The following is a 72,089-nucleotide window of genomic DNA, read 5'->3' as shown; positions in this document are numbered from 1 at the left end:
CTCATGATATTCCAGTTGGGAAACTAATCCAAGGGTAGAGCCAACATTTTTTCAACATCTGAACATAAAAGTTAAAAAAATATAACAAAAATACGTAGAGGTTGTAGCCTAGAAATTTCCATCCTAATATAATTTCAAGCATGTTGACAAAAAATCAACAAAAAGACATGAATAGGTGAAAGTATCTATTACTTGTAATTGAGACTTGGTTAAGTTTGATGCATCCACAACACTTGGCTTCTTGTTGTCTCCTAATGAGCCACTAAGATTTGATGGAAGAACAAAATCTTCTTCAATATGATGTAGGCTTCTATCCAAGTTATTCATGGAGAGCTATAGCTCATCGACATTGATGAGGATTTCGTCCATAGCCTCATTAAAGTCCAACAAGACACTTCCCAAAATATTTTTTAGATGCCAAAATATATCAATCATATACATAAACTAGTTGTATTAACCTTTGGCATGCCTAACATCTAACATCTAGTCAGCTACTTGCCTCAACACATTAGTATATATTAAACACCCATCCTTTCCTAGAATTCCATATTCTACTCATGGAATTTCATCCTGTATATTTTGTGGAGTGATATGATAATATAGCCTAGTAAAATTTTCCACCCTCTTATGCACTGGAGAGCCTCCTCACTCTCTAAAGTATGTCTCACCTCTCCGACTTTGTGCTTTCTTATGGGGCATCTTGGGCATGCACCACAAATAGCTAAAACCTTTCCAAATAAATAATTATGCTCTAAAGAAAATGAAAAAGAAAAGGGGAGGCCAGGGAGGGGATAATGTTAAAGGCCGAGGGAGGGTATCACGATGACATAAGCTCAAATATATCTATTGGGTAGAAATATAAGAATTGTAGAAAGCATTCCAGAATTGGGGGGTTTCCTAACTAACCCATCTGCAACAACTGACAAAGATATTGGACAGTAGTAGCACATGCAAGAGGAGGGAAACACAATCACTTTCACATGATGGACACACTTGTGAAGAACTGAACAGATAGAGGAAATAATAAAGTAGAACAAGATTCCCATGGAGCTTATTTAATGCTAGATTCATGGAAGCCACCCACTACAATGATTTCAAAGTCAAGCAGCTTGACTGTTATAGACATTTTTGGGCACTGCAACCCCAATCATAAATGTCCATAAACTAAGGGCTCCTAAGTCCCTAAAGGTGTTGTTCCAACCCATAAAAGAGCAAGGTCAACTGATTACATCATCTCCCAGAAGTTCTCCATGAAAAACTACTCAGAACTGGTCAAAACTAGATCATTTCACTTGCTCCATGGCCAGGGTGCGATGCATCGCACCTTGTACACACGGGAAGTGCGTTTCATTTCAAAAAGCCCTTCTATGGGGTGCGATGGACGAGAAAAGACAAGTTGCGGAGACAGTTTGCAAGGTGAATGATCATGGAATCTTCCAGAAACTTCTCCTGTGACACTTGCCTCTCAAAATCGCCCAAGGATGAGTAAGAGATCAATGAGATCTACAAGTGGAATCAAGAACTATCAGAGAGAAGACACTAATCAAAAACCCAGAGCTGACTCAGACCTTTGTAAATATTTATATATAGATCTCTCATCCCAGAGATCCAGGAGGTTGGAGGCTGGAATTTTGCATCTTGTAAGGAATTGATGTTGGTTTCTTGAGGCAACATCATAGTGTTGGGTGATCTAAGCTTTGCATGAGGTGAAGAAGGGCTTACTTGCTGAGAGGAGATGCTGGGTCAGAACAACTGGTTGTAATTCTCTTGGCTCTTTCTTGATTATCAATAAAGCTATTCAAGTTTTCTTCCATACTCTTGTGTCATTTATGTTTCATGCATTTGTATGGTCAATTTACATCTGATCCTAGATTGTTTATGATAATAGATCCATGTTCTTGTATAGTGTTATGCTAATTTGATTCTACAGGTACTCTGTGAAGCTGGGTGTACAAGGAAGCAAGTAGCAAAGGACTATCAGAAGAGAGAGGAATCGAACTAGGAACCAAGCACAAGACAGAGGTTGGTCTCCTTTATTCTTCTCTCATCTATATTTCATAAAGGAAAATGAAAGTAGCTTTACTTTGTTTGTTTCTAAGGTAGCTACCACACCTTAGTGGGATTAGCAGTTCTGCATAGACACTTTTCCCTGTAACAAAATGGCGGAAGTGGCCACAGTGGAAACCTACAATATGAAATCTTCTATATCTATCGGATTCGAAAGATTCCTAAACATTTTATCAGCATGGATCATCGCCATTTTAGAAATATTGTAGCAATCAATTTTCTTGGCTTGGGGGGCAAACCCAAATCAACACTCATCGAGTGTTTGGATAGATAGGTCTAAGGAATATGGCACCTCTTCAGATCCTTGGTCGCATGTACATTCTACAGACGAAGGAATCATTTAAACAATGATGATAAGAGAGGCACCATGGGAAGATTACCACCATCGCTCCCATCTCCCGGATTACCACGAAGATTATTCCAGCAACCTTAATCATCCATCAGTTTTTGATTTTCTATCAAATACTGTAAATACGGTGGATTTCGAGGATGGTTCTTATCTCGTGTCGACCTCGTTAAAAAATGAAACAAGGAGTCATGAGGATAGTTCTTTTAAAGTGTCAACCTCATTAAAAAATGAAACAAATCCCCTTTCCAAATCTCAAAGGTAAACCTTCATTCCAACCACCGAGTTGAATGCAATGAAGCTTGGGGGGCATGCACCTCGATTTGCATTATTACGTTGGGGGCATGCAAACTTATCACGAGCAGTGTTACTGCAGGGTGCAAGCTCGTTAAAAAATAAACCCGCCACGAGCAGTGTTACTGCAGGGTTCAAGCTCGTTAAAAAATAAACATAAGCAATGAGCAAGTGTTTCCCCCAGCGTTTAAGCTCATTAAAAAATGAACCAATTTCCAGTAAATAACCATCGTGAATGTAGTACTTCAGCCTTTAAAGCCTTGGTCGTGTTCTCATCATCACCTCCACTCTGTATTGGGCGATCATTCACCTCCATTTGATTGTTTACCCCTTTTGAGGAACAGCTGCGAAGAGTGATCCTGTTAGCCATCCTTGTAACACTGCCGCGATTGGAAAATTCCAAACCTTACCTGGAATCAGCTGCTACCCAAATTTATCACTCGTTCTTCAAAGACGAGTCTCCTTTAAGCTCTTTTCAACTGACTTGTAAAATATGAAAAGATTGCCGAGCCATTGGCCTCTCCAGCTCGTTAAAGGGACCGAAAGTGCTATCCCTCCTTTGGATTTTAATCTTTTTGGACCTGAGGGATTATTACACAAAAAGATCGAGCGCTTGTTTTGTTCGGCTCGTTAAAAGTATCGAAAATTCATCCCTTCTGTATTGTTTTATACTTTTTCGGACTTAAGGGATTAGATGAAGAAAAAGGATTTTTGGAGTTTCCTTTACGTCCCTTTTCAGACTCTCTAAAATTGAAAAGGACCGAGTTATCTTTGTCGTTAAACTCGTTAAAACCTAATAGCAACAAACTTGTCCATAGCAGACAAGAATGAGTTTCACTATCTCTAGGCTCGTTAAAACATAGCGATGGGTTTGCCCGAAGGGCAATTATAGAACAAGCATATGTTATCCTCCTCAAGCTTGACAAAAATAAATAGGTACTGGTCAGCAATGACTGGGGAAAAATTGGGAAGAAAACTTGAAGAAACTTTGTTGGTAGCAAGTCGCTCTTGAACATGACACTTTCACTCCACATCCAAGTTGGGTTGGGTTGTTTCATTCACTGGTCACATCACCATGGTCACATCACACCATCCACATTTGGGGTTAATTATACCAATCCATCATGTCAGTGTCGCCGATATGTTCAAGAGAAGTCACTCAGAGAATTCACCTGTGCCTCACCCACTGCAATACATTTACGCTCCATTCTTTCATGACCACCAGCCTGAACCTTATATCACCAGACCGTTTTCACCTCCATTAAAATCATTTGCTCTGTTCCGTGTCATTGATGTGGGATTCATTAAGGCCCTCCTTTGACGGATCGCTTCTTGTCGACATTAACTCATTATCCAAGAAGCCGATCTAGGGACACCCCTTTCAGTACTTTGAAGCTTGCATGCCTCAATGGCAAGTTTCTCACTTCCGGCGACAGGTTTACATCAATGGCCTTCGACCGAAAGATTTTGTGTGGTGTTCGACGCCAAGTCCTTTATTCACACCACGTGAATTGTACTGCAGTACCTTGAGGGTCATTATCATTATCGGTGATTCCTCTCGCGCCTGTTAATAGCTTACATCATTGGCTGGTAATCAGGCGATGTATTTACATGTTCGACTCTAGAACATCTCTCACATGGATCGACTTGTACTTTGAGTGAAGATCGAACAAGATTGAAGACCCCGGATCTAGTTTCATCCATCTGGGCTGCGATATATATTCAGGAAAATAAAGACATCAAATGTACATCATTGCTGCATAGATAATCATCCAATCAAAGGGATGATGGCTCTACCAGAATCATCAGTCTACACTCAGACGATTGTCTGTCCTATGTACATGAAAATGAATTTATAAAGCTGAGCATGGGAATGCCCGCCTCAGCTAGATCATGAAAATATTATGAAGATAATGTATTGTATTGTATCTTATTACAGGTCTCCTTCCAGCTTGAAAGAACTTCGGATCCTCATGATAAAGCATTTCACCCGACATAAAAAAGATTAACGACCTCATGCTTTAGGGGGCAACTGTTATAGACATTTTTGGGCACTGCAACCCCAATCATAAATGTCCATAAACTAAGGGCTCCTAAGTCCCTAAAGGTGTTGTTCCAACCCCTAAAAGAACAAGGTCAACTGATTACATCATCTCCCAGAAGTTCTCCATGAAAAACTACTCAGAATTGGTCAAAACTGGATCATTTCACTTGCTCCATGGCCAGGGTGTGATGCATCGCACCTTGTACACATGGGAAGTGCGTTTCATTTCAAAAAGCCCTTCTATGGGGTGCGATGGACGAGAAAAGACAAGTGGCGGAGACAGTTTGCGAGGTGGATGATCATGGAATCTTCCAGAAACTTCTCTTGTGACACTTGCCTCTCAAAATCGCCCAAGGATGAGTAAGAGATCAATGAGATCTCCAAGTGGAATCAAGAACTATCAGAGAGAAGACACTAATAAAAAACCCAGAGCTGACTCACACCTTTGCAAATATCTATATATAGATCTCTCATCCCAGAGATCCAGGAGGTTGGAGGCTGGAATTTTGCATCTTGTAAGGAATTGCTGTTGGTTTCTTGAGGCAACATCATAGTGTTGGGTGATCTAAGCTTTGCATGAGGTGAAGAAGGGCTTACTTGCTGAGAGGATGATGCTGGGTCAGAACAACTGGTTGTAACTCTCTTGGCTCTTTCTTGATTATCAATAAAGCTATTCAAGTTTTCCTCCATACTCTTGTGTCATTTATGTTTCATGCATTTGTATGGTCAATTTACATCTGATCCTAGATTTTTTATGATAATAGATCCATGTTCTTGTATAGTGTTATGCTACTTTGATTCTACAGGTACTCTGTGAAGCTGGGTGTACAAGGAAGCAAGTAGCAAAGGACTATCAGAAGAGAGAGGAATCGAACTAGGAACCAAGCGCAAGACAGAGGTTGGTCTCCTTTATTCTTCTCTCATCTATATTTCATAAAGGAAAACGAAAGTAGCTTTACTTTGTTTGTTTCTAAGGTAGCTACCACACCTTAGTGGGATTAGCAGTTCTGCATAGACACTTTTCCCTGTAACATTGACCTTATTCATGGTAATAATTCATCACTCTGAAAGTGTTAGTAATTGACTGAAACTTTGATTCATGCAAATTTCCTTCACCTTAGACCAAAAGGTCACACCTGCTTGAGATGAGTGATTCACATGAGAAGATAGGATGGGATAGGACTCAATGGTGTCTCTTGAAGACCAAACCTTGACATCATAACTGCAAAAACCCTCCATATGATATCCTCCATTAAGCGATCTTCAAATCTAGAGATTACCTTCATCAAAACTGAGTAGGGTCACATGATTAGTTGTTCAAAATTTATTATGATGAATTAATGATATCATGGAGGGAATACAGTCATGTCCCACATCAATAATTCTTGGTGGGATGGAAACCATGTATCCTCCAACTTTTCTCCCACTTGTCTCCTGTTAAACACCCCATCTAGAGAGGAAAATATTTCCCTACCAGTTATGTGCATTCTTGTTTTAGCTCCGAGTTAGGAAGGGAGTCCTATGTAAAACTAAGTAAATATGCCTATTCTTTGCATCCTACATTGGCTATAAGATATGTTATTTTGTTCCTATAGCATCGAATATGTGAGGGAATGATAACAAGTATTGAGGGGAGAATATTAGCTATATGAACCAAAGCACTATTTGATCCCCAACTTTTTGGATCCTTTCCATTAAAAATTTCGATGATCATAGTAATGACTAGCTATGAATCCTCTCTAGTAACTAATTTGGAAATATGTTGTCTTTGATATAATTTAAGATCGATTCCAAGTATTTTAGCTTTTCTACAATTTTTTTGTTGAGTCCCATAGCATTAGAGAAGATGTAGAGGATCCCTCCTAGATGGGCCTGAAAAATTCCTCCAAAAATTTCCTTCATTGGGTTTCCTTTCGAGGATTCATCAAATTTTTGTTTGATGAAGAGCTTTGGGGTAGGAGTGGTTGGGGATATTAGGGGAATTCAATATCTAAGGATGGAAAGGTCTTGAGTTCAAGTCCCAATATTTAAAAATCATGGTTTCTAATCCTATAACTTGTTAGTCTTGTGCTGACCAATACTAAGACATTATCAGTTATTTAATATTCTCCCTGATAATGCCATATGACTTCCTACTTTAGGGGTAAATTTTGGAATATTATGCAATTTCATTCTTTCCATATTTCGCATAGAATGAATCTTAGGAGAAGCACCCAAATTCTATTGAATATGTTTGAGAAATACTTGCTTCCTACATTTCTTTATTATGTGGTGGGTGTTGTTATTATTGTGATATGTTTGGGACATAACAATTTCCTTAGTATTCTAGACTATATTAGAATAGTTATAACCGCTGAAAAGGTGCTACAAATATTTTGATGTTAATATAAAAAGATGATATAAGGAAGGTCCCCAAAATCCCCTTTTGAGGTGCTTATCCCAAGTTAGGGTTTTTCCTTAAACTAAGTACCGAAGGAAAAATGATACTTTTGGTCAAATATTTTTCCCCTAGCTAGATTGAATTTTTTTGCCTTTGCGATGATATTATGTTATAGCTTCTAAATGGTAGGATTCCTTAATGGAAAAGGCACCACTTGATTTACTCCCCCATCAAAGTTTTTCTAGTTCCAATGAAAGAGGAATAAGATGAAGCTAAATATCTTGTTAGAAATATTTCCATTCCCTTGTTTCTAGTTATGTCTACCTTTCATCTTGTCAAAGCCATTTTCTCCATTGATTATGTAAACTACAATGTGTCCAATAATCAAATATATTGTGTTTGTCATTAATTTTCAAATTGTTCCTTAATTTCTCTCAGCCAACCAATCCATGGAGTTATAGGAACTATTGCAAAGAGTCTTCCTAGGAAAGTGTTGTGCAACTATCTCTAATTTCCTAGAAAGAAATTCGCTAGACAATATGCATTTCTTTCTTTGACAGTTTCCAAATGGAGGATACAAGTTGGGTGAAATTCATCCAAATGAGTTGATTGCAGGGAATATTGTTGTTATATTTTTGGTTCCCAAATAGTTCCCATAGATCGCCCCCCTGAAGCCATCTCCACCATAATTTCACTTCAACAACAATGTTGAGTGTTAGGTTCATGTAAACAAAGTCCTCATTTAAGATTTTTGACAGAAATTTTATCTTAGGATACCTGTAAGGATCCATCTCAAGGTATTTAAATGAAAAAAAAAATTCTCATATAATTTCACACAAAATTTCATTACATAAGCAATAACATATTTACAACACAATATATTTGTTTTAGATAGCATATAAAATATGTACTTAATTGATTCTTAGAAATTTTCATATTTTAAATGAAAACAAGAAGAATACCTGGTACGGTGTCTTGGTTGCAGTGCTCTTTCTAGAATCACCCCATTGAATATGCCACCCCACCAACTAGGAAAGTATATCTGACTTCCTAGCCCAAGGAACCTCCATAAGTTCGCTATCCCTTCAAGTGCAAGACAAAAACAATTGTAGTGTGTCTGGAATCGATCCAACACCCTCCAAACTAAAAAACAAAAAAATGTTCGAGTTCTCACTCTCCTCTCTTGGTTTCCTACTGAAACAACCTCGGGTTAAAATTTTCATGTAATAAATGATAGTATAGGCAAAGGAATAAGACCAAGGTCACATGACATGTATTCCAAGATGAATGTTGGGCAACCACTATAGTGGGCATCACATTAATTGGTTTATTTGTGGCTATGGAAATTGGCAAAGGCAAAGAGGCAATAATTGGCATTTAATTATGAAAATGAAGGAAAATAGGAGAAAGGAAGGTGAAGAAGCACAAATTTGCATGCTAAGGAAATTAGAGGAAAAATGAATGAAAATGGAGGAAATAGAGGCATCAATGATAAAAAGGCATCAAAGGATCAATTAACAACTTTTTTCAATTCATTTTTGCCTCTCTCCTTTCGTTCTCTCTCTCATACATTCTTAGAGATTTCTTGGAGCACTTTAGAATTCACTTGGTTGGGAGAAAGGAAAACAAGCAAGCAAAGGAAAGCAAGGAGAAGGTTGGATCAACAGCTTCAGCAGGAGGTTTTTGCAGGTAATAGGTTGCATGTGTGAGTTCGTTGTTGGGATGTGAATGCATGGTACATGCATTTGTTTATTTGGTTCAATATTGTCATTGGCATGGGTTTTTTCTAGTTTGACAATGGTTTCAGCATTACCTTCCCATGTCCTAGATAACCATGGTGTGATGGGATTCATTATTGGTTGAGATTTGGATTTCCATAAGGTTTTGGAACCAGGTGAGGTGGTATCAAGAAAATTCCCAAGGGTTGGGGGTGGAGATGGCTTTATCTAGGAAGCCATGGATAGGTGGGTGGGGACAGGAAAATTCCTCAAGGAATGGTGAAGAAATTTGGAGGTGTTCATAGCTTGGTTTGGCATGTGATCTTGGGATAGGTTTAGGTGAGATCACGGTAGCTTGAGGGTGGAGGTGGTTTAACCTCTGGAGTCCCTAGTTGATTATTTCTTGTTTTATCCCATGAGATACCACATTCATGCTTGGAATATGGCACAAGGGTGATTGGCTGAAGGAAATATTGGGTTAAGCTCAATCTATGGTCAGGTGGTACCTGGAAGTCCCTGACTTGGTTGGCATTTTCATAAGTTAATAAGAGTTATTTTCCTATTGTTATCTATGAGCACTTGTACTTGTTATTATGTTGGTTTGGTGCTTGATTTGTCATGGTTAATATTATGGTTATATGTCAATTATAAGCATGGTTCTATGATGCATTATAGCTATGGCTCTTGTTCATGATTTGATAATTATTTGAATGGTCAATGAATGCATGGGTTAACAAGTGTTGTTACACCTAACTGAGAGGGAATTAGACCTTATTGGTAATTCTCATATGACTATTAAATATTTATGATCAGATATGCATTCATGACTTGTAACTTACATGTTTATCATATGTTTGACGAAATTTCTAATGTGTACTAGGAAATCTAGGTCAAGTTCTTGCTTCAAGTTTGAATGTTTGGCATTGTCATCATGTTAATTATGTTTCTGGAAAGTTACAAGAAGTTCTGGGAAGTGGTCTGGAGGCTATCCTAGAAAAGTGGCTCAGATCTCAAAACTGTTGGCACTAAACTGGAGGATTTAGATCATAATTGCATGGGAGAATGCTTGCGTGTGCAATTGGGAACTCATATTTGCACACTTTCCTTGTTGTGCATGTGTTTAGGGTGTTAAGTCATTAAAAAAGGGTTCCAACTCAAGGATTGATCACCTGGGGTGGTTTTCCAACTCCTAACTGATATGTAGTCCTTGTGGGATGTTAGTAATAGTTTAGTTTGTAGGCCCCAATTTCTTAACTATAACTTGGAGATTAGGTCATGTCATAGTAGAACTTAGCCTCACATTTACCCTAGGAGCTTGGGGAAGAGGGTAAATTTTGGGAGGGGTGGTTACAGATTGGTAGCATAGCTTCCAGGTTCAAACACTTGGACTAGATGGGCAGATATGATCTCTATGCATGCATGTCAATCATATGAATGCATTGCAGTGGCTATGGTTCTTATGTATATAGTCAGTGTTATAGTTGAGTTATCATGCATGATATATATATATATATATATATATATATATATATATATATATGACTATATATATAAGAATATATATATAGCACTAAGCCTCACATTTACGTTTGGGGAGCTTGCGAAAGAGGGTAAACTTTGGGAGGGGTGTTTTAAGATTGGTATCATAGATTCTAGGTTCAAACACTTGGGCTGGATGGGAAGATGTGATTGCTATGCATGCATGTCAATCATCTGAATGCGTTGCAATGGCTATGGTTCTTATGTATATAGTCATTGTTATAGTTGAGTTATCATGCATGATGTTGATAGGTTGATATATATATATATATATATATATATATATATATATATATATATGGAATGATTTATGCAGATGAGATAGCCTCCCCTGAACTTCATTAAGGTATGTTTGATCATGTTTCTATTTGGTTTATATGACATGGTATGTTTGCAGGAAGAAGAAGATTAGAGATGACGAACAAAATGGTGGATTATAGCTCATGTGGGTCCCATTAAATATAAGCTAAATAGTAAGGAGATGAGTATTCTCCTAGTATAGCAGATACACTAAGAAGTTTAAAGGCATAAATTAGAAGTTGTAAGGTAGATAATGATAGGATAATTTAGTCACAAGAAAGACTTGCTAGAGCTCAAGAAAAGCAAGCAGAGGTTAATGTAGTGATCCTTCAGAGCTTATCATATTAATGATAGGGACAACCATGGATAAGTCATGGACATGAGGAAAGGACTAATGGAGCATATGGTAGCAAGTCTTGATCAAGATACAGGTTCAATAGAGATGACATAATCAGAGGTGGCAGATGGTTGGATACACCTGATAGGAGAGGTAGTGGTTATGGGTTCTATTCTAGTTCTAGATCAGAGAGACATCATTTTCAATACCACCATCATCTTTATAGAGGAGTGAGCAGAAGTACTTGCCAAATAATTTCAAGAAAGTCAATCCTTCATATGATATCTTCCATTATGCGATCTTCAAATCTAGATATTGCCTTCATCATAATTGATTAGGGTCAAATGATTAGTTATTAAAAATTTATTATGATGAATTAATGATATCAGGGAGGGCATATGGTCGTGTCTCCCATCAATAATTCTTGGCGGGATGGAGACCATGTATCCTCCCACTTGTCTCCCAATTTTCTCCTCTTAAACACCCCATCTAGAGAGGAAGCTATTTCCGTACCAATTATGTGCATTCTTGTGTTATCTCTTAGTCAAGAAGGGAGTACCATGTAAAACTAAGAAAATATGCCTATTCTTTGCATCCTGCATTGCCTATAAGATATGTTATTTTTCTCCTAGAGAATCGAATATGTGAGGGAATGATAACAAGTATTGAAGGGAGAATATTGGCTATATGAACCAAACCACTATCTGATCCCAAACTTTTTGGAGCCTTTCCATGAAGAATTTTGGTGATCATAGTAATGACTAGCTATGAATCCCCCTTAGTAACTAATTTGGAAACATGTTGTCTTTGATCTAACTGAAGATAGATTTCTGAGCATTTTAGATTTGCCACATATTTTTTGTTGAGTCTCATAGCACTAGAGAAGATGTAGAGGATCCTTCCTAGATGGTCTTGAAAAATTCCTCCAAAGATTTCCTTCCTTGGGTTTCCTTTTGAGGATTCATCAAATTTTTGTTTGATGAAGAGCTTTGGGGGAGGAGTGGTTGGAGATATTAGGGTAATTCAATATCTAAGGATGGAAAAGTCTTGAGTTCAAGTCCCAATATGCTAACCAATACTAAGACATTATCAGTTATTTCATATTCTCCCTAATAATGCCATATGACTTCCTACTTTAGGGGTAAATTTTGGAAGATTATGCAATTTCATTCTTTGAATATTTCGCGTAGAATGAATCTTAGTAGAATCACCTAAATTATATTGAATAGGTTTGAGAAACACTTGCTTCCTACATTTCTTTATTATGTGGTTGGTGTTGTTATTATTGTGATATTTTTGCAACATAATGATTTCCATAGTATTCTAGACTATCTTAGAATAGGTATAACTGTTGAAAAGGTGCTACAAATATTTTGATGTTAATATAAAAAGATGATATAAGGAAGGTCCACAGAATCCCCTTTTGATGTGCTTATCCCAAGTTAGGGTTTTTCCTTAAACTAAATACCAATGGAAAAAAGGATACTTTTGGCCAAATATTTTTCCCCTAGCTAGATTGATTTTTTTCCTTTAGGATGATCATATGTTATAGCTTCTAAATGGTAGCATTCCTTAATGGAAAAGGCTCCACTTGATTTACGCCCCCATCAAATTTTTTCTAGTTCCTATGAAGCTAAAGATCTTGTTCAAAATAGTTCCATTCTCTACTTTCTGGTTATGGCTACCATTCATCTTGTTGAAGCAATTTTCTCCATTGATTATGTGAACTACAATGTGTCCAATAATCCACTATCTTGTGTTTGCCATTAATTTTCGAATTGTTCCTTAATTTCATCCGGCCAACAAATCCATGGAGTTGTGGGAACTATTGCCAAGAGTCCTCCTAGGAAAGTGTTATGCAACCATCTCTAATTTCCTAGAAATAAATTCTCTAGATAATATGCATTCCTTTCTTTGACAGTTCCCAAATAGAGGAAAGTGTTGTGCAACCATCTCTAATTTCCTAGAAATAAATTCTCTAGATAATATGCATTCCTTTCTTTGATAGTTCCCAAATAGAGGATAAAATTTGAGTGAAATTCATCCAAATGAGTTGATTGTAGGGAATAATGTTGTTATATTTTTGGTTCCAAAATAGTTTCCATAAATTCCCCCCCACTTTAAGCCATCTCCACCATAATTTCACTTCCACAACAATGTTCAGTGTTAGGTTCATGTAAACAAAGCCCTCCTTTAAGATTTGGGAGACAAATTTTATCTTAGGATACCTATAATGACCCATCCCAAGGTATTCAAATGATAAAAAAATTTCTCATATAATTTTACACAAAATTTCATTACAAAAACAATAACATATTTACAACACAATATTTTGTTTTTAGATAACATATAAAATATGTACTTAATTAGAATTTTTCATATTTTAAATGAAAACAAGAAAAACACTTGGCATGGTGTCTTGGTTGCGGTTCTCTTGCAAGAACCACCCCATTGAATATGCCACCCCACCAGCTAGGAAAGTACATCTAACTTCCTAGCCCAAGGAACCTCCACAGGTTCACAATCCCTTCAAGTGAAAGCCAAAACATAATTGTAGTGTGTCTGGAATCGATTCAGCACCCTCCAAACTAAAAAACAAAACAACGTTTGAGTTCTCACTCTCCTCTCTTGGCTTCCTATTGTAACAACCGCGGGTTAAGATTTTCATGTAATAAATGATAATAGAGGTAAAAGAATAAGACCAAGGTCACATGACACATATTCCAAGATGAATGTTGGGAAAACACTATAATGGGCATCACTTTAATTGGTTTATTTATGGTTATGGAAATTGGAAAAGGAAAAGAGGCAATAATTGGCATTTAATTATGAAAATGAAGGAAAATAGGAGAAAAGGAAGGTGAAGAGGCACAAATTTGCATGCTAAGGAAATTAGAGGAAAAGTGAAGGAAAATGAAGACAATAGAGGCATAAAATGATGAATTCACAACTTTGGTCAATTCATTTTTGCCTCTCTCCTTTCATTCTCTCTCTCATACATTCTTAGCAATTTATTGGAGAACTTTAGGATTCACTTGGTTGGGAGAAAGGAAAGCAAGCAAACAAAGGAAGGAAAAGGACAAGAAAAGGAAAGTAAGGATAAGGTTGGATCAACAACATCAGCAAGAGGATTTTTCATATAACAGGTTGCATGGATGATTTCCTTGTTGGGATGTGAATGCATGGTACATGAATTTGTTTATTTGGTTCAATATTGTTACTGGCATGGGTTTTGTCTGGTTTGATAATGGTTTCAGCCTTGCCTTTCCATTTCCTAGATAGCCATGGTGTGATGGGATTCATTATTGGTTGAGCATTGGATTTCCAGAAGGTTTTGGAATTAGGTGAGGTGGTCTCTAGAAAACTCCCAAGGGTTAGGGGTGGAGATGGTTTTCTATAGGAAGCCATCGATAGGTGGGTGGAGACAGGAAAATTCGTCAAGGTATGGTGAAGAAATTCTGAGGTATTAAAGTTTGGTTCGGTTTGTGATCTCGAGAAAGATTTAGGTGAGATCATGGTAGTTTGAGGGTGGAGGTGGTTTAACTTCTAGAGCCCCTAGTTGATTATTTCTTGTTTTATCCCAAGAGATCCCACATTCTTGCTTGGAATATGGCACGGGTGTGATTGGTTGAAAGAAAGATTTGGTTCAACTCAATCTATGGTCAAGTGGTATGTGGAATTCCCTAACTTGGTTGGTTTTTGCATAAGTTAATAAGAGTTATTTTCCTATTGTTATCTATGAGCACTTGTACTTATTATTATGTTGGTTTGATGGTTGATTTGTCTTGGTTAATAATCTAGTTATATGCCAGATTTATGCATGGTTCTATGATGTGTTATAGCTATGGATCTTATTCATGATTTGATAAGTATTTTAATGGTTGATGAATGCATGGGTTGACAAATTTTGTTGCACCTAACTGAGAGGGAATTAGAACTTATTGGTAATTCTCAGATGAAGATCAAACATTTATGATCAAATATGCATTAATGACTTGTAACTTACATGTTTACTATATGTTTGACAAAATTTCTAATGTTTACTAGGTAATCTAGGTCAAGTTCTAGATTCAAGTTTGAATGTTTGGCATTTTCATCATGTTAATTATGTTTATGGAAAGTTACAGGAAGTTATTGGAAGTGGTCTGGAGGCTAGCCTTGAAAAGTGGCTCGGATCTCACAATCATTGGCACTAAACTGGAGGATTTAGCTCATAACTGCATGGAAGGATGCTTATGCATGTAGTTGGGACCTCATATCCGCACTCTTTCCTTCTTGTGCATGCATTTGGGGTCTTAGTCCAGTGAAAAAGGGTTGCAACTCAAGGATTGATCACTTGGGGTGGTTTTCCAACTCCTAAGTGATTTGTAGTCCCTGTGGGATGTTAGTAATAATTTAGTTTTTAGGCCCCAATTCCTTAATTGGAACTTGGAGATTAGGTCATGTCATAGTAGCACTCAACCTCACATTTACCCTGGGAGCTTGCGAAAGAGGGTAAATTTTGGGAGGGATGGTTACAGATTAGTATCATAGCTTCTAGGTTCAAACACTTGGACTGGATGGGGAGATGTGATTGCTATGCATGCATGTCAATCATATGAATGCATTGAAACTGCTATGGTTCTTATGTATATATTCAGTGTTATAGTTGAGTTATCATGCATGACGTTGATAGGTTTATATATATATATATATATATATATATTGTGATAATATGGAATGATTTATGCAAAAGAGATAGCCTTCCCTAAACTTCATTGAGGTATGTTTGATCATGTTTCTATTTGGTTTATCTAACATGGTATGTTTACAGGAAGAAGAAGATCAGGGATGATGAACAAAATGGTGGATAGTAGCTCATGTGACTCCCATTACAGATCAGTTGAATAGAAAGGAAATGAGTATTCTCCTGATATAGAAGATATGGTGAGAAGTCTGAAGGCATAAATCAAAATTTGTAAGGTAGATAATGATAGGATAATTCAGTCACAGGAAATACTTGCTAGAAGTCAAGAAAATAAAGTAGAGGTTAATGCAGTGATCCTTTAGAGCTAGGGACAACCATGGATCAGTCATGGATAGGAGGAAAGGACTAATGGGGCATATGGTAGCAGGTCTTAATCAAGATACAGGTTCGATAGAGATGACACAATCAGAGGTGGTAGATGGTTGGATACACTTGACAGGAGAGGTAGTGGTTATGGGTTCTATTCTAGTTCTAGATCAGAGAGACATAGTTTTCATTACCACCATTATCCTTATAGGAGGAGTGAGAAGAGTTACTTTCCAGATGAGTTCAAGAAATCCAATCCTCCTACATTTGATGGATAGATGAAGAAATTGGAAGATGCAGAAGCATAGTTGCTTGGGATGAATAATTTTCTTTGAATTACATGATTATACATAGAATATGAAAGCCAGGATAGTTATTTTAGTATCAGAGGAAAACCAAATATTTGGTGGGAAGACGTGAATCATGTTAGGGGCATCAACATAGAAGCATTGACGTTGGCATGAATTTAAAAGACTCTTAAGAAATGCGTACTTGTATAAGAGATATTATGATGGAAAGGCTAAGGAGTTCTATGAGCTAAAGATGTAATGTATGATAGATGAAGATTACACGACCAAATTTCTCGAGATGTTGAGGTATGTGCCTTACCTAAAGGATGAGAAGGCAAAGGTTCAAAGTTTCATCAGTGGATTTCCTTTAGCATTTAAGGAATAGATTAAGTATGATGAGAGTTAGTCATTGGAGGAAGTCATGGGGAAATTGAAACATTGTTATGATCAGTTGAAGCATAAGACTGAGCCTAAAATTGACTGGAAAGGGAATGAGAAGCCTAAGGGAAAATGGCCTTAGAATTAGGAAAGACCTTAGGATGTAGGTGAGAAAGAAAATGTGGCTCCTTACAAGAAGTTCAATGTAGTTGAGAAAGGACATGGACCTCAGCCTGGAGAGCAATGAAATAAAGGTAGTGGTAGAGAATCATTGCAGTGTTGGATTTGTGGCAAGGATCATCACAAGAAGGATTTTCCATTGTACTAGGGTGGCAGGCCTCAGATCTATAGTGCTCAGGAGGCACAAAAAGTTGGGGATGTTGGTCATAACATTCCTCGGATCTATGCATCACTTGATAACAGGCAGGTAGATCATTAGGCATCCATTATTGAGATGGAAGGTAAGCTTTGTGATTAATTTGTTTCCATTTTGACCGATCTTGGATCTAATTATAGTTATGTTAGTCCTAACCTGGTGGATAAGTGTGGTTATAATAAATAAGAGAATGTCGAGTATTGGTTTGTGCAGTTGGCTACAGGGACCAAGAAAGGAGTTCATCATTGGGTGAGAGCTTGTACATTTGAGTTGAATGGTATGCCTACTTCAAAACATCTAAATGTGCTTCCTTTGGGTTCATATAGAATGATTTTGGGTATGGATTGGTTGTTTACTCATAGGACCAAGGTATATTGTTATGAGAAGGTTATTGAGTGCTTGGATGATGATGGAGAAAAGAGAATATTGCAAGGAAAGAAGAAGTCTACATCAGTGAGAATGGTTACAATTATGCAGGCAAAGTGTAGTTGTAGGAAAGGGTGTGTATTATTTGCACTGCATGTTTGTAGTGACAAGGGGAAGGATGTTGAGGATGATGAAGTCTTCAAGAGGTATCTCATTTTGCAGTAGTTTCAGGATATGTTTCCAAAAAAGATTTCAAAGTTACTACCTCAAAGGGAAGTGGATTTCTCTATTGAGTTGGTACCAGGAGCAACCCCAGCATCAAAGACACCTTACAAGATGAGCGCTCTAGAGTTGGTGGAATTGAAGTTTCAGCTTAAATAAATTCTTGATAGGGGATACATCAGGCCAAGTGTATAGCCTTGGGGTGCACCAATGTTATTTGTGAATAAGAAGGATGGTACTTGTAGATTGTGCATTCATTACAAGCAGTTGAATAAGGTGACTATCAAGAACAAGTATCCATTGCTATGGATTGATGAATTTTTTTATCAGTTGAAGGGAGCATAAGTATTCTCAAAGATTTATATGAGATTAGGATATCACCAGGTGCACATCAAAGAAGAAGATATTTATAAGACCAGATTTCGTACCAGGTATGGCCATAATGAGTTTTTGGTGGTTCCTTTTAATCTTACCAATGCTCCAAACACCACCATGTTTTTGATGAACAATGTGTTGCATCCTTACTTGGAGAAGTTTGTGATAGTGCTTATTGATGATATATTGAGATACTCCAAGAATGAGAAGAAGCATGCAGAGCACTTGGAAGTAGTGTTGAGATTGTTGAGAGAGCATCAGTTGTATGCCAAACTTATCAATTTTAATTTAATTTAATTTTTATTATTTTATTTTATTTTTTATTTTTTTAGTTTTTATTTTTTTATTTTATTTTATTTTTTAATTTTTTTAATTTTATTTTTTAATTTTAATTTTAATTTTTTAATTAATTAATTAATTATTTTTTGTCAGATTGAAGTTCATTACATGGGACATGCTGTTTCTAAGGAAGGCATAGTAGCAAACCCAAAAATATTTGAGTTATCATGGAGAGCGCAACTCCTAGGAATGTGGATGAGGTGATATCATTCATGGGACTAGCAGGTTATTATAGGAGGTTCATCAAGAATTTATCACAAATTTCCTATCCTATTACATCTTTGCAGTGAAAAGGAAAGAAGTTTGAATGGACTGAGAAGTGTGCAACTAGTTTTGAGTAGTTCAAGCATTTTCTTACAAATGCTCAAGTTTTGGAGATCACATATCCTGATAAAGAGTTTGTGGTATGTTCATATGCTTGCAAGAAAGGACTTAGTGGAGTCATTATGCAGGAAGGATAGGTGGTATGGTATGAGTCAAGGAATTTGAATGAGCACGAGAAGAACCATGTGACTCATGATCTTCAGTTGGCAACTATCATTCATGCCTTGAAGATGTGGAGACAATATCTTCTTGGAAGGAGGTTCATCTTGATGAGTGATCATAGTGGACTAAGGTACTTATTTGACCAAACTAATTTGAATGCCAGGCAAGCTAGATGGTTGCCTACCCTCAATGAGTTTGATTTCGAGATCATGTACATCAAGGGCAAGGAGAATCGGGTTGCAAATGCTCTCAGTATAAGAGTGCATGTGTATCATATTGTAGCAATGAGTTCTTATGGGACATATTTACAGGAGCGAATCTTGCAGGCAGGGCAACATGATGACAGGTACCAACAGCGGAGGCATAGGTTACAAGAGCAAGGTGAAGGTTATATAGATGAGAAGTATCATCTCGTAGCAGATTACTTGGTCAGATTCAAGAACATGATTTATGTGTCAAAAAACAGTGAGCTCAAGAATATTATATTGAGGGAGGTTCATGTCAAGTCGTATTCAGGTCACTCGGGATATCAAAAGACATTGACAATTTTTAAGAAGTTCTATCATTGGACAAATTTGAAGAAAGAGGCAGTTGAGTTTGTTGCAAGGTGTTTTTGACTATTAACAAGTGAAAGCATCCAACTGGTTTGTTACATCTGATTCCAATTCTAGAATGGAAATGGGAGGTCACTTCCATGGACTTCATTACAGGTTTTCCGAGGACACCCAGACAATGTGATTCCATCATGGTTGTGGTTGACAGATTAAGTAAGGTAGCTCAATTCATTGCAGTGAAGTATACAAATTCAAATAGTGAGGTAGCTCAGATATTCATGAGAGAGATAGTGAGGTTGCATGGTGTTCGCAAGAAGATCATATTAGATAGAGATGCCAAGTTCACTTCTAGGTTTTGGAAGGAGCTTTTTATAGGCCTAGAGATAGATTTAACTTGTAGTACAATTTATCACATGTAGAAAGATGGACAAAAAGAGAGGGTTAACATGATTCATGAGGACATATTGAGGATGTATTTCATGCATCAACAGAAGAAGTGGGAAGACTATATTCCACTGGTAGAGTTTTCATTTAATAATGGGTATCAAGAGTCCTTGAGGATGAGTCCATTTGAGATTCTTTATGGGTAGAGTTTAAATACTCCTATCACCTTGAGTGATCGAGTGAATAACGTGCTGGTTGTGTAGTTTAAATAGGTTAATTTAACAAAGAAAGAAAGGAAACTGACAACAACCTCACAAGAAACTGAATACAACCACACAAGTAATAACTCAGGATTTTACGTGGTAAAACCTTGACAGGGTGTCAAGGAAACATCCACGGGGCAAGGGATTGGAATTTCTATTCAATCAATGAAATGATTCTCCATACATAGTTCGAGCATTCATCAGTTTTATATATGAGACTCCATTACATAACTGTTGATTCGGTATGAAACTAACTTGCCAATAACTAATACAATTTACCCAAATTTACGTTACATTAATTCGTTGTCAATTACCAACAAACTCCACCTTGACAACAATTTTCCTAATCCCTTGCCCATGCCCATTCATCATCTTTTCTGCAAGCCAAGAGAAGCTAAACACCATCGCAGCTTCTCTACTGTAATTGGCTTTGTGAATATGTCTGCACAATTCTCTCATGTATGGACCTTTTGAAGAACTACTTTTCCGCCATCGATCACATGTCTCAGAAAATGATACCTTACATCAATCTGCTTGGTTCTACTGTGATAAGTAGGATTTGTAGCCAAGTGAATTGCACTTTGACTGTCACAAAGTACATTCACTTTCTCCTGCGTTCTTCCAATATCATCAAGTAGACCCTTTAACCAGATTTCTTCTTTATTGGCATCTGAAGCATCTATATATTCTGCTTCGGTAGTGGACAACGCAACAATTTCTTGAAGCTTTGACATCCAACTAATTGCTCCACCTCCAAGAGTAAAGACATAACCTATAGTAGATCTTCTTTTGTCCAAATCACCTACATAATCAACATCTACATATCCGCAGATTGATCCTTCACTACCATTAAAGAGGATGTAATGGTCACTTGTGCCTCTTAGATATCGAAGCACCCATTTCATTGCTCGCCAATGTTCTTCACCTGGATTTGCCATGAACCTGCTGACAACTCCATCTGCATGTGAAATTTCAGGTCTCGTAGACACCATCGAATACATTAAGTTGCCTACAACATTTGCATATGGTACATGAGACATATACTGCTTTTCTTCATCAGTTCTAGGACTCAAAACCGAAGAAATCTTGAAATGGGAAGCTAATGGAACATTAACAGGTTTCACATTGTTCATATAGAACTTTTCAAGTACTTTCTCCGCATACTTCTATTGTGATAACCAAAACTTACCATTTTTCCTGTCTTTGTGTATCTCCATGCCCAAGATATGTTTTACTGCTCCAAGATCCTTCATATCAAATGTCCTAGAGAGCTGAGCCTTTAACCTGTTGATCTCTTCCATGCTTTTGCTTGCAATAAGCATATCATCAACATACAAAACTAAGATAATGAATATGCCATTGAAACTTTTAAAGTATACACAATGATCATATTCACTTCTAATAAAGTTCTGGTTCACCATGAAGGAGTCAAAGTTCTTGTACCATTGTCTAGGAGACTGCCTCAGACCATACAATGATTTCCTGAGCTTGCAAACTAATCTTCTACTGTGACCTTGTACTAAACCTTTTGGTTGTTCCATATATAACTCTTCATCCAAATCACCATGTAGAAAAGTTTTTTTAACATCTAACTATTCTAACTCAAGGTTAAGTAATGCAGTTAGTGCCAACAAATTACGAATAGAAACAAGTTTTACAACTGGTGAAAAAATCTCATGAAAGTCAATACCTTCAAGTTGAGAATGCCCTTTTGCTACCAGTCTTGCCTTATACCTCTCGATACTTCCATCAAGTTTCTGTTTCAGTTTGAAGACCCATTTACATCCAACAACACTTCTCCCTTCAAGAAGTTCTACAAGATCCCAGGTATTGTTTTTGGCTAAGGAATCCATTTCTTCTTCCATAGTCGTTTTCCACTTTTCACTATCTGTATCATCTACTACTTCCTGATAACAAGAAGGTTCCCCATCTTCAGTAATCAAAGCAAAAGATGAAGAAAAATCTTCATACCTTTTGGGAGTTTTTCTTTCCCTTGTAGACCTTCTTAGAGTGACTGGTTGTTGAACTGGTTTAGAAACTTCAACAACTTCCTTTGTACCTTCAACACCTTTTTCTCCAGAAGCCTCTTCTTCCTTTGACTGTCACCAAAAAATCTAGTCTCCAACTGAACTTGTTGATTTGGCGATACCTGTTCCTGTTAAATTCTTTCAACATTTGATTTTAAAAGAGAATATTCATCAAATGTTACATCTATACTAATGACTATCTTCCACGATGTAGGATCCCACAACCTATATCCTTTCACTGCATAGTCATACCCAACAAAGACATAACATTTTGATTTTGGATCTAATTTTGAATGCTGATTTTTAGGAATAAGAGAATAAGCATCACAGCCAAATATCCCTAAATGTGGATAATCACAAGACTGACCTGTCTAAACTTCTTCAGGAATTTTATAATTAATTGCTATTGAAGGTGATCTATTAACTGAATAACAAGCAGTGGATATTTTTTTTGCCCACAACTCCTTTTGCAAGTTAGCATTGTTGATCATGCTTCTAGCTCTTTCCATAAGAGTCTGATTCATATGTTCAGCAACACCATTTTGCTAAGGAGTATAAGCAACAGTTTTGTGTCTAACAATTCCTTCATCCTTACAGTATTTTTCAAATTCTATTGAATTGAATTCACCACCATTGTCAGTTCTTAAACATTTAATTGATTTGCTTGTTCTTTTCTCTACCATTGCTTTAAATTATTTAAAGACATTGAATACATCAGCTTTCTTTTTTGGCATAAAGACCCAAACTTTATGGGAGAAATCATCAATAAACATTAAAAAATATAGATCACCTCCATATGATGCAATAGGAGATGGTCCCCATAGATCAAAATGAATATAGTCTAAAATATCTTTACTATTATGATTCCCAGTTTTAAATCTCTGTTTTCACTGTTTTCCATACACACAATGTTTATAGAAATCCAACTTCAAGGATTTCAAATCAAGAAGTGATTTACATTTCATCAGTACCTGCAGACCTTTCTCGCTCGTGTGACCCAATTGTTGATTCCATAGGTGAGTACCTTCTTCTTATTTTTCTGACACAATCACTGCTTCACTGACCTGAGTACTTCCTTTGAGTCTGTAAAGATTTCTGACCTTTTCTTCTTTCATAACAACTAGGGCGCCTTTAAAGACTTTTAGCACTCCATTCTGACCTGTAAACTTATAACCATCCGAATCCAACACTCCCAAAGAAATCAAAATTTTCTTCAAATCAGGTACATGTCTAACACTAGTTAATGTTCTAACTGTGTTATCATACATTTTAATCCTGATATTTCCCATCCCAATAGTTTGACATGATACAATATTACCCATAAACACAGAACTACCTTTTACATTTTCATATGAAGTAAACCAATTTCTGTGTGGACACATGTGATGAGAAGCACCAAAGTCTAACAACCAGCTTTCAACACTCTGAGATAAATTACATGAAGTTTCATCTATCATACATAATTCTTCAGTAGATAAAACTTCGTCTATCATACCTGAATCAACTTGATTTGCTTCCTTCTTCGGGTTATTAGACTCTTGTCGTTTCCAATAGTCTTTCTTCAGGTGTCCAATTTTATTGTAGTGCCAAAATTTTGCCTTACACTTCTTTCCCTTTGATTTAGATCTGGAAGGCCCCCTTGTTTTTTCACCTCTTTCCTTTGATCGTCCTCTAGCTATCATGGCTTCTAATGCAGCTATTTTAGTACTGGATTTCCTTCGTACTTCTTCAAACAAGAGAGCTCCCACAACTGATTCAAATTTCAAAGAATCAGTGGTGCTCAAACTGATTGAAGTTACAAAGTGATCCCATGATTCGGGTAGAGAACACAACAAGGTTATAGCTTTGTCTTCTTCCTGAATTTTAACTTCCATATCTGTTAATTGGCATATAAGTGTATTAAAAACATTCAAATGTTCTGCAACTTTTGAACCCTCCTTCATTTGAAGACTGTACAATTGTCTTTTCAAATAAATTCTATTGGTTAATGACTTTGTCATATATAGTTTTTCCAGTTTTTCCCATAAACCTGAAGCTATACTCTCTTCAACAATGTTGAAGAGAGCTTCATCTGCTAGGCATAACCTGATGGTACTAAGAGCTCAAGCATCCAAGTCCTCCCAGTCCAAATCAGTCATGCTTGCAGGTTTCTTATTTTCCCCGTCCAATGCCTTGTGCAACCCTTGTTGCACCAACAAATCCCTAACTTTCAGTTTGAAAGAGAAAAGTTGCTCTTGTCAGTGAATTTCTCCACCTCGAACTTTGCATTCGACATCTTCGCCATTTTCTTCCTACTAACCCTTCCTCCTAGGGTTTATGTCTTTCACCTCCTAGGGTTTCTGTTTTTTTTTCTTTTTTTTTACCTTTCTATTTTTCACCTAGGGTTTCCAGGTTACTTGAGTTTCTTTAAAAAACTAAACAGAAAATCTAGAAAACCTACACCAAAATTCTTTTGGCCCTTTTTTTCAAATTTAATGGAAAAATATGGAAAAAACTTCTACAATTTCTAGAAAGTCCTTGTTTTCTGAACAAATCTAAAAATATTTTCTTTCAAAGAGAAAAATATATATATTATATTTTTTTCACAAATACCCAGATTTTTCAATGAGTAACAATACTGGATTTTTCCTTCAGAAAAAACCCTCTTCACGCAATTCTGGATGAGACCCCTCCTCGGTTGGATGCAGGACCACTAGCAATTGAAGCCCTCGATAGTGTACCTCCAACATGCAGGGACAACGTACGGCTGCGGGCTCATAATATATGCTCTGTCCTCGACAGTGGCTATCTTCAAGAAAAAAAATCAGGTGACTTCCTCTCAAAAGAAAAAACTCTGCTCAACGGCTCCTCTCGACAGTGGCTATCTCTTTTAAAAACTTCAGCTATCAATACTCAGAAGTTACTCCTCTTGACAGTAGCTATCTCTTTAAAAAAAAACTCAGCAGTCAACACTCAGTTAGTGGCAATTACTCCTTAAAAAAAAAATTCAGCCGACTCCTAAAAAGAAATTGTCTCCTCATCAACCTCTGGGTGGCAGTTTTCAATAGCGGCTTTGGCTGACTATGCTACTCTTAGACGGCTTCATTCCTTAAGGCAGCCTATATCCTGCTCACTTAATAGATTACTCTGATACCACTTGTAGTTTAAATAGGTTAATTTAACCAAGAAAGAAAGGAAACCGACAACAACCTCACAAGAAACTGAATACAACCACACAAGTAATAACTCGGGATTTTACATGGTAATACCTTGACAGGGTGTCAAGGAAACATCCACGGGGCAAGGGATTTGAATTTCAAATGATTCTCGATACATACTTAAGGCATTCATCAGTTTTATATATGAGCCTTTGTTACATAACTGTTGATTTGGTATGAAACTAACTTGTCAATAACTAATACAATTCACCCAAATTTACGTTACATTAATTTGTTGTCAATTACCAACAAGTTGGACTAGATATGTTGGCAGAGATGGAACAGGAGATGTAGGTTATCAAGAGGAATTTGAAGGAAACATAAGACATGGAGAAGATTTATGCAGATCAACACAACGAATTCAAGGAGTTTCAAGTTGGGGAGCATGTGTAATTGCACATTAAGCCCAAGAGGAGCTCCTTAAGGATTTGGTCATGTGCCAAGTTGGCACCTTGGTATTCCAAGCCTTTTGAGATCCTTGAGAGGATTGGACCACTGGAGTACATACTTGCACTACCACCAATAGTGAAAGTCCATGATTTTTTCCATGTTTCATTGCTTAAGAGATATGTGTAGGATGTTGATCATGTGATTGATTGGTTTGTATTGTAGTGGGAACCAGAGAGAGAATTCCATCCATAACCTCCATGCATATTACCTTGGAATAACTCATGCTTTGGAACTAAGCAGCAGAGAAAGTTAAAGTGTAGTGGAAACACTTTGGGCCCAATGAAGCTACATGGGATATGGTTGATCAGATGCGGGATTTGTATCCTTCATTAGTTGTTGGTTCAAGCAAATAAGTTTTGGTATATGTATATATATGTATGGTTTTAAATACCACAATTGGTTATATTATAAAGCTACAATAAATGGTATGTTTGTTTTTATTTCAGTAGGATGTCATTGTAAATACTGCATCGAGCTATGTTATAAATCTCCATAGGAAATATGTTTTTTTTTTCCAGCATTTTTTTGGTCATAGAACACTGATGATGGTGTTCCTCTAAGGGGGTTGGGTTTGTAACAACCCAGAGTTAAAAGTTTCATGTAATAAAGGATAATAAAGACAAAATAATAAGACCAAGGTCATTGGACACATATTCCAAGATGAATGTTGGGAAAATACTATAGTGGGCATCACTTTTGGTTTATTTATGGAAATTGAAATTGGCAAAGGAAAAGAGGTAATAATTGGCATTTAATTATGAAAATGAAGGAAAATAAGAGAAAAGGAAGGTGAAGAGACACATATTTGCATGCTAATGAAATTAGAGGAAAAATAAAGGAAGATGAATAAAATAGAGGCATCAATGATAAAAAGACATCAAAGGATTAGTTCACAGCTTTTGGCGGTTCAGTTTTGGCTCTCTCATTTAATTCTCTCTCATACACTCTTAGAGAAATCTTGGATCACTTTAGCATTCACTTGATTGGGAGAAAGGAAAGAAAGCACGCAAAGGAAGGAAAAGGACAAGAAAAGGAAAGCAAGGAGAAGTTTGGATTGATAGCTTCAACAGAAGGATTTTGCAGGTAACAGGTTGCACGTGTGATTTCCTTATTGGGATATGAATGCATGGTAGATGCATTTATTTATTTGGTTCATTGTTGTCATTGAAATGGGTTTTTCCTAGTTTGACAGTGGTTTTAGCCTTGTCTTGCCATTTCCTGGATAGCCATGGTGTGATGGGATTCATTATTGGTTTAACTTTGGATTTTTGGAAGGATGTGGAACTAGGCGAGGTGGTCTCGGGAAAATTACCAAGGGTTGGGGCTGGAGATGTTTTTCTACGGGAACCCCTCGACAGGTGGACGAATATAGGAAAATTACTTAAGGTATGGTGAATAAATTCTGAGGCATTCAATATTGGTTTGGTTTGTGATATCATGAACAGTTTAGGTGAGATCACGGTAGCTAGAGGGTATATGTGGTTTAACCTCTTGATTCTTTGGTTTATTATGTCTTGGTTTATCCGATGAGATGTCACATTCATGCTTGGAATACGACACGGGGTTGATTGGCTAAAATACATATTTGGTTGAACTCAATCTATGGTCGGGTGGTACGTGGAAGTCGCTGACTTGGTTGGTTCCTACATAAGTTAATAAGATATATTTTCCTATTGTTATCTATTACTTTTACTTGTTATTATGTTGGTTTGATGGTAAAATCATGTTTAATATTATGGTTATATGCTAGTTATAAGCATGGTTCTATGATTTGTTATAGCTATGACTCTTGTTCATGATTTGATAAGTATTTGAATGGTTGATGAATGCATGGGCTAAAAAGTGCTTTTGAAACTAATTGAGAGGGAATTAGACCTTCTTGGTCATTCTTAGATGAATATTAGATATTTATGATTAGATATGCATTCATGACCTATAACTTATAGGTTTACAATATGTTTGACAAAATGTCTAATGTGTACTAGGAAATATAGGTCAAGTTTGAATGCTTGGCATTGCCATCATGTTAATTATTCTAGAAAGTTATAGGAAGTTTCGGAAAATGGTATGGAGGCTATCCTCGAAAAGTGGCTCAGATCTCAGGACTGCTAGCACTAAACTAGAGGATTTAGGTCATAACTGCATGGAAGAAGGCTTGTGCATGCAGTTGGAACCTCATAAACACACTCTTGCCTTGTGTGTACAGTTGGGGTTTTGCACCTACCTCCTCTCGGTTCTCCCTCTCACCATTCTTTCCACATTACTACAAACCCAAGAAAAATAAAAATAGTGGTTCCTTTGACCTCCTCTGATCTGAATCCTGATCACTAAATTGATAGTTAGTTTATTAAACTTTTTAAAAGTGTTTGCATGTATTTAAAATCGCCATGAAAAAATATCAAATAAAATGACATAGGAAACTTGAAAGGAAATTGTAGAAAATAAAGAACAACAAAACAGACAAGAGAAAACGACACCAAAAAGTCAATAATGAATTTTGGCTATCTCAAAGCCTACAATTTCGGGCCCAGTATTCATTGGGGAGGCCTCTTTATTAATTAATAAATGTTGATAAATCCAAAGTGTGGCATTTAAATTATTTATCTTAATATGAAATTATCTTGTGATGTTTTCGTTATTATTATTTGTTCTTTCGATTTATCTTCTCTCATCATCAAGACTAATGCCAAGCAACAAATAGAAGAGGACACATGATGTAGGCACACTTCCAGGGAAAAACCCCACTCTAGGGGAAAACCCAATCAAAATTATTCCTTCAGTAGATTCAAGAACAAAATAATACAACCAAGTCCCTTACAAAATAGACTCAATACCACCTCCATCTGACAAGTCAACCTTGTCATGTTACTCATTGAGATAACACTGATTTTTCCATTGTGTTAGCATTGAAACCTTCTCACTTTGGTAGCACCAAAACTTCACTGTGATATATCACTGAGATATTCTTACTATGGTAGCACCAAAACTTTCTCATTATGGTAGCATTGAATCCTTTAATGTGATGTATTGCTAAAAGTCTCCATTGTAATCCGCATTGTCTCTAAGAGAGGGATGTCAAGCTTGTCTCTGAAATCATCTCAACAATTTAACCAAGAATTTTCCACGGGAATATGACTGAAATGTATCTACCATAACATTGAAATTGTATCAATGTAATAATATTGAACTGATGTCACTTATCTGATCTCCTTCCGTGCAATGATACCGAAACCTGTCTTTGAAATTCTTGTCTGAACGTTTTATCTGAGCGAAGGATTTAGGCTTGTATATATATTAGTTGTCCAATATAAAATTAACCGACATGATTATTCGAATAGTTATGTCTTCATATAGGTCGGTGTGATTTCACCTTATGGAAGCCAACTTGATGAAGATTCATTTTGAGGTCAACATTAAGGAGACATCAATGGAGGAGGATTTCAACATGACAATATAGACTTTGGCTCAATCCTAAAGCATACAATGATGGCTTGACCTATGAAAATTGACCCAAGCATGAAACCCATGCTTTAACAAGTCAACAATAATAAATTATTTTTGAAAAATATATATATTTTGACTCAAGTACAAATTATGAAGATCGGACCTAGTTACATTCTTCAACATTCCCTCTTAACTAGAGAGGTTTTCATATTTACATATAACCATAGAGGTAGATGGAAAATCCATAAACACGTCATCTATGAAGAAGTTTAGGCATTGCAATTCCATGGACTAGTTTCCTGCTCTCAACAATTTAGGCACTGCAATGCCACGAACTAGATTCCTGACCAAGGCAATCTATTCGGGTGGGACTAAGATGGACTCAAGATTTTAGTCTATCTAGGTACCATCAGGCTTACTTTCTAACCATCAACCCATAGATATAGGTGTGTATCTAAGGTCAAAGCTTTATGACCAACACCGCCCTCCCAACTTCAAGAACTAGACATCAACACAAAGTTCTAGCCAGCTGTCCTCCTAGGCAATGCTTCAATCACAAAGCCTCAACACTCTTTGATCCAACAAATCAAGGACACAAATCTCTCCCGCTCATATTAATCGATAACCAACATGTTATCAAAACCTTCAAGAGATTTACCTGTACAAACACAATCCCAATCAATAATATACTTTCACATGTACATAATCAAATACAAACCTTCAGGGTCTTCCAGACAACTTGATGTTGCTTCTCAACTTTTCATAGTAGGACTTAGAGCTTTCCCAATGAATTTTTGACAGAATATTCCTCAACCATACAGCTTCCTTTCATACTTCTCATGCAGCAACATATTTTATAAATCGATCTAGCTTCTTAGCAACCCTACAAAAATACATTCTCCAATTTTCATCTCTCACTCATGGCCTTCACTAAAACTTATGGTTGTTAGTCGTAGTCTAGTGCATGACACAAGAAGTAGAGAACCATATATGTCATTTCCTCTTAATAAGAGAGGATCTAATCATTCATATACAAGGAACCATCCTCTTATTCTGATTCCTTTCATTCAAGCTCCCTCTTAACCTAGGGATATTTCATCCAGGCTACCTCTTAGCTTAAGGAGTTCTACTTCTTCTTTGCGACATCAGATAATATTTCATGGATTCCATCCTTCTTATTAGAGTCATTCATATATCATGCTTATAAAATCAACTTTACTTATAATAATCTTCACCATCTTGAAGATGATGTACCTGCACAACTTAGATATCAAGTACAACCAAAATTATAGAAGCATGAAGTTATCCATATCAAAAACTTATAATAGCGGAAGCATTAGACTTTACAAACATAATCATAAAGAGACTATATTTAAACTTCTTTCCCAGGTTTAGTTAAACCCTAAACCACATCAACAACTCAAAATATTAAACTCATCTAGGGTTTCAATATTCTTTCAATGATATGACAAGTTCTTTCTTATAGCAAACCCTAGAAACAATTCAAACAAGTGATGTGCCTAATGACTATTAGAATTCATATGTTAGATTCCTCACTAGGATTTTATACATATCCGAGATTTCATACATGAGTTTCAACAATCAAAATTGATCACAGTTTAATCAACATCATGACTAACATCTACTAGGGTTTGATGTAAACACTATATTTCCATCTATAAATCCTCAACAATCACTATATAGATTCATAGATTCCAGATTGTCATATCACACATACTAGAGAATCTAACTACTACTAGCGTTTAGTTGCAAAACCCTAGATTTCCAAAACAACCTCGCCCTAGAATCTCAAAATTAGCCAAGGGCTTAGATTTATGACCAACAATGATTAGGTGTACACACATATCTATGAATTCATTATCATGCATAGGAACATAATATGTTAGGAAATATTAACATATTATACATATATCAACCTAGACTAGGTTAGGGATTCAACCAATGGACATATACCTCCTAGGGTTTCATTCCTAGGATCTTACATAACAAGGGTTTTGATTATAGACCCAACCAATCCCTAAAGATCTATGTTTTCATAACATAACAAATAAAACCATACATTACCAAAACCATTAAAGGTTCATGATTTAGAAAAGATCATTCAACCCTAACAAGTTAGGGTTTTCATGATCATACCAAAAACCTAAAACATGACATCATCATTAAAACTTCAAATAACATTTCGTAATAAACCTAAGTAGGCTAGGGTTTCATACATTATCATTAGCATACCCTTAAGTTAGGGTTTTCTAGAGAACCTTTCTAGGGTTCTATAAGAATAATCAAGGATGTTAGGAGGGTAGATTTATCAAGTGATGAATCACCCTAAACAAGAATCTTTATGATTCAATATAACTAGACATAACGATGTTAGTAATGTAATGCAAATTACAAAAATAAGATGAGCATACTTTGTATGTTAAGAGAGGTTTGATAAGGTGTATAGTATAAGATATACCTAGAGATTGACAAACCTTGGAAGGATTCCTTAACGTGTCTTCTTTGTATTGAGCCATGATATTTTATACTTGTAATACATACTTACAAGCAAAACATGTGAAACCAAGGGCATGATTTAATTTCTTCAAGTTAGATCTTCTATGTATGGAGGATGGAAACCTATGATATCAAAGATCAATTTATTGATTATTTTAATCAACATCAATACTTTCAATTGGCATCTAGATTGCTTGTAAATCCTAGAGGATAAGGATTAAGGTTCTAATATGTTATTTTAGAGAGTACAATCTTTATCCTATACTAGCTATAAAAAATGATCATTTGAAAGTCTAAAAGCTTATGTACATACGTACCTTGTGATTACATACCTTTGATTTGATAACTCATTAGACTTGCATGTGCATCTTGACAATAATTACTTGAATCTCCTCAAGGCTTGAATTAGAACAGACTTCAAATTCTTCAATTATGTGGAGATGGCCTTGTCCTTGGTTACGGGTAACTATATCGAGTTCCTTGCCTTCAATAAGATGTAGATTGTACTTCTTTATTAAACTTGTACTTCAGCCCATAGACATGTCACTTCCTTGACCTTATCTTCAGCACTTGTGCTTCAACATATTACTGAGTCTGGATCCTTCTTCTAAAATCTGTATGACTGTGACTGTGACTTCATGGTCATATCTACTGAGATATACATTGAACTTCACACTGCAATTGCTTCTGATATTTCGCAAGTTGACTATGGTAGACTGAGACAGTGTCACTTAATTTTGAAAACCTTATCTATAATTTGGGCAAGTTATATCTCATCTAGACTGTGAATTCACATCCTAATTTTCTGAAAATTGATCTCAATTTCTTTACTATGGTATATCAAAATTCTTCTTCTTCTTCAAGGTGTCTTGGTATGGTGAATGAGGACTGAACTAGCTTACTGAAATTTGTTACCAAACCTTTCAAGATACCTCAGAATCTCAATTCCATTAGCCCAAAACTACCCTTCTTAGTTCCATTAGTTTCATTAGCCAAGAATTTCCCTTATCCAAATTCCATTTGACCATGACCATAGCTCTGATACCATATTGATAAATCCAAAGTGTGGCAGTTAAATCATTTCTCTTAACATGACATTATCTTGTGATGTTTTCGTTGTTATTATTTATTCTTTTGATTTATCTTTTCTTATCATCAAGACTAATGCCAAGCAACAAATAGAAGAGGACACAAGATGTAGGCATGTTTCCACAGAAAATCCCTGCTCTAGGGGAGAACCCAGTCAAAATTCTTCCTTCGGTAGATTCAAGAACAAAATGTGACAATGAAGACCCTTACAAAATATAATCAATACTACCTTCATCCATCAAGTCAACCTTGTCATGTTACTCACTGAGATAGCATTGATTTGTCCATTGTGTTAGCATTGAGACCTTCTTACTGTGGTAGCACCAAAAATTCACTGTGATGTATCACTACGACCTTCTTATTGTGGTAGCACCGAAACTTTCTCACTATGGTTGTAGTGAATCCTTTACTGTGATGTATCACTGAAAGTCTCCACTGTAATCCACATTGTCTCTAAGAGAGGGATGTTGAGCTTGTCTCTAAAATCATATCAGCAATTTAACTGAGACTTTTCAACTGGAATATCACCGAAATGTATCTACCATAGCATAGAAATTGTATCATTATAATAATACAGATTTGATGTCACTTATCCGAGCTCCTTCCATACAATGATACCGAAACTTGTCTCTAAAATTCTTGTCTAAAATTTTTATCTGAGTGAAGGATTTAGGCTTGCATATATAGTAGTCATCCAATATAAAATTAGACAACATGAGTATTCAAATAATTGTGTCTTCATATAGGATGACATGAGTTCACCTTATGGAAGTCGACTTGATGGAGATTCTTTTTGATGCTGACATCAAGAAGATTTTGATGGAGGAGGATTTAAACATGACAAGATAGACTTTGACTCAATCCTAAAGCCTACAATGAAGCCTTGACCTATTAAAATTGACCCAAGCATGAAACCCATGCTTTAAAAAGTCAATAGTAATAAATTATTTTTGACAAAAAATATATATATTTTGACTCAAGTACAAAATATGAAGACCAAACCTAGTTACATTCTTCAACAATAAAATCCATCAAAGTACATTGTTTTTACATAAACATGACTCTTTCTTGGTCCTATTGTGTTCTTATCAACCCCAAGAACCCAATGCAACTTTTGGCTCTCGAAAGGACCTCCTACAACTCCCACAATGAGCCTCCAAATTTTTGCTATGTCGCCTCTGAGCTTTGCTCATTTACACCTATGCTACATAACAATGCAATACAGATAGCAGGTTTTTGAGTAGTGGCTTTCCCCATATACATCTTGTGTTATGTTCCATTGATTTATCTTCTTCTTGTTCATATTGTTTTCATCAATCTATTGGCTTCCATTGGTTAAAACTAGAAGTAGATTCTTGTCCTGTGATTTAGTAGATTTCATGACCTTGTGAATCTACATGAATTTCTACAACCTTGACCAATTTGACTTTGACTTTGACCTTCTCTGACTAGAACTTCGACCTTTAATAAATTATGCAGACAAAGTTGGTTTTTTCTTGTTCAAGTTGTGTTAGAATATTTTTTTTGATCTCTACGTGATGGCAATGGTTTCACTTTAATCTAATGACTTTCAATTTTTGGCCAATAATCCCTTTTAGATAAAACCCAGATCATTTCTTGATCATTTCGGATCATCCCCACTCCCCCGCACTTATGTTTCACGTCCCCATAAATGTAAACCACTCATTTCCCTATTCAATGACATCTAATCCCTTCAAATTAAATATCATTAACTCCCTCTCCACGCCTCTCCTCAATCCCCTCCCACTCCCCCTTACCCTTGAATTAATTTGAGGGAACATATTTTCAAGGCCCAAGAAGGAACAATAGTAAAATAATGATAATGAATAAAATATTAATATTTGATCATGTTAGTTAGCATTACGATTCCCAAGAATCCAATCAATCAAATGTTAAATAATCATGTTTAAATATAATTTAGAAACTATAAGTCAAGATTAAGGGTTGAGTAAACACTAATCAATATTAACTATTAAACAAGCTTAAGACTAACCATAAACTTGATCATTAATCAGACTTAAGGTTAACCACAACTTATTTTCTAATCAAGCTTAATTGTTAATTAATTATATTGCATAATAAGTTACAGGATAGTAGCGCATTCTTGTGAGGTGTGGCTATGTAACTAGCATACACATACCTCATACATACACTAATAATACTTATTATAATTAAGCACAAAGAACAATCATTCAACTAGTAGGTTATTATCACAATGTAAGATAACAAAATTAGGTAATGGAATTACATACACCCCTCCTTCAGAGAAATTTGTCTCGAAGTTAGAGTCAATAGGATACAAGTAGCGAGGAAGCATTATGACAATAAAGCATGACAAAATAGGGAGAAATATGTAGTAGCCAAATTAAGTCAAGGGAGGATACCACTTCCCACTAAGATTCCCCAAATATCCTATAGCCTCATATCCTCCCTAACTTACTTGGCTCCCATCCTATCCCTCCTCTGTTGTAGTATATTATAGCATCACATATATAGATCTAACCACTGATTGAACCAACATGGAATAAGTGTCAAATATATCTACCTAAATTCCCCAATAGACAACTGGATCAATCTCATCACACATCTAGCGGAGTGTGTCTATCACTAGCTTCCCATGATTCTAGGCTTGGAGGTTACATGGTGAGAAATTCCTCCACCCCTCCTCAAAGAACCAGGGCCAACACCCTAACATGAACCATAGTATGGTGCTATATGGATGCATGCCATCGGATAATATAGTCAAGAAATCATGTCACCTCACTACAAGAAAAAAGGACATTGGTGAGGGTAAAAAAATGTCACCATAAGCTCATCGGTGGCGGTCAAAAGAGCCTTTGTCACCAAAGGTGTTGTTGAAAAAAATATAGGTGTTGTGGTGATATTCAAGGTCCATCGCCTATAATGATTTATAATAATGGATAGTGATCGTCACCATTTCATATGAGCAATAGTGACAGACCTTAGCCTCTGTCACCACAAAATTGAATGTCACCAAAGGTGGCGTCGCCAAAAGTATAGGTGTTGTGGTGACATTCAAGGTCCATCATGAATAATGATTATAATGACAGATAGTGACCATCCTAATTTCATATGAACAACAACAATTTACTGTGATGGACCTTTCATGGTCGTCACTATTGATGCATATATATGGCGACGTTCGTTGACCATCACCATCTCATATTTTGGTGAGGGCAAAAAAAGTTCACCATAAGCTCATTGGTGATATTAAAAAAATCCTTTGTCACCAAAAATTGAATGTCACCAAAGTTTTGTGGTGACATTCAAGGTTTGTCTACATGAATAATAATTATAATGACAGATAGTGACCATCACCATTTCATATGAACAATGACAATTTATGGTGATGGACCTTTCATGACCATCATTATTAATGCATATATAAGGTCACAATTGTTGACTGTCAGCATTTCATATTTTGGTGACGATCGAAAAATGTCACCATAAGCTCAATGGTAATGGCCAAAAGAGTTTTTGGCAATAAAAATCGATCGTCACCATTCCATATGAATATCAGGGCATGATGGAATTGAACCACTAACCTCCTGCTTGTAAAGCAGGTGCTCTTCCATTGAGCTAGCACCCTTTAAATAATTATTCTTTAAAAAATTATACCTTGAAACTTTATAAATTGTAAATTCTATAACTTTCAATAAATTATAAAACTTTGTAAAGTCTTGGCAAATATTTTACTAAACAGGCAAAATAACATCAAAATTGCAGATCCCTACCTAATGGTTATGAAAGTTATGAAAAGTGGGCAGAGGGAAAAATAGTTACGTATAAGATATTAAATTAGAAGTGAAAATTTGAAGACATTTATAGCCTATAAATGATCTATAATTATCAAACCTAAAATCTTCAATTACACCAAAAATTGATTTCTCACCTTGTGAATCACGTAAATATGTTGTGATAGCATAAAAATCTGCCTCTAAAAGAATGGTTTGTATGCCAAAAGTAAAAAACAATGAGTATATATGATGCAATTATGAATAATGAGCTACATGCTTGAATCCTTTTGGCTATGGGGTCTAGAAAACTAATTGGGAGTTTTTCTCGTTATTAATTAATTCAAGATGTCAAAATACAATGATCAATAATAAGGATCCTGAAATGTAGCCACTAAACAAATTTTAGAATTGTAAGCACAAACTTTAGCTAATATCTATAGTGCACGCTAGGATACATAGGAAAAAAATAACACCAAAACTCTGTAATCAATTAATTAATTAATACTACAATTTCTTTAGCACTTAACAGATATTATTAATAATTCACAAGTTCCAAATGAACATGGGATTGATAACTACATGCATAGTTTCTAATTTATCTGTTAATAAATTAGAAGGTAATTGAAGAGACTACTATAGGACAAAAATGAAATAGAGAAGAATAAATCACATTAGTATAAAGTACAAGGATATAAAGAAATTAAATAATAATAATAATAATAATAATTGCAAGGTCACCAAAGCACTTATTTTCACCTTGTAGCAAAACCATTCCATTCCATACATTACCATAGCTATCTCATCATTACTAGTTTTCTTTTCCATTTCCATCTCATTCTATTTTCTTTCCATTCCATATCTATCCTTGTTCATTTTAATAACTTTTCATTAACCCCTATCCACTAAAGAAAAATTTCCACTTAAATGCTCACCAACAAGAAAAATCTGCACATTCCTTTTATTTCTACAGGGAGGCTACAGGATTGAGGAAAAGCTACAAGTCATTGAAATTTTCATAGTCAAGCCTTAATATTTTAAACATAATATCCTAAAGTCATGACTCATACTTAAAAAAAATGAAAATTTGGAGTACCTCAACTTCTACAAGGTACCTTGTACCTCCATAGGAACCCTTGCAAGTAGTCATGTAGCAGTTTCAACATATAAAATGAAACATTGTACAGTAGTAGAAATTAAACCATTATTCACTTATCCAACACCTCTAGGTATGATTGTACTTTGATGCCTCCCTTTACTAATATTTTTATACAATTTCATTTAGTTGCATACGGGTCAAAACTATATGCAATTGTTTTATCATAAAATTCTATATACATATAAAAAAGGGAGAGCTCAATACTCTAGCTCGAGTCAAGTGGGGTCCATCTCTTACACGTAAGAAGTGATAGGAGGAAATTATATAAATGTTCTCTTGTAATTGGTAGAGATACCATATTCATATGAGACATTAACAATATTCATCCAAAAGGTGACACAATGCCATATCACCAATCAAGGATAAAGGAAAAAAAATTGAGTTTAACCAAAGAGATAATTAAGTAAAGTGCATGGACAAATAAATAAAAGACATGACTAAAGGTTATGATTATATTCTTGGTGTTGATCCAATTCATTTTCACCACCTTTTTTCTCAACCATGCCTACATGTCATTTCATTTCTCCTCGTCAATTTGCTACAAGAAGAATAATTCTTTCTAAAGTATTAGCTACATGAACAACTATAAGATTGCAATGATCTACAAGAAACTCCAGATAGGAAGCACAATAAGCTCAATAGAAGAAAGCCATGACAATGGAAAGTCATTTGTTTTTTTTTGCCCTCTTCTTTGACATTTTATCGAATTCTTCTACTACAATTGTTTCTAGAATGCATACGTTGATTGTTCAAAATTTAGAAACCTTCCTATAAGAATTTCCATAAACAGAAGTATAGTATGCTAAAATAAAGTTGATAAGGTAAGGAAAAAAAAAGATAAAACAATAGGATAACCCCCTTTCTTTCCAAAAACAACCTTCTATGTGTTCTTATATAGAATGGGGGTAGGGTTTAATGGAAGAGAACCCACAAACACTGCTAGATTTTATCAGAATATTAGGGTTGTAAACATTTTTTAGAGAAATCAATGGCTGGGGTATTTTGAGAAGAGCTTATGATGATGATGATGTGACCCTTGAAGTTTCCTCAAATTTCAGAACTATAGAGGGGAAGATTATGTGACCGCAGTGAGAGGATTAGTGATTTGTATCAATGAGGAGACAATTGATAGTCACATGCATTCCTCAAGGTTTACCATGGGATAAGGAGGAGAGGAAAGATGCCACTCTTTCTAAAAAATATTTTTTTCTTAGATAATAAGGAAGTTATAGAGGATAAATATGGATTCAAAAGCAAGAGTTTTCCATCTCCCTGGAATGAAGTTGCATACCACATATTGAAATACATCTCTTATGATGGGAGATTTAGTGTGGTATTTGCATATCAATTGAGACTACTATATCAACTTAGACACCAATATCACTATAACCATCTCACAATATAAGCATTTTTCACTTCCTTTTACAATCATCAAATGATATGAGCGATAAGGTGAAAAGTAGGAAACATGAGTCTTTGGCCCATCATGGGATTATTAAATTGATTCTTTATGATGCCTTGCATAGCTAAGAACATCCTATTCCATAGATTGGGTTTGTAGATATGGATAAATAGGGATCCTCAATGAACCTGTTGTAGCATTTTTTATTTTTATTTTTGGTAAGTTAGAAACAAATGAAAATATATTTTAAGAAAATGTTAAGTTAGGATATGGACAAAAATAATAAAGAAACAAAATGTTAGGAATATTGTGATGAATAAGTCCATATCAAATAAAATGTTAGAATAGATGCCCTAAAAAAGGAAGGAAAAAAATAAAATGTTAGGTTAGAAATAAAAGAAAAAATAATAAATTTTGAAAGTGTTGCACATCCAAATACCACACTAGTTCATACAATCCAATTGTAAAGTTTAATCATGATTGGATAAGATTTAAATTGTTTGTTAATAGGTAGCAAATAAAATTGGCTCAACTGTTTAATCTGAGCCAATGGAAGCAATAAGGGATAGAAGTAGATCAATCATAAAAAGCAAATCTTGAGTTGCTAGTCTAAATGCACTCAGGTGACTAATCTTTGAAAAATGTTAGGAGAGTTAAGGGTAGGTAGAGAAATGAAATAAAATTGGGGTATGATAGGATTTTTATCCTAAGATTAAAACATTAGATATATGTGAATGTAACAAATGGTTTTAATTAACCATAATTTTGTAAATCCCAATGTTATTCGCCACCTTTATCCATTGATTCTGTTTAGACCCCACACCTGTCACATCCATCATATTAATTTTGACCCCACCATCACCTTCCGCCTCACTTAATTAAACCCCTTCCATTTTTGTTTCATCCCTCTTATCTCCCTCCAATCTAACGGCTTGCATTGTTCCTCGGCCCTCCCCTGCCATCCAAACATCATTAGCAGAGGGGGGGTTCGAAGTCAGCAGTTTTAGAAACCACCCTCCGAAACTGCCAACCCCCACTCCTAGTTATTCGGGACTTAAAAACCCAAACCTCTTACTGCCCGAACTCACTCCCGAATGTGGTTTTCGACCTCCTCCATCACTGCCGCTCCCACATCATCATCTATGACAACACCCCGTCACTTCCTCTGTCCCATCATCCTACATGGACCAATATTCCGCCTATCTACCCATTATCCATTTAATTCACCACACTTGCAAATGAATATTCCATTGATCTGTTTCTCAGCCCCGTTGGAGAGTTAATACTAATTTATCCCTTGATTAATAGACCCGCTCCATTTTATGCCTTATAAACCCTGTTCTTTCATAAAAACCGTTACATAGTGCATTCTCGTAACTCAATTGATCACTGGATACTTGAAGCTTATAGTCAAAATGACAAGTTCACCATTCAAGCCAATTTTTTGTCCTGTTCCAAGCAAGCCAGCATCCAGGTTCACTCAATCTTTTTCAATTACAATTTTTTAGTTCACTGTGTTTCAGCGAAATCCTTCCCATTTCTGTCACTTTCAGTTTGTAATCCAATCAACAGAATGCCTCCTAAGGGAAATGAAGTTGCAAAAACCCAAAATCCTCTCATTCCTCCTCAAGTTTATTTCCATCATCTTCCCTTGGTTGACAGAGACTATAAAATCCATGAGTCCTTGTCCGAATTTGACTTGTTTGAGATCTATTGTTGGATGGAGGACCAATTCGTTGATCAAACTGATGAAATTGGACTTTGGGACTCCCATCTTCCACATTACATTTTCCCTCAGATCCACTGAGCACCTGAATTCATCAGAAAATGCCATGCAGCTTATGACCCCACTCAAAGAGCTATTATCTCACCTACAGGAGAAATCCTGTGCTCCATCAATGCCCAGCCCATTGACCAGATGTTGCAAGCCCCAACTATTGTGCCAACCACTCCTTTTTCTCATGAAAGCCTAATAGAAGCCTATCAGAAGCTGGATTTCACTAAAAGAGCTCAAACCCTAGAACTTTTCCTAGTTGTAGATAGCCCTCTGCCTAAAAGAAACCCTCCCTATGATTCATCTATATTCCCAGACAGAACCAAGAAAATTACCACCATTCTCTCTTATCTCCTTGGTTACTATTCTGATCAATATGTAGATGAAGCCATCATTGGTTTCTTGTCTATATTTTATGCTAGTTCCAAACCCATTGTTCTTTTTAACTTTAGTCAATTTCTAGCTGAGGCCATTCATGAACAATTTGTCCAGTTCAATACTGAAGAAGTATTCAAGTATGCTTCAGTACTTGTATATCTTTTTATCTATTTTCAGGGAGACAAGTTTCCATTCACTTTGCAGAAGCTAGATGAAGAAGGGAACCAACAATCAGTTATCTTTTGGACTTCTATGGGAATGAAGGAGAAAGAAGAATTTTCATATAAACAGTTCATAGAATTATTTGTTAATCTAGCCATTAATCTTTTGAGTAGTACTCGAGAACCAAGGATTAGTGATGAAATTGTAAAAGTCTTGTAGCTAGTTGATCAAGCCACAACAAGAGATTGGTATCTTTACCAAAATTATACAGAAATCAGAGTCTTTGGCTATGAGCTTCCACCTTACAAGCTACTTAAGTACCTACCTATGAGAATTTTTGCATTAGAATATATTAGGTAGAGGCTCAATGCAGATGAAGTGCATTTTGTGGCTGCAAAGAAGAAATCACAGTTTAAGCTAAAAGCTTAGGTTGGTCCATTCATCTATAACGCTAGAGCAATAGGAGAAGAAGAAGGCAAGTTATTGAAAGAGATGAAGTTTGGCCTTAGCTTTACTTGGTCTTATGATCCAATGGGAGTGATTTCAAAACTCATAGTAGAAAATAAATTTACTCCATATCATCACATAGCTAGGCCTGAGATTGAACAATACAAAAATATGTTAGAATGGAAGGAAAACACCCTTCAAGAAGCTGAAGAATAGGTAGTCTCTACTTCAAATATACAAACTCCACTTGCACAAGAAAAGATAGCCAAACGAGGAAGGGAATAACAGTCATCCCCTACAGAAGAAGCATCAAGTAAAGGCTTTAGAATTGTACACAGAAAGAAGAGGCCTAAGATCTCTTTGAAGGTCAGTGCAACTAATGAGTCACATAAAACAACATTTGATGGAATTGGAGAGACATCTCTTTTCACACAGTCTAGTGGACAGTCTACTCAGTCTCCCACTCATTCCACCACATCTCATGAACAACAGGTGATTTAGATCAGTGAAGGTAGTCAGAAGGATAAAGAAGATGATATTTTTCATGTTTTCAGTGAAATTAAGAAGAAGAATGAGGAATTAAAGTTAAACACTTATACTCAATTCTGGAAACATTCTTCTAGTTCTCAAGCGAGACTTCTTTCAGTCTTTGACTCTAAAAAGGGTAAAATGTAGATGGATTTCTTACAAGCTTAGATTCCACAACCTAGAACTATTGCTCATTACCAGAAGCAAACCTCCTTTGAATTTAATGTCAAAGATGTACATCCAATTAACCAAATTTATATGCTCAAACAGAATGGCCAAATGATTACTTCCACTTTAACTAACACTGCCATGAGTCTATCAAAGATGCAGGTTACCTTGGCTAATACACAGTCATAGATCAAGCTTGAGAAAGTTTCCTCATTGGAAAAAGACACCAAGATCAAAGATTTGGAAGATTTGGTGCTGAAGATGGGATATGATCTCTCTGATATGAAGGTTGCAGAAGAAATTTTCAAGAAGAAAAATGCTGAGATTTCAGCATTAAGGAAGCAACTCAAATTGTCGGCTTCAGAGGACCCAATGACTAAAGAAATTGAAGAAACTGAGGCTCATAAATCTGACATGATGAAGCTGATCATAGAACAAAATTTTCAAATAAAATAGATGGAGGAACAAATGGAAAAAAATTTCAAAGAGAAAGAGGAAGTTGTGAAAAAGGCCAATATTCCAATGGATGTAGTTCCTCTTACAACAGTCTCTATAACTATAGTTTCTGACTCAGGCACAACATCAACCACAAGTACAACAGAAGGAGCTGAACAACTTCCTGAAGCTGTTCAGAACCTGTCTATTCAGGTAGAGGAAATCAAGAAATTGTAGGATCAGCTAAAGACACTACAACAAATGAAAGCAGTTGTAGACAGCTCACATGCAACCGAGTTGCAGAGGGAAAGAGGTCAAATTGAGGTATTGCAGAAAGAAGTCAAAGACTCTTACCTCGGAAATACACTAGGTTTAGTGAAGGAGATTATATGGGAAGAGATCATTGAATCAATCAAAGATATTTGGCCTTATATTAGAATAATTTTTTATCAAAAAGACTTGTTGGAGAAAGATCAAGAGGCTATTGAAACTATCTCAAATCAACTTGAGGACAAGCCAGAAATAACCACTGATATAATGAAGTTTTTGAATTCTAAAGATAGCTATGAGCTTCATGAAGTGGGTATTGATGACAGGACAACAGCCATACTGGAAGTGAAGAAGGTTATTACAAAGAAAAATCTCTTTCTTCAGTTGGAGGAAAAATGTAGCAGTGTTAATATCATAGTCAAAAAAAATTTCAGTAGGCCAAAACCCTTGACCAGCAAGGGTTTTCCCTCCCTATTCGTGATAAATGATAAGTTAATGTCTATTGAAGACTATGTCCGCAAGCTTACAAAGGTCAAGACTAGTGCAACTACAGTTTCAAATATAAATGGTACAACAACACCAAGGCCTGTGTTGAATGCCCTCCGAGCTACCTTTTTCATCCTTAATGAAATAAAACACATATTTTTAGTAAAACCTACTTTTACTAAATATACAGAAATGGATGAGGTTTATCGAAGGGTAACTAAGTTATCTATTCGAGATAATAAATGCTGGGAATAGTTAACTGATTTACTTGACTGAAAGAAAGATCAACAACACTCAACATTTTAGGGAATAGTCATTAACGGGTCAACCACATTCAGAATTTTGAGGAAGAGTCATCAACAGTTCAACACCAAAATAGTGACAGATCGACTATAAATTCATTTTTCCTGATTTTGTATTAAGCTATTTTTGTAAATTTGTTTAAGATGTTTTCTTAACACTCAACTAAAGCATTGATGTACAAGCTGTTTCTAGATCACTGATAATAAAGCAAAGGATTTTGAATTTGGTCTCATACAGTTTTGTTTTCTTCTGTAAGTTTTTCATGTGTTTCATTAATTTTTTTTTATTCTTCACGTGTTTAAATTTTACAGAGATATCAGATGAGAATAAATGTGTTACATTTATTCTTAAAATTCCTTTCTGAATTTATTATCATAAAGAGACTGAGATATTGGATTGTCTGTCTAAAAGGCTCCCTCTAAATCATAAAATTGTTAGCATCTTATGTAATCTTAAGCATAGTTCGTTTAACTTTTGAACATTGGACAAAGGTTTTCCACTTATGATAATTTATCTTTCTGCCTGAAATCTAAATTAATCATATCTCCTTACAATTCTTTCTACACACTTTATAAATTCAAATCACTGTGTGAAGTTGAAAAGAAGCCCTTTGATTATCTATTAGTACTATCTAAAAGAGTTAATACATCATTCTTACAGTTTGTCTATGTATTGGTCCTCCATAAAAACCAAAACCAAAACCCCAAAACAAATATCTTTAGATGCTTTGGCATGATTAATTAACTATTATCATCTCAGAGATACAATAGACCCAAGAAGCCTTAAAATATCTTGGGCTCATAACTATCAAGAAAGGAAAATAAAAAGTAGTCACCAGCCCTCGGTCTTCTAAGAAAATAAAATAAAATTAACTAAGGTAATTGAAAGGAGATTGTATCCAAAGTAGTGAAGATGGGGGAAACACCTGAAGCCAAAGAAAAGGACACAACTAATCAAGTACGAGTCTCAAGTTTAAAGGTAGCATAGGCCTAGGACCAAGTCTATCTCCAAATAGAAGGAATCTTCCAAAATTGTAGTAAATATAGAGGAAACCCCAAGCTGAGAGGAGAAAAGAAATATCTTGTAGAATGAATAGAGCTACAGGAAGAGGGAAAAATTAAAATTGGACCATGAAGAAGGAAAAAAGAGAAAAAAAAACCAAGAGAATCTAAAGGTTGTTGGACCATACATTACAGGAAGAATGTCATGTTGTAAATAGAAAAGGCCAAGACAGGCCCACAAATGGAAGATGACTGCAATAGAAAAGGGAGTAGAGGAAGTACAAAATTTGGAAATCAAATAGACCAACTTAGAGATGATATGATGATCCTCAATATCCAAGTGACAAATAGTAGGGAACACTTGGAAAAAGAAAACAGGAAACTCAAATAAAATTAGAGAAATCAAGAGGAGTGATAGTAGCTATGGACAATCAGATTTCAGATATGGAAACTTCTTTGGGAGTCATGGAAAACTTGTCCTTGGAACTAAATAGTTGCAGAAAACCAACAAGGACATATTCTCTTTTTCTGAAAGAGAAATGGTGTAGATATTATATTTCTCATTTTGAATAGTAAGGATAATTTCATGTCCAAACTCCCATATATTTCATCAAATATTGTTGGGGTTGCAGTATGGATGACAAAGGAAATTTGTGTGAATTCTACCTCCACAAACATGTATTTTCATACTCACCCTCTTGGGATCCTAACCCCAATGTGGGGTATGTCCAACTCTTGGCTTTGTCCTCTTGGCTAAGTCATGAGGAAATGAGAGCAAACAAGAGAAGATGGAGTCGGGGAAAGAGTTCATTTCTCCCCTATGGATTAGGGTAGAGGACCCTAACCCTCAAATCATCATTATAGCTCATAATATCTTGATAGAAGACCAACAGTTGGCACAAATTTGGAAGAAAAGGAAATAGAAAGTCATTTTACACTTTGAGGATATGATGTGACTATTAGGAGATGAAGCTACATAGGGTTTCCAAATAAGATGGCAAGCCTTTAATTCTAGCATGTAGATTAGAGAGTTCCATGCACCTATCCAATTACATAGTACCATCTCTAGAACATCTCTCTACGAGATGTTAATGCAAAAGTTGGGAGTTCATGATATTGGCTTGAGATTTAACCCCCCACTATTACTCATACAATCAAATGAAATTAATCAAGACCAAGAAGCCAAGGACTATAAAATAATAAAGGATTCTAATGGATTTTATCAATAAGGAGAACCAAATATATTGGATGAAATGCAAGATAGGTTGTAAAGGAATAACATGAAAAGGATTAGGAACATTAGAGGAGAGGGTGGTGTGCAACATTCCAAGCTAGGGGCATGATGGTCCCACACATTGGATATTTTATAAGGTCCATGTATCATGATATTTTAACCATATCACACATTTTTTACCTCACATTAGAAAATTCCTTAAACCTCTTTGTGTTTCATTGCAAAATACATTATAAATTCATTATGGACAGTGATAAGGCAAGCTTTTAATTTTTCTCAAGTCCAGCCAATTAATGACTTCCAACCATATATCTGGGTCTCTTTATTTGCTTGGGCATGTAAATATAGATATGCAATCCATTAATTGGATGGTATCACCCATATTGAAATGTGAATGCATAGATGTTTCGTTGAAAGAGCCAGATATAACTTTTTGTTGCAAACAAAGATATGTGTTGGTGTAACAAAGACAAAGAACACTGTGTATAAATGAGACACTATATTATTGTTTGGTTGCATTGTGATGGGAAGATGAAAATGGTTAATTGAGGGATTTTTTCTGAAAGAAGACCACAGAGTCCCACTTAATTTTTCCACTGAAAGAGTTGTAGAATGCAGTGTGAAATTGGGATTGCAAGTAGTTGAGCAATGAAGCATATCACAAACAGAGTATACTTTCTTTCCATAGGTTGGCATTCAACTGGCCCAAAATTTATTTTTTTATCAACTGATTAATTTCGTCCCTCTGATAATTTAGGACTAGGGCTTCTTCATTGATGTAAGATTTCTTTGACTCGATTGCAGTGTTTCCTTCTATCAAGGTTCCATAAATAGATGTATAATCAACATAGATGAAAATCAATCTAACTTAGATTTAGGGCTTCTTTCATGAGGCTTCTCTTTCACCCATAGCTCTAATACCACTTGTAACATCTCAAGGCTAAAGAAGAAAATATCTCATGAGAATAGCAAGAGTATCCCCACGGTATTCCTCAAAATGTTCTAGATCAAAAGAGGAGTTGTGAGGTTGTAGGGATGATAATGCAAATAAAAATAATGAAACTGGTAGTTTGCATGAGAAGGCACTTATGGTTCCATATGAAGGATATATCTTGGAAGAAACCCATCAGAATTTGTCAAATGCCCTAGAGAAGGAAGGCCTTGTTATCTAGACCAAGAAGCATTTATGGAGGGTAGTCATCGTGATCTTATTCAAGAGGATGATGCTACTATTGTTGCAAATGAATTTTTGAGGCTAGAATTTGAGGAGATTGATGCAGACACAGATGGAGGAGGCAACCTAGAAATTGGAAAGGGATGGTTGTTTGTTAATGTAGAATTGAGCTTCATAGAGAATCCAAGAACAATAGCATGGACATCATTGGGGAAAGCGATGTAATTCAAGAAGAACCATGTCACAACAACCCTTATATCAATCTGGATGTATTTAAAAAAAAACAAATACATACCATATATAATGTATTTTGATAAACTACCTGTTTTAGATAATGACAGAAGCTCAAGCACACAAGAAAAGGAGAAAGAGTTGTCATAATCCTACATTGTGAAGCACAATAATTTGAATTTTCTTGGTCAGTGCTATGAGTGGATGTTTTGTGAGTAGCCTCATCCCATAATAGAACTAAATTCTACAGGGTTTAACTTGTTCATTAATTGTAAAATTGAAACATGTTTGAAGATGGATTCTAGGGGTAGACCATTGAGGATATAGTTTGATAATGATTATGGCAAATATTGTAAAACCACCTCTTAGATACAAACTGATGATGCATTTTCCAATCTAGATCTGTGCTCAGAATTTGAGCAATCTCCTAAGGCAAGTAAGATATGTTTCTAATTTTAAAACAATGATTTCAAATCACAGTAAATTTGATGATCCTCCCTAGTATGGGAGTTATAATCAGAATTGAAAGAGAGAATCCATTTTTCTCTCACAAATTTTTCATGGAAGTTAATTACTCAATGAAAGGATACACAAACAAAGGAATCTCAGTGGCCTAACTAAGAAGACAGTGTGAACAATGGAAAATTTTATGATCCCAACAAAATTTGCAGGCAGGAAGTTATGGGGTGTTTTAATTTTGACAAGATGTCACCCCTAAAACCTATAACCATCAACACTATGTCTATGATTAAATACAATTGAAATGAAGCCCATGAGCTCCTCAAACCCTCTCAGTTAAAAGATGATCCATTGATCTTGCATTTCTTGAAGCTACCTCACAAATTTGAAGCAAACAAGAACTGAAAGGAGAAGACAACGAATTTTCTGAAGGTCATAAAATGGGAAGGATTTGTGGTCAGAATAATCTCATATATGTACCTTGTAAGGAAGGGATGGGGATTCCTTTGAAACAAGAGCATTTAGAAGACAATTTATGGTAGAGGCCAGAAGTGACATTGGAACAAATTATACTCCTTGATAAAAGAAAAGGAATTATACTCTAAAAATGATACCAACTTCTGTTGATTATAATATGCCTCTATAGAGCATGGAAAAATTACTAATAAGGATAAAAACCTAGTAAGGGAGAGACCAACATGCAAGCATCAAAATTTTAGCATCTCTTTGTTCTAGGTAATGATCAACAATAGAGGAAGAGGACAATGCATAGTGGAGATAATGAGGTGGTTACATTGGCTTAATAATTTTGCTTGGCACTAGTTTTGATGAGATTCTGGGGTTCTCAAGTACTCCCATTAAGTGCACCCATGCCCAACTTGAGCCAGTTATTACCCACCATTTTTATTGGGTGCTAAGAATTTTCTATGATGATGCATAAACATGAATGGTTACTTTCTAATCTCATGGGATTGAGGATATTCTAAGCATCATTGTCTTAAAAAAATTTGGTTTCATTCTGCCCATGAAATCAGACTGGTGGGGAGCTCAAGAACGTAGAATCCAAACACATACCATATTTCAAGGTTGATAAAAATATGACGTTGAGGAAAGGCCCAAATTCGTAGAGATCATTTATGGATAAAAATGAATTCTAGGTGCCATCACATCCTCTCCCATCTCAAAATTCAGGGTTGGAGATTAGACTTGAAGGCATTGCGACTTTAATATATAGCAGATGAACATGTTCTCAACCTACTTTTAATTGAAAATACCTAATTTTAATTTCATTCTGTGGAGTAGCAGTGCTCGTTAAAGGATAGGCCATAGGCCTACTATTTACAGATCAAATGTGTAGATAAGGTCCAAAAACTAGGAGTTAAATTGAGAAAGTGAAATGGAGGAGGAAAATAAAATCATAAAATAGAGAACAATCAAACATGAAAAGAAACTAAAAGCTAAATGAATAATTTAAAAGTGAATGGTGTTAAATTGAGAAAGTAGAATGGATGAGGAATATAAATGCATAAAATAGAGAACAATAAAAAATCAAAAGAAAAATAGACTCAAAGCAAAATGACAAATTTAAAGGGAATTACATGGCACTAGTAAAGGACACTTAGGAAGTGATAAGAGAGAATGGAATAAGAAAAGAAGTTGTGATTGAGGAAGTGAATTAAAAGAAATAAGATATCAATAACTAGGTGGAGGAACAGGAAGCTTGGTAAAGAAAGTCAACTCAAATGGAGAAGTATTACTGAACAATAAAAATGCCTCAACTGGAAATTAAGGGAAGAAATAATTTTTGGATACAATAGAAGCTCTAGAAGAGGGGAGGAAAGGTGTGTGTTGAATGATAAGGAAATATGACATATATAGAGGAAAAAATGGAAGGGGAATAATACATCTGTATAGAAGTAGTATCCAACACATTGTTAACAAATTTTAGCAAGCATGATGGATATAGAGTCCAGGGAAAGGCAATTTACTTGAAATAATATAAAGTATACCTCCACAATGAAAGGTGTTATACAAAAAAATGACCCCCTCATCAGCTCAGAGGGGAAAGACATGATAGCTAAAGAAAAGACCAAGATCACAAGCCTTGTTTCCACACTAATGCTGGCTAAACACTGACAACATGCTTTATAAAGTTTCTCTGTAAGCCTAAGGGAGTGTTAGTGACCCTACTAACTCTAGTTGTTGGTTCGGGGATAGCGTTAGTGGATCCTAATGAGAATATATATGTCAAAGGAGTGAATTGACTCATAAATATCTCTATATTCCCTCCTAAATCTACTCAGGAAAGCAAGGAAACATCTAAAGTTCGACCTATTTGTGGGATTTATAATCCTAATGAAGGAGGCAAATGGGAAAGAGCTCAAAAGCATGGCAACATCATTTCTTTTACCTTAAGAGACTCATGGAGGAACTTGGCAACCCTAACTCGATTGCTACATAAGCAAAGCTAGGGCTATGGTAATAGAGGTCAAATCATTTGAAAGGATAACTTACTTGATTGTTGAGCATAGTCTCTAATCTAAGCATAAGAAGTTGGTAAGAAGGGAGAGAGTGAGAGGATCTGGAGGGGTAAGGGAAGGCTGATGCAATAGATGGTTGTAATCACTCTTTCGACATTAATATAGAACTACAGTTGTACTGTCTACTCCGTGGTGTTGGTACTATCATTCATTTATTTGTTTGTCTAATACCTTTTAGCATGAGTAGCTTAGTTATGTGTAACTAGATGTATTTTATATATTCATGTATTAGTTATCAAGGTTGTATGTTGTGATTATGCTTGTCTCTTCTATTTGCTGGACTTGATCTGGAGCCGGCTCAGGGGACTTCCACCTAGCTGCATTGTGCTCTCCAACAAATCTACATGGAGGTTCGAGGTAATGAATCTCTCTTGCTTTGATAGTTAGTTATTGTTTATGGACATGCATGTAAACTTTGTGACAATTGCAGATAATCTTATAGTCTGCCAAGGGTCCCGGGAAGACCCTTGAGGGTATCTCCATATACCATGCATTTTATCCTATAGAAAAATTCACAACTCCGCTGGGGACTATACATTAGTTCTCGGTTCACCCGGATAGTTCCTAGTTTCCTCCTCCTTCTAAGACCTCCCTATACTTCTACATTCCTTTTCTGGCCCATCAAGACCTTGCTGCTGCATTCTTCGCTCATATAGTCAGCCCTAGATCTAATCCCCAAAGCCTTGTTTTGAACTCTTTTCCCACACTAATGCAGGTTAGTAGAGCAAACAAAGATTTATAAAGCTCTGTGTCTACAAAAACAATGCGTTAGTAGAACACTAACTCTCTGTGGCCTTTGCTACAGAGCGTAGTCACCCAAATTTTGACATGTAGCTATGTCTGTAAACTTAAAGGGATGGGAAACCTACTTATGGACTGAAAAAGGATCTGCAGCTGTATTTTATAAGCAAGATCTGTGTCCTAAAAGATTTTTTTTTTTTTAGAAAATAGTTTTTTTTCCTTCTTAAATATTTATTTTTTTATAGAAGAAAAATTGACATTTTTTATTCATTCTTCTGCTTAGTTGGTTAAAATCTACTTTATTTTGGTTCCAAATAGTTGTTAGAAAGCATTGGAAAGATTTATGTTGGTTATGCTCATGTTATAATGACTAGGATGCATGGAACAAATATGAATGTATGAAAGACTCTCACTTGTAGAATACAACTTATTTCATCGAATTGAATATTTTCAAGCATTGTATCTTGCATGATTTTGAGTCAAAGTCCCACCAAATATCATACGTCAACACCCCTATCGAAGACACTAAAAAAGTACACATAAAATCTACCTAAAATCAATCAGTAACTCTTTATAGAGAAAACAAACATTAGTTCAGGCTAGGATCTTGGGATAGGCAGTGTGAGTAAACTGCCCAAGATCAGAAACCAAAACTAGTGTCATTAAAAGAGAGAAAATTCCTTCTGCACTCATACTACCGGGACCACTCCAGTCAAAGCGGAGCTAAATATGAGACAACATCAGACTGTAAGTGAAGGTAGCCTGCCTTTGCTTACAACTCCTTTGGGTATTCTGTGTATTGGGGATCCCTTCAGGGATTTTGGAGCTGAGTCGGGGACTCAAGTATCCTGCCCACATAGTACTGTCTGCGACTATGTCCCCAGCGGTAGTGTCTATGATCTGAGGTATCCTTAGTGACCATACTTTTAGGGACTTACACAAGGTGACTAGGGTGGGTTGCCCTGGTACCTAACACAGACAGACCTACTCTGTCTTCAGTTTTTGGGAGGGTGCTCGTCTTCACGAGAGTACTTGGCCCCTCAATCTGAGGTTCGGGTGAAGCTCTAGAGTAACCGTAACTGTACATTTGGTCAGCGCTCTTTGTTATTCATTGTGATACTGAGTTTCATCTCCTATGATCGGTGCTTATCAGACAGGGTCATTTCCCTCTATTTGCTGATTGATTCACTTAGTGTATTTTTTATTTTTTAGGCGTTCGAGTGTTATCATTGAGTCTTTAATAAATATAAAGATAAAATTTATTAATAAAAATTATCGGTCACTATGGCTACATTTGGCCCTCATCGTCAATATAGACGATTGTTAGAACTTCCTGCACTCATTGTGGAAGATCCGCCGAGCCCTAGTGAACTAGATTCCTCATCTTTAGGAAATCAGTATCCAACATCTCACACAGAATCTGTTTGGACAACTGACGATTCAAACTTATCGGAGGATTTCTTTACTACAAGATTTCTTCCTCCCTACAACCCTCCGATCATGAATCTGTTGGACCCACTCTTGGTTTGCATTGCACCTGTACCCCTTGTGTCTTCAATTGGAACATTTCCATCCATCCCATCAATGACTAACGTGTCGTGGAACTTTTTGGATACTTTTGGTTCCATACCACTTCCCTAGTTGACAGTCACTACCACACCGTTGATGGAAAACCTTGCTATCCCATTTGTCCCAGGTAAAAACCCTCACATGAAAACCTCCACGAGTGGAACCCATCTTATGTCGGGTTCCACCCCTTTAGTTTCAAACTCTATACCTTCAACAAGTGCTACATACAACCCTCCTCATAACGCTCAATATAGCACAGTTAGTACGGGTCCCTTCAACCAACAATATGGTTGGAATCCATTATATAGTTCTAACCCCAGATCCAAGTATTTGGGGGAACTCCCAATATGCATATACCGATCGGGAACATAACAATTCCCCCTCCGTTTTCAGGCATGCATGGTCAGTCATTGATTGACATGACCACTCCTTATGTCAGTTAAGGACATATGGTTAGTTATGTGGTGGGCAGGAATCCTCAAGGAGGTCCCAACCAATCCATGGGGGCACCCTACTCACAACCTTAAATGATTCAAGGGGGCATTGATTATCCTGGGGGCAATGCTATACCCCAAAATCACAATCCCCATGGAAATCCACATTACAATGCCATTCCCCAAGGCAACTACTATACCACACAACTTATGTATAATATTGGGACTCAAACGATGGGAGGACCGCAAGGATCCTCAAGTCATATGTCATTGCCTTTGTCCGAGTTGGGGGCATCACACACTCTGCCTTTCTTGGCAATGTTGGATATCCCTGACTTGTACAAACTTACAAATGACCCCATCTATCATAACTTACTCTAGCTGCCAATCCCGCATAAAATACCAACATACATCCCCAAGTTCGAAGGGAAACAAGGGGAGGATCCGGGTACCCATATCACCACCTATCATCTTTTGTGTGTTTCTAACTCCATGATGGATGATAGTATCTGGTTATGTCTTTTTCCCCACACCCTTATTGGCAACGCAACCAAGTGGTACATCGAATTACCACGCGCGTTAGTCAATACCTTTGACGCTCTAGCAATGGAATCTTAAAGCACTTCCAGCTACCCATCTGCTATGAGACTGGGTCGAAACTCCTCACTTCATTATGTTAGGATACTACCACCCACATCTCTGATCATATACATGAATGGAGATGTTGTCAAAGGTTAGTCAAAGCTCCCCTCCCAGAGTATCTCTTAGCGGACTGGTTCTGCAAGTCCCTACTCCCGCAAATCGCTAAGGATGTCGCCTTAGGTGGTGCGGTCCAGAAGACCAATCCATACATTGTACCCAACACTTAGATCTGATATATTCACAGTCTGGCACCCTTTATGACGTAATCCCCAATGCCCCTTGCAACTCCAATGCTTCCACTACGCAGCACCCCAGAGCGCACGCTGATGGGATTCAGCGCAACCTTTGGGGCTTCTGTAAAACAACTCAGTGGTCAGATTGCCCAGATGTCAGTGGACCCCTCTACCAAATTGCCTACTCTTCCTACCACTACGATAAAATCTGTGCAGTCTATGTAAAAACCAAGTGGTAAGAATAAGAAGAATAAGAAAAATACTGCTTCTTTTGAGGAGCAGTCAACAAAGCAGCAAAACCCAAAGTAGAAGGCTGCTACACCTCTTGACGATGGAAAGGATAAACTTGCCAGATTCCCTTGCAAAATCTGTGCTGAAGACCACATGACCTATCGCTGCTCGCATCTTCAGGAATGCACAGATTTCATTGCTAAAAAGGATACTGGTAGGACCCCCGCTATCCTTAATAATCCTTTCCCCACTTAGAAGCAACAACACCTCATTGCAAACCAACCCCAACCCCCGCAAGGGGGCAATGGTGGTTCACAACATCCTTCAACTGGTGAAGGACCCTCTACCGTTTACACCTTTGAAATGGTAGATCTACAAACAAGAGCCAAATCCTATGGAGCTCTTGTTGCTCATGCAGAGGAACCTTCCTCAAGTCAAAACCCACCATCGCCCAACGATTTCCATATCGAAAGGCCAATTTCTAACCTTGTGATTCACCCCCCTAAAGGGGCACTTCGATGCACAACGCACAATACATCTGCATGTGCTGCCCAAAACTACAGCATTGTAGAAGACTTGGCACAAGCACCATCGATTATGTTGACACTCAAAGTATTACAAACATGTCTCGCACAAAGGAAATCTTTTATTTCGGCTATTGGTGTTATCAAACCATAGGATTACATGCTTGCAATTTTTGACATGGAAAAGTGTAAACCTCCCCTTTCCCACTAGCTTGCATTTTAGGTGCAAATCTTTTCGAAAGGTTAGGGTATACATAGAATTGTCATCGACAAAGGTGCTTCTACCTGCATCATGTCGGCTTCATGTTGGCTCGCTTTGGGTTCTCCAACCCTATCCCCATCGTCGAATTCCCTTAAAGCTTTCGACGGCCACACTTTCATCCCAAAAGGTTACCTAGCTAGCTACCCCATCACCTTATATGGGAAAACGGTAATGGTGGACATAGAAGTTGTAGATAAAAAACTCGACTATAATCTCTTGTTGGGTTGTAGTTGGACGTATGCCATGACGGTCATTGTGTCTACTGTCTTTTGCATCATCCTATTTCCATTGGATGGAAAGGTAGTCACAGTGGACCAGTTGTCCTTTTGCACCCCTGATTATTCCCCGTTACCAAGCAGCTCTATACCCCTAGTAGGTGGTGTACCTGACTCTTACGTCAGTATCGGTACTGGTCTACTGAAGGCTTCTTCCCTGATGGGTTTTTTCCCTCTTCAGCCACCCAAGGTTTCATAGATGGTCAATATGCTTTCATCCATTCCTCATGAATAGACCGATCCATGGATCCTACTGGTTCCTTCAGACATTGAGACTTACGAAGAACAAATGCTGCTGTCACCAGCTAAATTGGCCTACCAAGCCATTTAATCTATATCCGAATCTCCGGTCACTTTGGTTACGGCCAACGGTACCACTGCCCCTCCCATAACTGTTCCTTTGTTCAATCCACTCAATCAAGTCCTACCTATAGATGAAGCTATTTGAGAAATCGTGAGTTTAGAAGAGAGACCTTGGGAGGACTCGCACCATCGTGTTTCGATATTTGATTCGGACATGATGCCTCTTCAAATCCTATCACTTGACATACCAGAAATCATTTCCTCACCCTATACGACTATCCAAACTTTGGATGCGGAACGAAACATGGGCAATATTTCAAAGACATTACTCATCGATATTTTTGTCAATACAGGCATCGTGGAGAACATCCAGATTGGAGAAAATTACAATCTTGAGGATATTGCAAGCTTTGCCTGCCTTTTTAAGGAATTCTGCAATGTATTCACTTGGTCTTACAAGGAAATGCCTGGCATAGATCCTTCTATTGTCGAGCATGAGATCAAGCTTTATGACAATGCTAAACTTGTTCGTCAAAGGCTTCGACCAGTCCATCCCCGCAAAATAGTAGCCATCAAAAATGAGGTTGAAAAGCTGTTACATGCTAGTTTTGTCTATCCTATTCCTTTAACGGAATGGGTTTCCAATCTAGTTCCTGTCGATAAAAAATAAGGAACAATCTGCGTATCTGTCAACTATCGAGACTTGAACGTCGCGTGTCCCAAGGATAATTATCCAACACCGTTCATTGATCAAACCATTGACAACTGCACCGGTTGTGAATCATTTTCATTCATGGATGGATTCTCAGGTTACAACCAGATTGCTATAAAACCCAAAGACTATCAAAAAACTGCCTTCGTTTGCCCATGGGGCATATTTTCCTATCGAAAACTCCCATTCAGTTTAAAGAATGCTGGAGCAAATTTTTAAAGAGCCATGGACTATGCATTTCACGATATCAGGAATATCATTCAAGCTTACTTGGATGACCTTCCAGCCCATTCCAAGCAATGAATGTAGCACCTAAACCATTTAAGAGCCATCTTTCTTAGGTGTCGATTTTACAACATACATCTAAATCCGCATAAATTCATTTCTTTGTCTAGTCTGGATGCTTACTTGGATTCATTGTCTCCAAGTACGGGATTAGGGTTGATCCTGATAAGGTAAAGGCAATTACTCAATTTCCCAAACCACAATCTATTCTGTAGCTCCAACATTTTCAAGGGAAAGCAAAATTTCTATGACAGTTCATCATAAACTATGCTGAGTTGATGAAAGGCTTTATGTGCCTACTTAAGAAGGGAGTGCTGTATATGTGGGATGATCAATCTCAACGATCATTTGATGCCTTGAAAATGGCACTTATATCAGCCCCACTCCTTAGTGCTCCCAACTATGGCCACAACTTTCTTCTATACCTGGCAGCCTCGCCATCCTCTCTCGGAATGGTTTTGGTTCAAACTCATGATGACCAGAGTGAACATGTGATCTATTATTTGTCAAAAGGCCTAGCTAGGCCCTAACTCAGATATTCACATGTGGAAAAGCAGTCATTGGCAGTTGTCTTTGTTGTCAACCGATTCCAACACTACATACTGCTGTGATAGACTAATGTCATCGCCTTGGAGAATCCCATGAGACACATTTTGTCTCGTCAAGTAATCAGAAGAAAATATTCGAAATGAATCATGATCCTCCAAACTTTTGTCGAACCTTCCCATTGTCAATCCTAACGAGATAGCCCATGATCCTCTTCCAGATGAAGTTGTCTATCTTATCAACACTACTGACCCTTGGTATAGTGACATTCTTGTCTACCTCCAAGCACAATGATTTTGCCCCGATCTATCGTCAGGTGACCGTTGTCTCATCCACCACCAAGCATGACACTATCTAATGATTAACGATACATTATATCGTCATGGTGCAGATACAGTTCTTCAATGCTGCCTCACTCATGAAGAGGCAGAACATGTTTTAAATGACTGCCATGTTGGGGCATGTGGCGGTCATCTTTCTGGCATATCTACTACACAGAAAATCTTGCGCACATGCTATTACTAGATGACCTTGTTCAAAGATTGTGTCAAGGCAATCCAGAAATGCCATCCTTGTCAAGTGTTCACAAAGAAAATGTGCGCTCCTCTGACCCTATTGTACCCAGTTATCTCCGTTGGCGCCTTTTCCAAATGGGGGATAGATTTCGTAACTTGCAATCCCGTTTCCTTTGCTGGACACAACTATATCATTGTAGCTATGGACTATTTCACAAAATGGGCAGAAGCCCTTCCCACCTACCGGGACGATGGAGAAACCGTGATGCTATTCCTATTCAATCAGGTTATCTATCGCTTCGGTGTACCCTGCATGATCGTTACAGACCATGGGTTTCATTTCTAGAATCACATGATGTCTGACTTAACATCGTTGCTAGGTTTTCGTGAGGATAAATCATCCTCCTACTACCCCCAAGCTAATGGTCAAGTAGAGGCCATCAATGGCATCTTAAAGACCATGATCCATAGGTTCGCAGGAAATCATAAAACCAACTAGCATCGAATGTTATATTCAGCGCTATGGGCATACCGAACTTCAGTGTCGCGGGCTTTACACGTTTTCAACTAGCTTATGGCATGGAAGTAGTTTTACGAATAGAGTTTCAGATCTCTTCCCTACAAATAGTTGTTGAACTCCTACTCGACACTACTGCTGAAGAAGAGCACCTGCTATACCTCAATCAACTAGATGAAACCCGTCGAGATGCCGAATTGGCACTTGAGGCCCACAAGCGCCGGGTAAAAGCCCAGTATGACAAAAAGGTCAAGCCTCGGTCTTACCAAGAGGGAGATCTTGTTTTGCTCTATGATAAAAAACATGACCTCTTGGGGACAGGAACACTTCAACCCTTATGGCTAGGTCCCTATGTCGTCAATAAAGCCCTCTTAAAAGGGGCATATGAACTTCAGGACTGGGAAGGAGTCCCACTCGCTGAGCCCAGAAATGGGCTCTATCTGAAAAAGTATTATGCCTAGTATTGCACTAGGCATGTGCTTTGTAATTTTATGCATTTATAAGTTTTGCTTCCCTTTTTGATGTGATTAGATTGTTTTGGTATTTGTTGGAGTATTTTTCTCATACATCCTTCTCATAATGCAGATGTCTTCGTTGCCCTTAGCATATGTAGGATATGTGGATGGTGCTAGTCGTCATAAATAGCACATTGCATCAGCTTCTTGGGTCATCTACACACCTGAGTCGGAATTGTTTTGTTTCGGAGGAGTCTTCTTGGATACTGCTACCAACAATATTGCCTAGTACATGTCTATAATTTCACTTCTCACTGAAGCGTCATTAAGGGACATCTCCAATCTAGTGGTCAGGTTAGACTCTCAGCTAGTTGTTATGCAATTGACAAATCATTATCACATTCGTAATCCAACCTTGTTACATCATTATTTAAGAGTACGACTCTTGGAATGTCAATTTGAAGTTATCACATATGAACACATTCCTAGAGAATTTAACATAGTTGCGGATTCATTAGCAAACTATGTGTTAGATTGGCATCTATCTCATTCACTATAGAAGAATGCATGAAAAGTAAAAATATGCATAGTTAAAAATTTTACAAAAACATTTAAAAAACATTTACACCATCAAAATACCAAAATGTCTATATATATATATAGATAGAATCTAGTCTTTTACATCGAAATATTCCAAAACTTGGATGTTTTAAGTACAAAATGGCTACTAAGCCTAGCTACAAACACCCATTGGCTATGTCAAAACACCTGCTAAAAATAGCCTACTTCTCCTGAAATGATAAAACCACTCTAACTATCCTTCGAAGAGGAACCAGAAACCACTCAGGTACACTGACAGTGTGCCACTGCATATGAGCGGGAATCTCCCTCATAGGAAGGGGGGCACACCCATGCTCAAGCCCTCCAGGTTCCTCAAAACCTCGCGAAGACTGTCGGCATCACCCCCCCACGCAGGTAGTTGGCCTCCTCATCTCATATGGCGGGGTTCGCCTACAAGTCATAATGGCACTATATTTGTGTTAAGCATAAAACTTCATGCCAGTACTTGTTCACCCATAAAAACATCAGATAAACATTCAAAAGCTAAAAAATACTTGAAGTACTTTCAAAAAGCATTCTCACCTTGAGGACCCCAGTTGGTCCTAGGCGGCAGCATCATGTTAGGGTCATTGGTGAAGTCCATACCCTCATATGCATAGTCGTCAATCATCATGATTTGGTCAGGAAGCCAATGGAAGAAATATTCCTCAAAGAAATGTCGGATCGGTCCTCCTCCTGTGTGAGAATTGAGTGATGACCATCACCGCTGTCCTGATTCCCTCGGATCAAAGGGACCTAAGCTCATCCTTGGGCACATAACAGGTACCCTCTCAAGAATGAATGAGACTATGAGAGTACCATATCCAAAATTGTTGGGTTCGAGTCTTGCATGTAGTTAACTCTGCCTTCAACTGGCAAAGCACTGCTTCACACCAGTTGAAAATCTGTGGCTGGACACAGTCAAATGCAAGCAACAGTTAGGACTTTGTCACAAGATGGGGACTCTTTGACCCTGCCAACCGCACAATCGACCATAAAATGGCCCTCATAGATCTGGACCTAATCCTCTTTATGGGGGCTCTGTTGCTGACAAGTCCACTATCAGGGATGTAATAGGATTGCACCAGCTTTAAGGTAGATCGTGGATCAGGCCTACCCCCGGTGAGGTTTTCTTGTGCCCCACATCATTATAGACTAGTTGAAAAGTATATGTCATCATGGTCAATAACCAGCTTATGATCTACAATCCTGAACACTTGCTCGTGTTCATCACAGCATTGGATAATCCATCTCAATAAATCCTCCTTCCATTTTATTAGCTCCAACTTTGCATACTTCAATAAAATGAAATGACGCAAAGCAAGTATATGTGCTGGATCATTTCACATAAGCAATTCCTAGCTACCATAGGCCCGTTTTCTCCATAGACTAGTCATTATGGCCTGAAACTTGTGCAAAATAACCTAAAAATTAGTCAAAATGGGGCAATACAACTTCAGGAATCACTGCATGAGGTTTTAAATTGCACCCTCAAGCTCTAATGCTCCCCCCAGTGGTACACAGGGAGGATTAACACTCCTCAGCAGGTCGTATAGGGCATTTAACGCTCCCTATAGGCCAGCCAGAGGGCGTTAGTGTGCAAACACTGCTTTAGGGCACCTCATATCTACAAGAATCCACCCCAAAAACTGATAAGAAAGGTTAAGAAATGCATAGAGAAAGGTTTTGGCCTCTACTTGGGACTAATGGCACGTCGAATGGTTGCTTGGATCTCCTGCAATGGTCCGTGGAAAATCTGCTCCTCTTTGGCTCCAAAACGCTTTCACAGTTCTCAAATAGTGAAAATGGTGAATGTGAAAGCTCAAAGAACTTCCATATATTTATTTTTGGAGACATGATTTTTTGAAATAATTATAGAGGAAGTAGTCCATTCCCCATGATTTTTATCATGCATGAACCCCTATGGATAGGAATTGCTGCTTTTTTATACCTTTTTACACTTTTGATGAAAGTACCCTTAAGAATGAAAAGCAATAAAGCACTGCATGCAATTCTCAATGAGTGCTTTCTTTTATGGGATATTTTCTCGCTCTCAAAAATTGAAAAATCCCTGAGTTTTTCATCATTGGACTTGTTAAACACATACAATGACGATCCGAGCAACTCTTTTTCACTCTTTTTCTAGCTCATTAAATTGAAAAAGATCATTAGAGAATTCTTTTTAGGCATTTTTTTCTCGCTCATAAAACTGAAAAAAATCCTGAGTTTTTTCTTTAGGCTCATTAAAAATTTATAAAGATGACCCAAGCATTCTTTTAGGTACTTTTCTTGGTCGTTAAACTGAAAAATCTCGAGTTTTTGTCACTGGGCTCGTTAAAAATCTACGGCAGCAACTAGAGCACTTGCTTTTTTGGGACCATTTCTCACTCTTAAAATCGAAAAATCCCCGAGTTTTTCCCCTTCTTCGGGCTCGTTAAATCTACAAAGAAGGAATGAGCAGTTATTTTACCTCTTTCTCCTTGCTCAAAAAACTGAAAAAGATACCTTGAGTTTTCTTCATTTGACTTGTTAAAATTTGATGAAGGTATTGAGTTTGTCATTGCATGACTCATTAAAAATTCATGATGAAAATCGAGCTTATTCTGTCTCCTCGTACTCGTAACAAAATGAAGTCAACGTCTATTGAGCATAGGTTTCTCTTTATTTGGAATCAATAGATTAACTCACGGAAAAGTAACTGATCTGGGTATACTATTAAACTTTTGTCGCACTCGGTTAACAACTATGACAAAGGGACCACCCTGGAGTTGTTCTTTGCGATCTTTTCAGACTCTCTAAATATGAAAAGACCACCGATTTGTCTCGTCTGGACTCATTAAATTACATAGACGAGGTATAGAGTCACTCTTTTTGCGGTCCTTTTCAGACTCTTAAAAAATGAAAAGATCAATGAGTTATCTCATCTGGACTCATTAAATTACACAGATGAATGATAGAGTCGCTCTTTTTACGATCCTTTTCAGACTCTTAAAACATGAAAATATTGATTAGTTTGCCTGTCTGGACTCATTAAACTAATCAGATAGGGCATATAGTTGCTCTTTTTGCAGTCCTTTTTAGACTCTTAAAAAATGAAAAGATTGACGAGTTTACCCGTCTAGACTCACTAAACTAATTAGATGGGAAAAGTAGAAAATACAACTGCATTCAGTATTAGAAAGCATGGTTTGGCAGTAGTCGTTCCCTTGAACATGGCACTCCCTCAGATAAACCTTCCTTGTGATGGCCTCTCAATATGAATCCTACCATCCTATGAGTTTAGCCTAAATACCCCGATGTTCTTGCATCTCTGTATCCTAATACTCTTTAGTGTTTATGAGTCTAGTGCTGCATGGTTAAAAACATTTTCGTGTCTTCTATTGTTCAAGGGTTAACCTTTGTTTCCTCCATTAACCCTGTCGAGCAGTAAAAAGGGTCTTTTTCACCTCTATTTACCTTACATGAATTATCAATCCAGGTACAATTTGTTATCTCAAGAGTGTACTCAGTCTGAGGCAGTCACTTGTCAAGAGTAATGCTAGCAGTATAGTGATTTTACAAAAGTAAATAAATGTTGGAAACAAGCTCTAAATGTAATGGAAAGAAATGCTTTGTAACTAAGTCATTCATTTAAGAAACTATAGCACTCATCAGTCAAGGGTGCAGTAATGGTAACTCTTCCCTTTGTAAACTGATGCAATTGAAAAGTAATCAAAGAGAAGATCTCCAATCTGGGAACCAGACAACAATGGTCAATGTCCACTACAGTTACAGATCATTCTGTCACACCAAAGCAATTACTTGAAATGATAATTCAATTAACAGAAAAGGGAACAACAATTAATCTATTTGAACAACAAAGCTTTAACTTACAGAAATGAATTAAGCAGCAATCGTAATCTAAAGGAATTAAGTAGCAACCTTTAACTCAGAAATGATTTGAACAACAAACCAAGAATGGAACAACAAACTAAAGTAAGTCTATGAAATATTGAACAGCAACTGAAGCAAATGTAAATGCACAACTAACTAAATCAAATGTTAACACACAGAGAATCTATAATGATGGAATCAGTAATTTGGATTTTGGCATAATAAATATTAATCACGGTTATGAAGAAACAACAATTGCAGTTACCATGGAATGACAATCCAAATGAACAACAATCACACCTAGAGGTAAATCGTAACTTAAATGAATAACAATACTGATCTGTGAATGCACCACAATGTTACTCTATAAACAAACAATAATGTTAATCTGTAAAGGAACAACAATGTTACACAGTAATGTCAATCTATAAGGGAACAACAATGCGATACGATCTCAGAATGAACAACATAACATTTTAGTTGCAGAAGATAACCTTACTATTCGAGTATGAATTAAATATAACAGAGCCAGTAAACAAAATGATAAGGAACAATAGATTACTAAATGAAGTAAATAAAAGAAATCAAACCACACACGACTTGGAATTGGAAAATAATGGTACAGAAAGCAAGTGATCCACTAGGGCCGGGCCCTTAGCCTCCAGGGATGCACTACTGCGGTTACTCCAAAATCAAAGATGGAATAGCAACAAAGTTTATGTATTAATCATGAAAATAGAGTTACAGTAATTGTTCTTTAAATAGAGTCAATGATCAAAGTTCAGTTTGCAATAGTAGATTCTACAAAACCACCATAATCCGCCCCTTGGGCTAGTAGCGTTGTCCCTTTTTATAGCGGTCAGGCGGAAATACCAAAGATACAGATATTCTTAAGGTAGTGATCCCTCAGGATCAAAGGATCCTGAGGGATTCACCATATCATTATCCTTCAGTTATCTCTTTGTCCTCTTGCGCTGATTTGGTTTTTCTTCTTCCTTTTCTCAGCTTATGCTCTCTGATCTAGATTGCCTCGTCTGGATGCGATTCCTTGTCAAAGGGACAACAATTGGTTTTGCCTTATCTTTTCCTTTGAAATGGCGATCTTCCATTTTCTTCATTTTTTGGATAGAAAAAGGTGATAATTAGTCATTTTATGTTACTTACAAATCCCTTAAACTTTATCATAATCCTTCATCATATGCCCATTTTGTAATGTAAAGAAGTTATGAATTAAAGGAAAAGATAACAAAATAATTGAGAATTACATACCTTCTCTAATGCTCAACACACCCCCCTGATTACCCTTTTTCATGCCCTCATGAAAACATTTTAATTGACATGCAAGGCAGTTAGGGAATAGGCTGGAGAAGGGTTCTCATTCGGTGGTCTACAGCCATGATTCCTAGCTAAGAATTCAAAAATATGCCCTGTCTGGCCTTCAGGCAATTCATATAAGGCTCTATATCCTGGTGCAGGATACCAAATGATTGGACTTCGGAACCTGCAACCTAACCAAGATGGGCCTTCTCTCAAAATGAGGTCACCATAGATATTCAAGTGGTCAACAACTAGGTTAAAGTTCTCATAATTGAATGGTTCTTTGTTTTGGATATTCTGATTAAAATTATGGTATTAGAATTTGGCTGCTGCTATGGCAAGGTCTTTGATAGTTAAGAAGTATTCTACCCCTTGCCGGATGACTGTTGTGTGAATAGGTCCCAATGTCTGGATCACACCCTGAGTTCTCATTAGGCTCCTATGTTTATTCCATAATTGCAATGGGTCTCTAGGTTCACCCCTTACCCATAGATCTAATCCATTCTCCTGTCTTTGGAAGACATTGTAGGCTTTAAGCCACTTTATTTGATTAACACCAAAAGAAATAAATGCCTGAAGTTGGACATCACCCACAAAAGGGCTAGGGTTCTATTTTGTTTCTCCATCTAACACAAGATTGTGCAAATAAAATTCACATAACAATCACTGAACTTTCACCCGTAATGCTTACAACAGTTTATGAAGTCATCAATGGTTTTTATCTCTATAGGCACTCCTGCCTTGACAACCTTAATTTTCAATTGCAAATATCTTTCCATCAAAAACAAAGCATAGTTTCTGGTAGGTGCCCTACACGCTATAACATCAGTATACAGAGAACATAAGGTGTCCATTTGATTTATAACTGTGTCTAGTCTACGGGTTACCTTTTTGACTCTTTCTTCTGCCTTTCACCATCCATCGAAGGCTTGGTTTTCCGATGCATTGATGTTCTTTAGCTGTTGTTGTAACTTCTGATATTTTTCTTGAGGAACAATTTCCTTTGTGAGTTTCTCTATTGTTTGTTGGGCTTGTGCCAAATCTTTTCGCAGAGTTAGTATCCTCAGGTCATTATCCAACATGACAATTTTGGGCTGGAGATCTACTTGGATCTCCTTATTGCAACATCTAGTCTTTATGGTATGAGTTTCCTTCTCACTAGAGGACAATGTCTCTGTTTGGATTTCCTTATCATAGGCTGGTGTGTTGTCCATTTGTGCTTCTGCATTTGCAACAGCCAAATGTTGTTCCTTGCGATTCTAAATAACCGGTTCGACTTGAGTCCTCTTGGTCTTTTTCTTATGGGGTTTTGTCTGGGTGTTTGCATGATTTTCCCCAGAGGTTATTTTTGAGTTCTTCCCCAATTTCAAGACTCTTATTTGTTGTCAAAGTTGCTTAATTACGTTAAGCAATATCTGCTGTTCCTTTCGCAATTTTCTAATTTCATCTGTTTTCGTAGAAGGAATAGCCATTTCTTTTCTCAGGTCTGGGCTTTTTACTTCGGGCATTGTACCTTTTCCTTGGCCAATTTCCATATTTCCTTCTTGGAACACCTCCTCAGTGCTCTGTTGATCAGTTTTTTCAGGGGTAGAAACCCTGGTTTGTTCCACTGTCTCCTGGGCAACTTCTTCTTCTACTTCTTCTTCATCATGCAATTCTTCAGGTGTATCTTGACTAGGAACATATTTTTCTTCTCCCTCCTCTTCGTCACTCTTCTCCCCAGACACACTTTCATCATGAGCAAAGTGATCCTCTTCTTCTTCCTCCTCGTCACACATTTCCTCGGATGCACTTTTATCATGAGCAGAGTGCTCCTGTGGCCCTTCTTTGGTATGGGGGTTGAGTGGGCTGTGAGGTTGGACATATTCACCCATATTGGCCAAAATTTGGGCCAATTTTCGGTATGGGGGTTGAGTGGGCTGTGAGGTTGGACATATTCACCCATATTGGCCAAAATTTGGGCCAATTCATCTTCTTGCAGAGGGTTTTGCAGTGGACTTTCACTACATTGCTCTATTTCCTCCCCTTCTTCCTGACCAGATTGCTCCATCTCTTCCTCCAGTTCTTCTTCATCGTTTTCCTCCAATTCTTCTTCATTCTCCCCACCTTCAAGTTGTGGGGGTTGTTCATCTTCTGAATCCTGTATTTCCACAGGTTGGCTAATGTTTCCCTGGGAATTTCCCAGCATTCCTCTGCTCCTTGCCAATCTGACAGATTGTCTTCATTTCAGTGGTCTGCTCGATGTGCTGGCAATATGTTTTCGTTTTGGGGCTGGCAAAGCCAGTCCCCCATCTATCAAGAAAATCAATTCTTCCCAACTACTCTGCTGTTGGGCAAGACTGTAACTGACTATCAATCGAATTAACCCATGATGGCTTACCACTGACTCTACATGGCGAGATTTTCTCATGCTTTGAGCAACATCATGTAATAAAAAATTTAAGAACGCAGGCAAATTCACAGCACATTTTTGCTTTAACACGACTAAAAGTTTAAGATGGCGTGGTCTTACCACGTCTTTCCTGCCATCGCAAGTGATGTAGCTTTGGATAATTCTCGCCAATTCTGCCCACAACTCTCCTAGGGTTGCCGGTAGGACTCCTTTCCCTTTGACAGTAAGGTTCTGCCCTTCGTCCTGGAAGATGGTTATGGCATCTCGCAGTCTCACCTTTTTTAGAGTCCACATAGGTCCAGCAGTTGGCAGTCCCAAAACTTCAACAATTATGTCATCTGTGACTGCTATTTGTCTCCCTCTCACCATGGAATGATTTTCCTGCAAATTCTACAGAAACTCGGTTACCATCGTCTCGTTAGATTGTTGTAGACGGTTAAGGTAAGGTATCCATCCTGCCCTTGCTAGGATTTCTCCTGCAGCGTCAGAGACGATTAACATCTGTGGCTCACTACGAATTGATCTTCCTCCCATCTTATTTACGCTTAGCACACTGTAAAAACGTAGAGACAATGATGGAACGACACGCTGTTCAAATTTTTATTTCACTGTGAAGAAAACACAGAGAAGATGATGGAATAGCAAGCTGTTCAAATTTTTAACTTACTGCTAATTTTTGCAGAGCAAAACACAGAAATGGCATTGGAATAGCAAGCCATGCATATTGGGAAACAAAATACCGTTAGACTTGCTATTCCCGAGTTTTGGTGAAGTCATTATACCTTTGAATAACGGCTGACACGTATGCCAGTGAATTATGGGGTTCACTTGCGCCCCCCTGTAATGTGATAGGTCGTCCTCGGCCGTCAAATAAAGGAGCAGCATGCTGAACTACCATCATACAGAGGAATAAAGGAACATCGTATAGATATATGACATGTTTACAAAAATGAGCAGATTACCAAAATCGAGGCATATGATAGAATCACTAATAAATATGGAAATGCCGTGATATGATGCGAAAAATGGAGGATAGGACAACTGACGTGAATAAAAGTTCTTATGCAGTCATTATCCACTTAACCGTCATGATTGATTTGTAAATGATTTTCATGTATCAAAGGTTCGAAAGGGTTATATACATAATCTCATTTGAAATCACTATAAAGATATAAGAAGAAGGGTTTTGTAATGACTGTCGGTGTATAAGAAATATGACTTCAATACCATCAACAGAGCTCTGTTGCCCATAGGTGTCCATAACCTTGACAGAGTTGTTTATTTCACCCTTGGAACCATAATCCTTTGTGTATGCCTAGGAAAGTGTTGTACAATGTCAGAATGGAGGCCATTGTGCTGGCTTGGTAACCAGTTGTATCACAATGCCATTCACTAGGAAGGAGTGAAAGATGGGCAGGCCGGCTTGTGATGAGACCTCTTGTTCCAAGGACTTTTTATTTTTCTGATGTGCCTCTTGGATCATATCCCTGGTGTGGTAGCCATAGTGGAAATGCCACTTCACTTTCTTCCTTATGATCATGGTAGGCTGGCTTTTGATGAGACCCCCTATCCTTCATCTGACAAATCATGTTAGTAATCATATAGAGATACATTTTTTCTTTTTCTTCTTTTCTTGTATATACCACTTTTCCTATTTATATACAGAGGGTGGCTCAACACTCCTTAAGAGTAGGAATGGTGGAAGAAGTCTGAACAACTCAATATAGAAAAATATGCCCTTATTCTTATTCAATAATAATAATCAAAGAGAATTATGAGGATTTAAAAAGAACCATCATGATAAAAATAATCAATCACATTGGTATTAGTGAAAATAATGACAGAAAAGTGATATAAATAGTTATGCCCTTTCCTCTTTTTTCTTATCAATTCAAAGCAATTTCTTTAAAGATAACGATTTTTATTTGATTTGCTGATTTTAGTATCCTCTAGTTTTTGTATTTTTGCATAAATGTATAGTTGTGCCTTGAATGACCATCACTCACAAAAAAAATCCTCTAAATGGTGAAACACACACACAAAAAAGAAGAAAAATGCACTCAAAAAGTGTTGTTATTTAGATGGAAAAGCTATTGCTTCTTTAGAGGGACAACAAAAGAATATTTGCACACAAAAAACGCAAGCAAAAAGGAACAAAAAAAAATAGTCGAAAGTGTTGTTCCTTAAGAGGAACAGCGAATAAAGCAACCACACACAAAAGATGCGGAAATGCTGTTCCTTTGGAGAGGAACAACAAAAAACGAATGTGTTGTTCCTTCGGAAAGGAACAACGGAAAAATGAAAGTGTTGTTCCTTCGGAAAGGAACAATAGAAAAATGAAAGTGTTGTTCCTTCAGAAAGGAACAACAGAAAATGAAAGTGTTGTTCCTTTGGAAAGGAACAACAAAAAATGAAAGTGTTGTTCCTTCGGAAAGGAACAAGAAAAATGCGGATGTGCTGTTCCATAGGAAATGAACAACAAAAATGAGGAAGTGTTGTTCTTTCGAAAAGGAACAGTAGAAAGGCGGGAATGCTATGCCTTCGAAAAGGAATAGAAAAACGTGAAGGTGTTGTTCCTTCGTAAAGGAACAACAAAATACAAAAATGTTGTTCCTTTCGAAAGGAACAACAAAATGCAAAAGTGTTGTTCCTTCGGAAAGGAACAACAAATGACAAAAATGTTGCTCCTTCAGAAAGGAACAACAAAATAAGAAAGTGCTGTTCCTTCAAAAAGGAACAGAAAAACGGCAAAAATGATGTTCCTTCGGAAAGGAACAATAAAATGCAAAAGTGTTGTTCCTTCGAAAATGAACAACAAACAACGAAAATGTTGTTCCTTCTGAAAGGAACAACAAAATGAAAAAGTGTTGTTCCTTCGAAAAGGAACATCAAAATGGTGAAAATGTTGTTCCTTCCGAAAGGAACAACAAAATGCAAAAGTGTTGTTCCTTTGAAAAGGAACAACAAAACGGTGAAAATGTTGTTCCTTCCGAAAGGAACAACAAAATGCAATAGTGCTGTTCCTTTGGAAAGGAACAACAGAGCGGTGAAAATGTTGTTCCTTCGAAAAGGAACAGCAAAATGTAAAAATTGCATAAATGCAGAAATCTATAGAAAAAGTAATCTACACAAACAAAACAAAAAAATTATGTACAAAATTTAAAAGCAATCAAATTACTTAGTGAAGCGAATGCAAGGAAGTGTTCTCTTCCTCAGCCAGAATCTGCGTGTCAGAGTCTTCCCAAAGTTGCTGGTAGAAGGATTCCCGAGTAAGCGGTTTGTGGTATAGTCGAACTCGGTGGCCATTTGCTTTAAAGGTATGTCCAGATCCATTAATGGTAGCTAAAGTAATGGTACCATTATCATGCACTTTCTGGATTTCATACGGTCCCAACTAGTGAGTTTGAAGTTTCCAAGGAAAATCTTGAAACCTGGAATTGTATAGGAGTGCCCAATCTCCTTCGTGGAAGACTTTCTTTTTAATGACGGCGTCATGCCATTTTGCTCTTTATTGTTGGATTAATGCAGTATGTTGAAGCGCAGAGAGCCTCATTTCATCTAGCTCGTTGATTTGTTGTAGTCTGTTAATCTGGGCCTCACTTAAATCTAGACCGACTTCTTGTGTTGTTCTCAACGTTTGTATTTCGAATTCTATTGGAAAGATGGGTTCCTTTCCAAATACTAGCTGATATGGTGAATAACTGGTGGTGTTTCTCCACGTTGTTCAGTATGCCCACAAGGCTTCCAGAAATCTTGTAGCCCAATTGCATCTGTGTGACGCAATGGTTTTTGTTAATATTGCTTCTATTACTTTATTCGTGCTCTCTACTTGGCCATTTGCCTGTGGGTGGTATGGAGTGGTAATCTTGTGCTGAATATGATAGTTTTTTAATGTTGCAGCAATTTTATTACCTGCAAACTGTGGTCCTCTGTCCGTGATTATGTCTCTTGGGAGGCCATATCGCACAAATATTTGGAACAGGAAATGAATGACAGAGTCCTCTGTAGCTCTTGGAAGTGCCTCTACTTCAACCCATTTGGTCACATACTCAGTTGCTACCAAAATATATGTTTTCTGGTTTGATGATGGGTTGATCGGACCAACAAAATCGAGTTCCCAACGCTCAAATGGTTCAATGACTAGCTATGGGTTCAAATGCATTTTGTCACAGGCTTGAATGAATTTCTTCGCATCTTTGAAGATTGTGGGCCAGTAATACCCTGTTTGTAGAACTTTGTGACCAGTTCTTCGACCTGCGAAATGTCCGCCACATGGTCCATTATCACATGCTTTCAGAATTTCAAATATTTCATCTTCATGGACACATCTTCTGATGTGCATATCTGGCCCTCTATGAAATAGGTAGCCCCCAATCCAAGAAAATCGGGTACTACGCTACACATTCTATTTTCATTCATTGGGGGTCAGATGCTTTGGTAATTTGCCTACTACTAAATAATTTGCAACATTAGCATCCCAAGGTGTTTTGATAGTAACAGCAAATAAATGTTCATCTGGAAATTGATCTTCGACTACTGCTGTGTCCACTGGCTTTGGCATTTGTGAGAGAAAATCAGCTACAGGATACTCTTTCCCTGGTCGATCTTTTATTGTGATGTCGAATTCCTGCAATAAAATCAAACATCTTGTTACTCTTCTATTTGTAATTGGTTTATTTGCTAAATATTTTATGGCAGAGTGATATGTATATAAAACAACAGGATATCCAGTGATATAATGCCTAAATTTATTTACAGCATGTATTACAGCTAAGAATTCTTTTTCAGTAACAGTATAGTTTAGCTCAGCAGGAGATAAATTCTTACTAATATAATAGATTTCATATGGTTTTTTGTCTTCTTCCTACCCAAGGACTGCTCCAATAGCTGTGTCTGAAGCA

Source organism: Pinus tabuliformis, chromosome J, assembly GCF_031772625.1.
Source record: "Pinus tabuliformis cultivar Carrire ecotype Pingquan chromosome J, CPIR1, whole genome shotgun sequence".
Classification (NCBI taxonomy): domain Eukaryota; kingdom Viridiplantae; phylum Streptophyta; class Pinopsida; order Pinales; family Pinaceae; genus Pinus; species Pinus tabuliformis.
This window is presented reverse-complemented; position numbering follows the sequence as displayed.